Source organism: Telmatherina bonti (genome assembly GCF_933228915.1).
Source record: "Telmatherina bonti genome assembly, chromosome: 15".
NCBI lineage: Eukaryota > Metazoa > Chordata > Actinopteri > Atheriniformes > Telmatherinidae > Telmatherina > Telmatherina bonti.
Window position 1 is genome coordinate 4,110,872 of NC_136613.1, and position 72,089 is coordinate 4,182,960.

A 72,089-nucleotide genomic window follows, 5' to 3' on the forward strand; every position below is an offset into this window, starting at 1 on the left:
TGTTGTTTTCTCATTAACATACCTGTTTTCTTTTATTATCAATATCAACAGATTGATCTGGAGCCTCCAAATCAATGTGTTGGTTTCCTTATTTAGGCTATGATGAATTTATCCCAGTCGGCATTCAGACATGACGGCGGCAGGACAGCCTCAGCTGTATGATAATGAGGCTATAAAGATATAAAATGAACGTATAAATACTGTAAATACAGCCACATGAAGGCCAAGCGGAGGAGGAAATGCTGTGCTCATATTGCCGTCAGTGTGAGCGCTCCTGTCAGCTCCACAATCTTTGTTCCAGGTTTACTATGGAGGGCTGCAACGTGAATAACGAGGCTGAAAAGTAAATTTCACTCCGATTGATGAGTCAAACAACAGTTTACGATTGCACACGTTTATGAAAAAGCATTTAAAGTACACAAAGGCTGGTTATTGGTTTACATATATTATAGTACATAGTTTAGGTACTTGGCTAAATAAAAGTGAATTACATTTTTTTTTCATTTTATTTTTTTAAACAAAGAATATGGCAGCTGTCAGGCTCATCAGCGCGCCTGTTAATTAAACATTTGGCTCCAGGGTGTAAAAGAATAGTGGCAACAGTCATCCCACGTCCGCTTCACGCCGCAGGACGGCGCCGCCGACGGGTGAGCGATTTCAGGATTTCACTCGAGAGGAACGTTCAAATACTGAGAGACGTCCTGCAGAGCGGCAGGACTCCAGCGAAGCTGCCATGTTCCAGCCGATCCTGGTCGGCCTCGTGAAAATGTCCACGTTGCTTCTGTAGTGTGGTGACCAGACGGGAAGACAGACGCCAGACCTGAGCGCCGTGCAGAGCAGGGACCCCGATCCTGCAGGACCGAAACGATTCTGGATTCGTCTGATCTGAATCAGAGAAACATCTAAAACCTGCAGGTTTCCCACCGCCAGCATGGAGGCCCACCGTGTTTCTGATGCAGCAGCTTCTTTCCCTGTTGGTTGCTATGGCGACACACTGATGGCAAGTGCAACAGAGAGGACGTCAAACGTGGCAAGAAATCATCATGATGTCAAACTTTCAGGTTTTTAATCAGGATTTTTTTTTATCTTAACTGGACAAAAACAAATTTAATGAATAACTTCTGTAAGTTCTCACTTCGAGGTTAAATGGCGGCTTGGCCTCAACTGAAGCACGCAGGACGGCGATGCTAGCACGCAGCTAACCAAGCATTAGCATCCAACTCTTCTTTCTGCTACATTAGCTCGTCTTACAACAAACTTTCCTTTTCTGCGAGACGTACTTCACGATTTAAAATGTTACATTTGATTGTCTTTTAATACGAAGCTTTTACTGCAGAGATGGAGGCAGTTAGCCTAGCTTAGATATCGCGTACAGCGACGAACGGTTTCTGTCTTTGGGATGTCATATTTTCAGTCAGCCATGAAATAGCGATACACATCGTCTCTTACAGAAAGACAGGTTTAAATAAGATGGAAGGAAAATTTAAATATTGTTAAAAAACTTCTGCAGGAACTTGAACCGCGTCCAAACACAGCTAGCTGGGGTGTAACAGTACTCGGTCCAATATTCAGATTTATCCCTGGGAAATGTTCACTGTGAAGGCATGCCAAACATTCCCACATGGAAGAGAAACTGCTTTACACCTGCTTCCTCCATTACCAACAACTGAGTGCAGCGTAGCCTCTAGCTAGCAGAAGTTATGGCTGGCGGACATTATTGCTAGCAGATGTTGTGGCAGGTAGACCTTATGGCTAACAGACCTTAGGGCTAGCAGATGGTATGGCCAACAGACCTTAGGGCTAGCAGATGGTATGGCCAACAGACCTTAGGGCTAGCAGATGGTATGGCCAACAGACCTTAGGGCTAGCAGATGGTATGGCCAACAGACCTTAGGGCTAGCAGATGGTATGGCCAACAGACCTTAGGGCTAGCAGATGGTATGGCCAACAGACCTTAGGGCTAGCAGATGGTATGGCCAACAGACCTTAGGGCTAGCAGATGGTATGGCCAACAGACCTTAGGGCTAGCAGATGGTATGGCCAACAGACTTTATGGCTCATGGATGCTATGGCTAGCAGATATTATGGCTAATGGATGCTATGGCTAGCGACAGACTTAAAATCACCCGTTTGGAAGAACTCCAGCTAATCATTGAAGTACTGAAATGGACAAAGAGGAGACCAAATCAGTCTGCTGGTCTTGTGTTGAGGTGTGTTTCCATTCCCTGTGTAGCCCCGCCCCACATAACCCTGCCCCAACTAGCCCCGCCCCTCGCCTGTGGATACCTGGATAAACTGCTCAACCCTGAAGAAACCTTAAAGACTTTTTTTCCCTTTTAAATGTGACGTTTAAATTATTTATATTTTAGAAAGCTCTAAAAAAGATTTTCTCATATTTATCATTTTAAAAATAAAAAAAATGTGTAAAATGGTTGAAAAATTCTTTCTTTGACAACAACTTTATCTGAAAATGTCTCATTCACACTGTTTTAATAATTCACCTGCGAATTATTCGTAGTTTCGCGTTTATCGGCATCGGCCCCGGCGTGTAAAAGCCTTTAGTCCTGCAACTCATCATGTCACTTATGTAATTAAAGTTTTAACAGAAAACATGGAGTAAATTAATTTGTACAAGTTAAAGTGAATTATTTTTGGTTTTCTGCAGAAACATGTGCGTGGGCATTGAAACAGCGGAGGTATATCTCGATGCCACATTTCTGTTTACTGGAAGCGGTCACAAAACTTCCTGTTCAGAGAAAAGTTCCTTTTTTGAGCTGAACCGTGGCCCAAAACCCGGGAAGCGAACCAGGACTCTGGCCCACCGTTACACTCCGAACAGCTGTTTTCTTTGTTGTATCTTTTCAGTTATGAGGAATTAAAGCGAGACTTACATCCGCCTGACATGAGCTGGACGGCAACACGTCTTACAGTCGGAGAACGTACGTAGTGCGTAAACACCTAATTAGCATATTGTGGAAGAAACTGTGGAAATACAGAGGCTGGTCTCCTCCGAACGCGTCATCGTGGCTGCCGACGGCGATGGACGTCGTCACCAATCCAACTGTTGACACCATGATGACCTAGTGGCGGCTGGAGGAACTGCAGCTGAAGGCCAACAGCAGATTTCTGCATCATTTATTTTACCAAACGAAGGTTTTCAGACGACCGGACGTGATCCTGGGTCCGTCAGGCTCACGTTTCCTTCCTTCCTGATCACTTTACTTCGTGTGTGAGAGCTTCCCGGGTGAGAGGGTGTCGTGGGGCGAGGGGGGGGTGAATCAACATTCCTGCAGGTCTGGACGCAGCTTTGGTCATTCAGGGTCCGGTTTCCACGTACAGCTTCACCGTGGGGGGTAATCTCCTTTCAGGTTCATGTTTACTGCACTCAGGTGACGGCGTGCACCGTGCACGTGTCGAGGTTTCAAGAGTTGAAGCAGAACAGCACGTTACAAAAGATAAATATACATTTTTAGAAAATGTTTGTCTGAAGGCACAGCGGAGGTTCTCAGAGCCGTAGAAAGGTTTGGGAAGAATTCCCTTATAAAAACATCTTTGGTTGTTTGGAAACAGCTGAACCTCCGTCCAGCCGGCTCCAGCTGCATCCTGGTGAACCAGGTGTGAATTCATACTTCATCGATGTCAACGTGAAAAGAGGCTGAGCGCAGCGCGGATACATGTAGAGATATAATGTGTTCCAATAAGACATGAGGAAGCGGCGTGGACAAGCACTGATACAGGCCAACTATACTGGGTCAGTGTTGTCCGGCGGCGAGGCGGTCCAGCGAGAAGGCTTCACGCTACTCCATCAGGTACATGGACATGTCCACAGCAGGACCGTCTGTCTGTAGGAGAGACATGAAACGCTGAAAACATACGAAAAAACATGTAAACAGGGTGAATGTTTCTGCTACTCGTACGTTTAGATGTCATTACCTCCGCCAAGGAGGTCATGTTCTACCGCCGTTTATATGTTTATCTGTCTGTTTATCTGTCTGTATGTTTTTCTGTTTATGTTCAAGATGACCTAAAAAGTTATGGATGGATTTTCATGAAATTTTCAGGACTTGTTAGAAACGTAAAAGGAAGAACTGGTCTAATCTTGGTGGTGATCCGGATCACTGTTTGGATCCAGGAACTTTTCAAAGGCCTTGGTGGAGGTTTATGCTCTGAGTGTTTTTCTAGTTTAATCCTGAAAATCCTGCATAATTAGGGGCGTGTCCATTTGATTGACAGGTACATGATATCCGGCTGCAAGAAGGCCGTTAGCCGGTTAACCTTAGCTTTAGCCTGCCGACCTCCGTTAGCTTCAGTTAGCGCTGGGTTAGCTCTTAGCTACTCTGTTTGATAGATGTCCATCGTCCATCATCCCCCCCGGTGCTGTTTGAAATGTCTGTCATCAGTCCGGGTGAAACAGTCAGACTGTACAGACACACCGTAGGCGACAGATTGTGTTTATAAATATTTTATAAGTGTTTAAATATTTTATGTTTACTGAAACAGTGACGTAGTTCCTGCGTGTGTGTTTACCTGTGCGTGTGCGTTCCTGCCCAGGTAGTGCTGAATGTTGTGTGTGTGCTCGGTGGACGCCACACCGGACACGGCCGTCGAAGGACTGATGCTGGCGTCCTGCATGATGGCCGACGCTCGGCCCACTGGCTCGCTGAGGCTCCACTGGAAGTATGGGGGCGCTTGCGGGGGGCTCTGCTGCAGGACGCCGTTGGCCCCGGTGCAGGGTCCGGGAGGTCCGGCAGGTCCAGCGGGTCCGGCGGGTCCGGCGGTTCCGGATCGCTGCGGGACGCCGCGCTGCTGGAACATGCAGCTGCTCTGGATGGCGGCCGCGCCCCCCGCCAGCCCACCCTGCTCTGCGTGGTTCAGCCTGGTGCCGTTCGTCTGCCAGAAGTCACCCGGAAAGGTTCGGTTCTGGTTCTGGAAGGCGGGAACCGCCTGGTGTCCGCTCTGCAGGAGGGTGGTCGGCGGCCACTGCTGCGTCGGCCCGTTGCGCATCAGATTGTCCTGAAACTCGGCGGGAATCGTGGGAGAAAAGGTGTCGGATGGAACCAGTGGTGGTAAGACGTCCTTTACAGGCAGCGGCGCCATAGCGTGAGGGGGCGGAGCCTGACTCTGCAGCAGCTGGCTGGGCTGCTGGACGTAGCCGTTCTGCGCGGCGCCGAAGACTTCATTCAGCACGGTGAGCTCTGGAAGCTCGATGGACGGGCTGAAAATGTCGTGCAGCTGCAGCTGCTGCAGCGGCGGCAGGCCGCCATTGGCCTGACCTCGTTGCGGCGGTTTTTGGCTCCTGCTCAGCATCGGAGCCGGCGCCACGCCTTGCTGCTGAGCGTAAGGCTGATCCTGCGGCTGCAGGCCAGCGGGAAGGTTGTTGACGGCGAGGCAGCTGGGCGCCACGTCCAGACAATTGTCTCCTCTCTCCTTGAAGACGGAGTCGATGTAGTCGAATATGTCGCCGGAGGTGAGACTGTCCAGCTCGCCGCTGCTCTGCTGATCCTCTCCGTTGTTGAACCTCTTAACGGTGTTCTCCCACTCCATCAGCACCAAGTCGTCCACCTCCAGATGCTGCAGGACGGCATCGAAGTCTCCGTTCTGCGTCAGCTTCTCCAGGCTGTTGATCACGGCGTTCACCGACTGCTTGGAATCCTCCTTCGCCATCACCGGCTTGCCCGCCGTGGCGGCCGCTTCTTCCTCCTGCGAAGAGTCTCCGGCAAAACTGATCAGGGCGCGGCTGTCCATGAAGACCTGGTCCACGGCGATGGGGGACTCCACGTTCTGCATGTAGACGGCCTGATCCTGCATCAGGAAGCAGTCCAGCAGGGAGGCGGGGGCCATGTCCTTCTTGGGGTCTTTGTCGCTGAACATTTGGTTGAACTGGAACTGACTGATGTCCACGGTGGGACCCGAGTCGTAGAGGATGCCCTCTCCAGATGTGCAGTTGAAGGGCAGCTGCAAACCCCGCTGCCGTTGGTACTCCTCCCCCTCGGCGTTCCTGAAACAACAAGACGGGTTAGAATTTCGACGCAAATGAGCGGCCTCGTCCCTGGGTCGGACACTCACGTTAAGGCTCGCTGGTATGAGATGATGAACTCCGGTCGTCCTCCTTTGTAGATGAGCTTGGCGTTGGCCTTCACCCAGATCCAGCTCCCGGATTTACTGAGGAGCCGGATCACAGTCAGACCACTTTCCCCCGTTTTAATCACTGAGAACAGAAAAGCAAACACTCGGGGTTATTCTCTGTGACCGAGGACAGGTGTCGTATGGAGCCAGAACGGGGACAAAAGTCTCCTGTGGATTAACTCTAGTCACTGTTCAACGACAACAAAAATTCTCATCTGAAACGGTTTTTTCATTTCAGTGTTTTAAGTATAAGCAGCTTGGTCGTGACTCGTTTGGGGTTCTGCAGAGGAGAGGCGGACTTACTGCGGATGTGGTTGTCGGCGGCGTACATCATGTCAGCAGCGTGGATGAACTGGTACCCGGAGCCCTTCATGCACAGCTCCGTCTCAGAGTAACCCAGGATGATCTTCCCTCTGAAGAAACACCAAACAGGAATAATGAAACAGATGCTGATGAGATGTCAGCCGCTCGGCGGGAAAGATGAGAAGCACCTGCTATCGACGCCCATCGGTGTGAAGTCCAGCTTGTGCTTCGTCTGAAACAGAAGCATCTTGGCTCTGATCTCCATGATGGATGGAGGCTGGACGGGCACTGCCAGGGCGAAGAGCGCCAGCTGAGGTCGGTTCCCGTTGTCCCGGGAAACGCTTTGCCCGTGAAGGTACTTGAGCCGGCCCTGGAACTTCAGAGCCTGTTTGGGAAAACCAGAATCATGAAGCGACGTTTCATTCAGCCTGTAATGGAAGATACAGAAAAAGTGAACCAACCAGGAAGCCGGAGGAGTTATCCAGGAGGCAGCGGAAGCGGCATACAAAGCTCCTCTCCAGGAAGGAGGAGTTTTCTGGCGGGAGCTGGTCGGGGTTGCAAATCATGGTCTCATCGCACGTCGTCGACACTGAGCAGACGAAACAGCAGCAGTTACTTCGATTTCCCAAACATTCCCATCACAAGATCCTGAAATATCATGATTTCCAAACGGAAACTTTTTCTACCATAATTCTGCAACAACAGAGAGCGAATTTAATTCCTCATGTCTGATCTGCTTTCTTTATCTATGTGTTCAAAAGCATTTCATCACAGTTTCTAGAAAGAACCCATCAGAGTGAACTGGTAGAGGACCAGGTAGGCGAACTGGTAGAGAACCAAGAAGAGGACCAGGTAGAGGATCAGGTAGGCAAACTGGTCGGGTACCAGGTAGGGGACCAGGTAGATGACTGGTTAGAAGTCCAGGTATAAAACCAGGTAGGGGACCAGGTAGAGGATCAGGTAGGCAAACTGGTAGGGTACCAGGTAGAGGATCAGGTAGATGACTAGTTAGAAGACCAGGTATAAAACCAGGTAGGGGACCAGGTAGAGGATCAGGTAGGGGACCAGGTAGAGGATCAAGTAGGCAAACTGGTCGGGTACCAGGTACGCGAACTGGTAGATGACTGGTTAGAAGTCCAGGTATAAAACCAGGTAGGGGACCAGGTAGAGGATCAGGTAGGCAAACTGGTCGGGTACCAGGTAGGGGACCAGGTAGATGACTGGTTAGAAGTCCAGGTATAAAACCAGGTAGGGGACCAGGTAGAGGATCAGGTAGGCAAACTGGTAGGGTACCAGGTAGAGGATCAGGTAGATGACTAGTTAGAAGACCAGGTATAAAACCAGGTAGGGGACCAGGTAGAGGATCAGGTAGGGGACCAGGTAGAGGATCAAGTAGGCAAACTGGTCGGGTACCAGGTACGCGAACTGGTAGATGACTGGTTAGAAGTCCAGGTATAAAACCAGGTAGGGGACCAGGTAGAGGATCAGGTAGGCAAACTGGTCGGGTACCAGGTACGCGAACTGGTAGATTACTGGTTAGAAGTCCAGGTATAAAACCAGGTAGGGGACTGGGTAGAGGATCAGGTAGGCGAACTGGTAGGGTACCAGGTAGAGGATCAGGTAGGCAAACTGGTAGGGTACCAGGTAGAGGATCAGGTAGGCAAACTGGTAGGGTACCAGGTAGAGGATCAGGTAGGCAAACTGGTAGGGTACCAGGTAGAGGATCAGGTAGGCAAACTGGTAGGGTACCAGGTAGAGGATCAGGTAGATGATTAGTTAGAAGTCCAGGTATAAAACCAGGTAGGGGACTGGGTAGAGGATCAGGTAGGCAAACTGGTAGGGTACCAGGTAGAGGATCAGGTAGGCAAACTGGTAGGGTACCAGGTAGAGGATCAGGTAGATGATTAGTTAGAGGATCAGGTAGATGACTAGTTAGAAGACCAGGTATAAAACCAGGTAGGGGACCAGGTAGAGGATCAGGTAGGGGACCAGGTAGAGGATCAGGTAGGCAAACTGGTCGGGTACCAGGTACGCGAACTGGTAGATGACTGGTTAGAAGTCCAGGTATAAAACCAGGTAGGGGACCAGGTAGAGGATCAGGTAGGCAAACTGGTCGGGTACCAGGTACGTGAACTGGTAGATGACTGGTTAGAAGTCCAGGTATAAAACCAGGTAGGGGACTGGGTAGAGGATCAGGTAGGCAAACTGGTAGGGTACCAGGTAGGCGAACTGGTAGATGACTGGTTAGAAGACCAGGTATAAAACCAGGTAGGGGACCAGGTAGAGGATCAGGTAGGGGACCAGGTAGAGGATCAGGTAGGCAAACTGGTCGGGTACCAGGTACGCGAACTGGTAGATGACTGGTTAGAAGTCCAGGTATAAAACCAGGTAGGGGACCAGGTAGAGGATCAGGTAGGCAAACTGGTCGGGTACCAGGTACGTGAACTGGTAGATGACTGGTTAGAAGTCCAGGTATAAAACCAGGTAGGGGACTGGGTAGAGGATCAGGTAGGCAAACTGGTAGGGTACCAGGTAGGCGAACTGGTAGATGACTGGTTAGAAGACCAGGTATAAAACCAGGTAGGGGACCAGGTAGAGGATCAGGTAGGGGACCAGGTAGAGGATCAAGTAGGCAAACTGGTCGGGTACCAGGTACGCGAACTGGTAGATGACTGGTTAGAAGTCCAGGTATAAAACCAGGTAGGGGACCAGGTAGAGGATCAGGTAGGCAAACTGGTCGGGTACCAGGTACGCGAACTGGTAGATGACTGGTTAGAAGTCCAGGTATAAAACCAGGTAGGGGACCAGGTAGAGGATCAGGTAGGCGAACTGGTAGGGTACCAGGTAGAGGATCAGGTAGGCAAACTGGTAGGGTACCAGGTACGTGAACTGGTAGATGACTGGTTAGAAGTCCAGGTATAAAACCAGGTAGGGGACTGGGTAGAGGATCAGGTAGGCAAACTGGTAGGGTACCAGGTAGGCGAACTGGTAGATGACTGGTTAGAAGACCAGGTATAAAACCAGGTAGGGGACCAGGTAGAGGATCAGGTAGGGGACCAGGTAGAGGATCAGGTAGGCAAACTGGTCGGGTACCAGGTACGCGAACTGGTAGATGACTGGTTAGAAGTCCAGGTATAAAACCAGGTAGGGGACCAGGTAGAGGATCAGGTAGGCAAACTGGTCGGGTACCAGGTACGTGAACTGGTAGATGACTGGTTAGAAGTCCAGGTATAAAACCAGGTAGGGGACTGGGTAGAGGATCAGGTAGGCAAACTGGTAGGGTACCAGGTAGGCGAACTGGTAGATGACTGGTTAGAAGACCAGGTATAAAACCAGGTAGGGGACCAGGTAGAGGATCAGGTAGGGGACCAGGTAGAGGATCAAGTAGGCAAACTGGTCGGGTACCAGGTACGCGAACTGGTAGATGACTGGTTAGAAGTCCAGGTATAAAACCAGGTAGGGGACCAGGTAGAGGATCAGGTAGGCAAACTGGTCGGGTACCAGGTACGCGAACTGGTAGATGACTGGTTAGAAGTCCAGGTATAAAACCAGGTAGGGGACCAGGTAGAGGATCAGGTAGGCGAACTGGTAGGGTACCAGGTAGAGGATCAGGTAGGCAAACTGGTAGGGTACCAGGTAGAGGATCAGGTAGGCAAACTGGTAGGGTACCAGGTAGAGGATCAGGTAGGCAAACTGGTCGGGTACCAGGTAGAGGATCAGATAGGCGAACTGGTAGGGTACCAGGGAGGGGACCAGGTAGATGACTAGTTAGAAGACCAGGTATAAAACCAGGTAGGGGACCAGGTAGAGGACCAGGTAGGCAAACTGGTAGGGTACCAGGTAGGGGACCAGGTAGATGACTATTTAGAAGTCCAGGTATAAAACCAGGTAGGGGACTAGGTAGAGAACCAGGTAGGGGACCAGGTAGAGAACCAGGTAAGGGACCAGGTAGAGAACCAGGTAGGCAAACTGGTAGGGTACCAGGTAGGGGATCAGATAGGCGAACTGGTAGGGTACCAGGTAGGGGACCAGGTAGATGACTAGTTAGAAGTCCAGGTATAAAACCAGGTAGGGGACCAGGTAGAGAACCAGGTAGGGGACCAGGTAGAGGACCTACAACCTTGTTATCAGGGTTAATATGTATTTATTAATGTTGCACCACTCACGTTCTCCGTCTGCGGCTACAGGTGGAGGGTTCAGGGCGAAGTGCAGCTGCTCTCTGAACAAGGCCCGATCGTCGGTGTGGATCAGATCGAAGACGCTCTGGTGGACAACGTCCGACTGGACAAAGAAAACGATCTTCAGGGACACGACAAGAAACAGTCAGTTTAACCACAAATGTCTTCCAGCGCCTCACCTGATGGAAGCCCAGGTAGTCTTTGACTGTCGGCGAGGCGTAGAAGACCAGACCCTCTGATGTGACCACCATCACGAAGCCGCTCAGGGCCTGGACAGAAAACAGCAAGTCAGAGGTGTTTCAGGAAAAACCAGGAGTGTTTCCAGGGTTTTTATCCGAAGAAATTCACCAGATTAAAAAAAGAAAAGCTCTTCTTTGGAATTCTGGAAAAGAAAAAGTTTTTAGCTTCGATTTAAAACAACTTAGGTTTGGGTCAAAATTCAGGTGTTCTGGTTTTTTGTTAAATTCACATAAACTTTATTTATACGGCTCTAATTAACAGTCTGAAGGTACTTTTACAGTTACAGTAGAGCTGTACACATTCACTGCTCTATTCGATTTGATTTTAGTAATGACGCACAACAATGTGTTGCATCCTCAATTTTCACTCTCCTCATCAATCAATACGAGCACTCGGATCATTACCAGCGATCAGAAGTGTGTTTTGGCCCTTGACTCTTTCTGTAGTCGGTCAAGTCGAACGTGGAAGTTGTTTTGGAACGTAGAACGTGTTTCTCATGTTTTACTGAAAGTCCAGAAAACATGTTCCAAGTATTTTAATCAGTTTGTAACTCAGGGTAAACTTTTGTTTGTGGAAAAAGTTGCTTTAATTCCTTTAAGCTAACTGCTAGCTTATAGTATTTCTATTGAGATTAGCATGAAGCTAACTTATTGATTTGATGTGCAGGATTTCACTGAAACAATGAATGCATTTCCAGTCAGTGTTTCCTGTATGTCTGCTTAGTTTTACGGTTTTCCTGAAGTTTCACAGCCTCGGATCTCGGGAGATTTGTCTACCCCCCAAGGTGTTGCAGCAGAAACACAAACACGAGAAGCGGCAGATTACATTACATAATCCATAATGCACTGTGTTTTGTTGCTGTATTGAATAAAAACGAATAAAATCAACACCTGAGTTCACCGTCGTCCAATAATAATCTGATTAAAACAGAACCATGATCGACATTAGTATGATGAACTGGACGCTTCCCAAAGCTCGCTCAAAAACCATATTGATCGATAACCAAATAACAGAAAATCAGCTGTAAAGTGCTGGAGGAACATCAAAGTTCCACGTGCCAGCCGTACACTTTAGGGAGACTGACCAACTGTAAACAACATAGGAAGCAGGAAGCTAGCGGCTAGCTAGCTGTTTCTGTATGTGAGATACGTCTTTTGTGTTTATACTGGACACAAAAGACGGACATGGAGACAGACGGACACGTGTAGACCAAGCAGCATCCTCCGTTGGTTCAAAGTGAAGCTTACGGATAAATATCATAAGCTGCAGTCCCCCCTTCGTCCACGAGGGGCTCCACAACACAGCGAATCCCCATAGACTCCCATGTTAAAAAGACCAACTTTACAGCAGAAAAAAATATGTTTACAGCAGGAATAAAGATGTTTACAGCAGAAATAAACATGTTTACAGCCTGGTACAAAAGTCCATTTTAGGTTTAATAGGTCAGGTTTACCTCCATGACAACTGTGGGGGGAGTGAATTTTTTTCTAACTCGCCCGTTTAAAAGTAATTTAATCTCAAAATTCGGCATATTTAAGGGCGTGTCCTTTTGATTGACAGGTACCTGATCTCCCGCTTCAAGTCAGAAGAACGTAGAACAACCGCGGCTTTTAGCCGGTTAACAACGTGACTTAGCTTTAGCTGGTTAGCTCCTGTTAGCTACTGTTAGCTCAGTCCTCATAAAGGCACCCCCAACACATAGTTAAAGTGTTTGGAAATTTCTCAAAAATTAATAGAAAAATATTAAATAAATGACAATATATATGTAAATTGCATTTAATTAACTTTTTTTTTCAATATTTGCTCTTTTCATATGAAAATATTTGCAAAATAAAATGTTAGTTTAGCTAAAAATAAAATTATATTGAAATAATTGCTCATTTATCGTGAAAGAAGAAAACTGAATCAATCGTGATATTGATCTGAGGTCATATTGCTCAGTGCTACCACAGAGAGACATAAAAATCCTTAAATGTAGAGAATAGATGCATAGAAAATCATAAAATAATAAAATCAAATCGTGAGGGATCTAAGATGGCGAACCTCTCATGATCACATTCTTCCCAACACGTATGACGAAACGTACGAAGAAAAAGAGCAAACCAGGTGGTTTGGCAAAGAGAAAAAGTCTGCTTTCTGTAGTTTATCTCTTATAACTTCAGTCACAAACATGCTGGACGCCGAGGGAAGCACTGAGTCTGTGCTTTAATGTGAAGCTTTTCAGACCAGGAAGCTGAATCTGACAAGACGGATGCTGCTTCAGGAAAACGACACAATCGCCCCCAGGAGCTTCGTACCGCCAGAGACAACCAGCGTCATACCTGCAGCAGCAGATCTCCTTCGGAGAAACCGGCCTTTTCCACGCTGTTCCCGTTCTGTCCGGTCATCCCCAGAGACAGCCGGCTGCTGCTGCCGTTCTTCATGGTCGCTGCAACAAAGTGACAAACACCAGAACTGTCAACATTTACAAGAAATGTTTCCACATTACAGGTTTCTGCCAAAAAACAGAATAAAAGTTTTCCAGAAAAACACCATTTCAGAAAGAGACGAGTCGATTTAGTTCACCCCAAAAATCCATCAGGATATTTCTTCATTTTCACATCATTTCTGCTCTTCTGTTTCAGGGAAGAAGAGTTATGAAATGACTAAACCAGTACTGGAACACAGACTGGTGAGAGACATGCCCATAGACATAGATATATCAGTTTTATGTCTATGTTCAGGCTAACAAAGCCGATAGCTAACTGCACCAGTGTAGCATCGCTAACTTTAGCTGAGCTGCTGGTTGATGTAGGCATTGTGTAGAGATGATTTTAATTGTAAAAGCAGCATCACAGGAGTTTAGAAGAGGGTTTACTCCGTACCCTGGTTTTCCAGCGTTTCTATCCGTCCAGGAGGTTTACAATCCAGACCCAACATGTAGTGTTTATTCAGAGACTCTAGATGGTAAATCCACCATTATTTATCACATCTTCATCACCATCACTACCATGTTGCTAAGAGACCTCTATTTTCACCTGGACATGATGATGAAGACACTTCCTGTCAGACTTTCCACCAATCAGAGAGCTTAAACTGACGGTAACGTCCAATCAGGAGCAGCCAAAGATCAACAAGTGATGAGAAAAGCAGGAAAATAATGATCCTCTATGGCTGGAATAAAGCCAAGAAGATGTTTGGGATGCAGCTGAGGTGGAGGTGCTGCAGTGAGGAGAGCAGGTAGATAGTAGCAGGAAGACGTGTGGAAACATGGAAACAGTGTGTGTGTGTGTGTGTGTGTGTGTGTGTGTGTATGTGTGTGTGTTTCAGACGTGAGAGAGTGATGTGCAGATGAGAAAAGGCTTGGTCACTGCTGATCTATGTGTGTTATTTCTACAAACATCTGGTTGCTCTTTATGCTGCTTTATCTGTTCATACAGTCATTTTACATCATTTTAGCCTCGGAATCTGAAAACATCACGTCTGCATGCTGACTGGGGCGAGAAGGCTTCTCTTCTGCAGGCTGGTTTATATAAAGTCCCTCTGAAGCCAAACAGCTTGTTGTTTCTCTGCTTCCTGCAGCAGCTCCTCCACCTGCATCCCTCCAGTCTTTCATCTTCAACAACAGCAACTCAAACAGCCCATATTTACATGGAGGTAAGCAGTGGAGCATCTCTGAAGCAGCTTATCTCCTGCAGAAGAACTCACTCTGTGGTCTTCTTTCCCATGCTCTGGTGAGCTGTCGCCCCCTGCTGGTAGCGTAACATCACTGCAGCCAAGGATTCAACCTGAATTAGCTCAGAGTCCACACAGAATGATGAACTTCACTGGTTTTTACTGTTTGCACAGCTGGAGAACAAGTTTCCCTCTGATCAATAATCATATTTATACATATATATAACATGTTCTGGGGGGAATCTTTGTCTTTGGACCAACAATAACAGCTGCAACAGGTTGAGGGACTTAAAGAAACTGTGGTAACAAAACACGGCATTCATGAGCTGCCGGAGAACAAAGCCAGTTTAGACAAGCGTTTCCAGGTAGAGGATCAGAAACTTGGCAGCTGTCCGGGGAGCCGAGCGCTGCAAACCGACACCCTTCCAGAGCATGTTTGTTTTGGATCGGCTCTGCATCTCCTGCAGAGGCAGCTTATGAAACCCTCCGCAGGTCCTGCTATCCTGCAGCAGCTCGGCAAGTCGCGTCATGTTCAGACAGCAGAGAGCTCTTCTAGCGCAGAGGAGTCCAACATACGGCCCGGGGCTAAAGCCAGGCCGCCGCGGGGCCAAAGCCGGGCCAAAGCCAGGCCAAAGCCAGGCCGCCGCCGGGCCAAAGCCGGGCCAAAGCCAGGCCGCCGCGGGGCCAAAGCCAGGCCGCCGTGGGGCTAAAGCCAGGCCGCCGCGGGGCCAAAGCCAGGCCGCCGCGGGGCCAAAGCCGGGCCAAAGCCAGGCCGCCGCGGGGCCAAAGCCGGGCCAAAGCCAGGCCGCCGCGGGGCCAAAGCCGGGCCAAAGCCAGGCCGCCGCGGGGCCAAAGCCGGGCCGCCGCGGGGCCAAAGCCGGGCCGCCGCGGGGCCAAAGCCGGGCCAAAGCCAGGCCAAAGCCAGGCCGCCGCGGGGCCAAAGCCGGGCCAAAGCCAGGCCAAAGCCAGGCCGCCGCGGGGCCAAAGCCGGGCCAAAGCCAGGCCGCCGTGGGGCCTTTTCTCACGTCACACGCATGGGTTTGCATGATGAGGTGAGTTCTAATGAACACTACGAAGGTTTAAAAGAACTTCTAGGCGTGTAAAGTTCCTCCGATCTTAACGTGAAATATTAACAGAAATACAATTCAATATTTATTTATTGTTTTTATAGAATATATTTCTTAAAAAAGTAAAGCTATTTAAGTTCCATGAAATATTTCAGAATTAAATCAATAAAACCAAATAATTTTACATTAAAATGGCAAGAAATTTAGGATATTTGTAAAATTTATATAACTATTGATTTATATTAAAAAATGAACATATTTTCAAAGTTTAACAAATTTAAATATAATTTAAAATCATATTTGTAAATACATATTTAAGTTTTATGTGTATAATGTAGAATAAAACATTAACAATGTAAACTAAATAAATATGGAGATAAAATATGTCATCATACTGGAATATGATAAATGTGTTCAAGTTATTATTTCATTTTACTGGTCTGGTCCCCTTAGAACCAGACTGGACCGGATCAGACTGGATCAGACTGGACTGCACACTACAACATATATTCTCTGCATGTCTGCAGTTAAAGCGACAGAACACACTCATGTGCACATCGTGCACGCTCTCTTCCACACTGTTTACATCCCGTGCAGGAGGCCCGGGTCGTGCAGGAGGCCCGGGTCTTAAAGAGAAACGTCGCTGGTTCTTTGCCAAAACAAAAAACTGGTTTTCCTCTTTCTGGAAAACTGATCCGACTGTCTGCAAATTTGCAAACACACACACACACACACACACACACACACACACACACACACACACACACACACACACACACACACACACACGGCTGCCTGTAGGGAAGTTCTGTAAGCAACAGAAACGCGTCGCTTATCTGGACGTCCGCTGCAGGAAAATCCCAGGATACGGCCTCTCCCAGCGTGTCCGTCCAGTCCTGTCACGCAACATCTTCCAGGAGGAAGGGGCCCCTGGACGCTCCTCCTCCTCTTCATCCTCCTCCTCTTCATCTTCATCCTCCTCCTCCTCCTCAGAGTTTACATAAATCAAACCTCCAGCGCTCAGAAGGCTGCAGGTCTGAAGCCCAGCAGAGCAGGTTGTCACCTCGCCGTCCAAACACACACACAATTTCGGCTGCTCGTGCACATGCCTCGTGCACGTTGGCCTCTGTGTGTTTGTTGTCATTCAGCAGAACCCTGAACTCTGCTGCAGCAGGAGGATGAGGATGAGGATGAAGACGAAGACGAGGGCGTGACCTCGGAGAGTTCTGACAGATTATCTCAACGTGCACGCTGCTTTACAGGGCAGACGGGCGTGCACGTAGCCACACTATTTATCATCTGATGGTTGAGGAGGAGGAAGTGAACCCAGCTGCTCTCAGAGAGACCGGCTCGATCTGAGCCAGCTCAGAGCCGGATCTGAGCCAGATCAGAGCCGAATCACAGCCGGATCTAGGCCAGATCTGGGCCGGATCTGACCCAGATCAGAGCCGGATCTGAGCCAGATCAGAGCCGGATCTGAGCCAGATCAGAGCCAGATCTAAGCCGAATCACAGCCGGATCTGGGCCGGATCTGACCCAGATCAGAGCCGGATCAAAGCCGGATCAGAGCTGGATCTGGGCCGGATCTGAGCCAGATCAGAGCCGGATCTGAGCCAGATCAGAGCCGAATCACAGCCGGATCTAGGCCGGATCTGAGCCGGATCAGAGCTGGATCTGAGCCAGCTCAGAGCCGGATCTGAGCCAGCTCAGAGCCGGATCTGAGCCAGCTCAGAGCCGGATCTGAGCCAGCTCAGAGCCGGATCTGAGCCAGATCAGAGCCGAATCACAGCCGGATCTAGGCCGGATCTGGGCCGGATCTGACCCAGATCAGAGACGGATCTGACCCAGATCAGAGCCGGATCTGAGCCAGATCAGAGCCGGATCTGAGCCAGATCAGAGCCGAATCACAGCCGGATCTAGGCCGGATCTGGGCCGGATCTGACCCAGATCAGAGCCGGATCTGAGCCAGATCAGAGCCGGATCTGAGCCAGATCAGAGCCGGATCTGAGCCAGATCAGAGCCAGATCTAAGCCGAATCACAGCCGGATCTGGGCCGGATCTGACCCAGATCAGAGCCGGATCAAAGCCGGATCAGAGCTGGATCTGGGCCGGATCTGAGCCAGATCAGAGCCGGATCTGAGCCAGATCAGAGCCGGATCTGAGCCAGATCAGAGCCGAATCACAGCCGGATCTAGGCCGGATCTGAGCCAGATCAGAGCCGGATCAGAGCTGGATCTGGGCCAGATCAGAGCCAGATCTAAGCCGGATCACAGCCAGAACAAAACGTGTTTTGTTTTATTTACAGTGAAGAGAATGAATTTAACTCAGACAGACTATAATCTCTAAAAGTGACATTTAGTCAGTTTGAGCTCCTTCCAAGCCGACAGGTGGGTCTCTGTTTGCAGCCGCCGTGTTAAAATAAGCCTGAGAGGCGGTGGGGGGTTTGTTCATTAAATAACTGCGGCGGTTTCACGTTTCATTCACTTGTTCAGCCATGTTGTCTGTAGAAAAAAACAAAGAAGCTGGAGCTGGAGCTGCAGTTGGCCGCGAGTTCTCCTGAACATCTGTCTCTATTTAAAGCCGCCGATACCAAAGTTTATCCTGGAAAAACCAAAACAAAGCCCAAGCAGAAGAGACAAAACATTCGTCAGGTCTTCCTCCATCACAGAAAGTGTGTCAGGCTGAAACCCGACACCGCGAGAGGCCCTGCTTCGGCATCAAGCTGCAGCTTCCTGTTTCACCAAACGGCTCCAGACCTTTCCTCCTCGCCGTGAGAAGCAGCGCAGGAAAAACCAAACGGAGTCTGAAAGCGGGGAGAGAGAAGGAAATGCCGTCTGGACGTCTGCCAGACTCCGCGCCGTATGAAGCATGCCAGCAACGCATGGGGGAATATTATCTAGATCCAAAACATTTAGTTCCAGTAGATCCTGAACACAGATCTGCCTTCTCACGCAGATGCAGGAAGGGGCGGAGCTTACAGCAGCAGGCCGGTCGCTCTGACCCACTGCAGAGCCGTCCCAGCTCTCCGGGTCTGGACCGGGTCTGGACTGGGTCTGGACTGGGTCTGGGCCAGGTTTGGACCGGGTCTGGACCGGGAGCTGGGCCGGGTCTGGGCCAGGTTTGGACCGGGTCTGGACCGGGAGCTGGGCCGGGTCTGGACCGGGAGCTGGGCCGGGTCTGGACCGGGAAAAGCTCCAAGTCCGAGCAGCCAGAGATAAAGATACCGTCTCCATGGTGACTGGGATTAAAACACTTTGACTTTTATGTAGTTTTACAATAAAAAGACCAAAAATGGCTCCTTAAGGGTTAAAGTGTGAGATGTTGGTCCTGGACCCGGACAGATCTGAATCCCAGCCTTTAAACAAACATCATAAAGCATCTCTCTGCGGCTCTGATCCAGCGCCAGGCTCCGAGTGGGACCACAGCTGATTCTGGTTCAGCACATAAACAAACACAGCTCTTCTGGTCGGGTGTAAACGTCTGGGTGAGCCGCACCGCGCCGGGCGAGCCGAGCGCCCCCCAGCGGCGAGGGTAGCCGTGGTTTGGAGCCAGGAATCAGCCAGAGGATGGACATGTGTCTCTCGTCGTCCTGACGGCGTGCGGACCTTAGTTACTCACATGCAGACGTCAGAAATGCTCCGTTACACCAGAAGGAAGCGTGTGCTTTGGCGTTGCCATGGCAACCGTGATTGCTAACAGGCCTGGATGTTTTCTCTGGACTTGGAAAACGACTCCGCTTTTTTTCCCCCCTCCTTTCTTTCTCCTCAAATTTCTACCAGCATCACACAAATATGTCAGCAGCAGCAGCGAGCCGCAAGCTTTCCAAAACACGCAACGCCGCCTCGGAGAGTCACGCTATGAGGCCATCAGTCCGCTTCCAGCACAGTTCCTCTATCTGCAATCACACCCCCTCCCACCGCTTATGTTTCTGCTTCTCTCTGAAGCCTTTCCTCCGACCTGACGATTTACAGGATCCCTATCTGGGACTGTGGACATGTCCCCACATGAAGCTCATCGCTGGCTTGTGTTTTGGCTGGGGCGCCCCCAGACGCTCCGATTGAAGCCACAAACGCATATCTACGGTTTCAGGCTGGAAAATGGATCAGAAACACGGCTGTGTCTCTGCACACTTTTCCAACATAAAGTCAAACAAGCCTCATGTTTTCTGATCATCTGATCTCTCCAGCCAGCCATGTTTTCCACTTGTCCTGTCCCGCTGCCATTTCATCCGTCATTTCTGCAGCGGATTGATTCGAACCCTCTGAGGCCGACAGACGTGATAGTGCCTCCACATTGCAAGTCCAATTGAAAGCCCCCCTTTTGTAGCGCCGCGGCCTCCACAGCTAGTCGTAGCTATTTGCAGCCAATCGCGGCTAGTCGCAGCTAATGGCAGATAATCGCAGCTAATCGCAGTTAGTGGCAGCTAATCGCAGCTAGTTGCTGCTAGTTGCAGCTAATCGCATCTGGTGGCAGATAATCGCAGCTAGTTGCTGCTAACTGCAGCTAGTTGCTGCTAACTGCGGCTAGCCGCAGTTAATAGTAGCTAATGGCAGCTAATGGCAAGTAGTTGCAGCTAGTTGCAGCTAATGGCAGATAATCGCAGCTAATCGCAGTTAGTGGCAGCTAATCGCAGCTAGTTGCTGCTAGTTGCAGCTAATCGCATCTAGTGGCAGATAATCGCAGCTAGTTGCTGCTAACTACGGCTAGACGCAGTTAATAGTAGGTGATGGCAGCTAATCGCAGCTAGTTGCTGCTAGTTGCAGCTAATCGCATCTGGTGGCAGATAATCGCAGCTAGTTGCTGCTAACTGCAGCTAGTTGCTGCTAACTGCGGCTAGCCGCAGTTAATAGTAGCTAATGGCAGCTAATGGCAAGTAGTTGCAGCTAGTTGCAGCTAATGGCAGATAATCGCAGCTAATCGCAGTTAGTGGCAGCTAATCGCAGTTAGTGGCAGCTAATCGCAGCTAGTTGCTGCTAGTTGCAGCTAATCGCATCTGGTGGCAGATAATCGCAGCTAGTTGCTGCTAACTGCAGCTAGTTGCTGCTAACTGCAGCTAGCCGCAGTTAATAGTAGCTAATGGCAGCTAATGGCAAGTAGTTGCAGCTAGTTGCAGCTAATGGCAGATAATCGCAGCTAATCGCAGTTAGTGGCAGCTAATCGCAGCTAGTTGCTGCTAGTTGCAGCTAATCGCATCTAGTGGCAGATAATCGCAGCTAGTTGCTGCTAACTACGGCTAGACGCAGTTAATAGTAGGTGATGGCAGCTAATGGCAGCTAATGGCAGCTAGTTGCCGCTAGTTGCAGCTAGTAGCAGATAATCACATCTAATTGCAGCTAGTTGCAGCTAATCACAGCTATTTAATGGTTTTTCTAATCATGCAGCGTCTGCATGAGTTTGGTTCTGTCGTAAACACTGTGGGCTCAGTTTAGGTCCGGAGAAGCTCGAGGTTAAGAATGCAGCCACGCAGAGATACTCCCTTGTGATTGGTGCATAAACTAATGCCACTGGCTGCCATTGTAGCTCTAAAACAGAAAATACTTGCCAGAAGTGAAGCGAACCATCAGAAGAACCCAGTTCCTATGGAGTTTACCAGCCTGACTGCCGCCTGCCGGTCCGGAGAAGAAACTGCAACACAACGCTTTTACCCCACGTGCGAGGATAAACACACGCTACACACACAAGCCAAGTGAAGACAAACTTTTGTTTATTTTTGCAAAGTTCACTAAAATTGTTCAATGAAATATTTTTACTTGAAAAAACACAGAGACACTTCAAGCTGGAAGCTACGGCTCATATCTAATCCAGTCCACTAATCGCTAAAATAATTGGTGACTAGTTGATTAGTAAAATAATTGTTGGAGGTCAAGTACGAAGGAAAATTTCTCTGCTAAAACGTTTTTTTTCTGCAGTTTTTTGTCTGTAAATCACCCGTTGCTGAATCTGCATGCAAATAAACTCGCCTTGAATAAAAAGCCAAAAGTTTTGCTACCTTCTAGATCAGTGGTTCTCAACTGGTGGGTCCGGACCCGAAAGTGGGTCGCAGACCTGCTTTCAGTGGATCATGGATGTGTTGGCACTTTTCATGTTCTGCCTGAAAACATGGAAGGAACTGGAAGGTTTGAGTTACCGGATACTTTTATTAGTAAAACATTTTTTTTTTTTTTTTTTTTTTTAAACTCTACATTTTTATGTTTTTTGGAAAGTACTTCAACATTTATTTAAACACTAAATAAGTTTAACAAGTTAAACATTTTTATTGACTTGGGTTCACAGCTCGTCATTAAGGGGTGACGGTGGGTCACAAAGCCTCAGGTTTGCCGGCTGCCCAGTAACGACGCCACCTGCGCCGGAACACACCATCAGTAAGTAGCAACAACTTTAGCACTCTTTGCTAACGCAGGAACTTCTATGATTGGTCAGAGAGCTGCTGCATCGCACTGTTAACATTGGGAGTTACGAGACACATGAAATCTCTTTGGTAAACTATGGTGTCCCACAGGGGTCTGTTTTAGAGTCACTTTAGTGTAGTTTTACATAGTTTTGCTCACCTTTATGCCGATGACATACAGGTGTATTTACCTGATCCTGGCATGCTAAGTTCACTGCAAGTCTGCTCTTAAAACTGGACTTCATCTTATGATTTAACTGAGAGCTGGGTAGCATCGAGGTTTATTTACTTAAGTAAGAGTACTCAGAGAAGTTTTACTGCACCATACTTTTACTTGTAGGTAAGTAAATTTCTAAAGAAGAAATGCTACTTTTGTTCTGCTACACTTTTATAATAAACTCAGTACCTATTTTCTGTCACTTATTCACTTAGACTTATTTTTATCCTGTCACCAAGTTATATGAAATCTGATTGGTTTACATGCACATGTACTGTAGCAAAGGTTCCTTTCAGCCACTATCCGACATGCTGAACTTCATCTTCAGCATCCAGTTAAACCGTTATAAGAAATAAAAGAAATTGAATAATAAGTAATGATTTCAGCTATACAGAAGTAAAAACTGTGCAGTATGAGAAGGCTGAGATGCCACCAGAGTGAAAGTATTCTCATACAACTTGCTGCCTTTTGTGCAGGTTTCACTTTCTAGTTAAAATCAGGTTTATGTCTCTTTTCATTTCACTTCAAACAGCCTGAAAAGTCCCTGAACTTCAGTTACATGACTGATGGTTGTAGTTTTACTTTGAAGTACACAACTCAGTCCCAACTGCTTTTTTTGTGATATTTCTGGACAACAAACTGAATCAGAGATTCAAAGTCTGAAATCTGAATTTTTCTGGGTGTTAAGTCATTCAGATGGAGATAATCTGATTTACATCTGGAGCATGGAAGCATGCTCGATTACATAATTAGCTGTTGCATCCAGAGCTGCTCTCTGTCTGACATCTAAGCTCCTGTCAAACATCATTCTCCTCCAGTCTGCGCTCTTAATATAGAACATGGTCATGCACCCAGACAGTGTGTGGCCTTCTTTTGTTCTCTGGTAGTCATGAAGGAGGGTCAGCTGTTGCGTGGTGACCCAGATTTTAATCACTGAAAGCTGCATTCATGCACACATCAGTCGTGGTGGGGCTAAATGCGTCGTTTATTGATTCAGTTTGACAAATCTGTAAAGGTCAAAGGTGCAGCGAAAGTTAGCTCCCTGGTTCCGATGTAACGCAAATAAAAGACAGAATATGCTTTAATGTGAGCTGCAGCTCAACTGGTAGGAGCTGTGATAGGCTCAAAGGTTCTTTTACCACCATGTTCGAAACTGTAACATCAAGCACGAATCAAATCTACTCGTAAGTCAGAAAATCAAGTCAAACAAAAAACAAGTCAGGAAAGCAAGTCAGAAAATCAAGTCTGAAAAACAAGTCAGGAAAGTTTGTTAAATGAGTAAAACCTTGACACATTTCTCGCAGCTTCGATATGCTGCGTTTCCTGTGAAGCCGACTGAGTTAATCCATACTCGTACATCTGTACTTCTTGTTACACTTAGCGCCGTAGATCGCTCCAAACATCCCTCCAGCTGTTTTCACATGGACATGTGAGCAGATCTGCTTCAGAAGGTTCAGCTGGAGATGTGTTTCCAACCAGAGAGACGCCCAACATCAGCAGAAACATGGCGGTATGCATGCAGAAATGTTTCTGGATAGTCTTATGAGGCTGATATGTCATGGAGAGAAGGAAGCAAACGTTTGATCCAGAAAACTAATGTCTGTTTTTCAGGCCTGCCGGACCGAATACGAGCTGAAGGTCAAATCTGAAATGTACGTTTGCTGAGTTTGTTCTCAGCATGACAAAAGCAGACAGCGAAGACAAAAACACGGCAGCTTTGCTATTCCTCACAATGAGAACTACGCCTGAGTCAAACCGTCCTGCCGACTACCTGCAGCTCCACCATGCAGCGTCTCCAACGTAAACACCGACCCACGGTCCCTCGCCATCCAAAGTCCTGCATCTGTTAGAGCGCTGAGGCAGGAACGTGCTGAGATCAGGCTTCCAGCTGCTGTTGAAGAACCAACAACACGCTGGGATCAGGCTTCCAGCTGCTGGTGAAGAACCAACAACACGCTGGGATCAGGCTTCCAGCTGCTGGTGAAGAACCAACAACACTCTGGAATCAGGCTTCCAGCTGCTGGTGAAGAACCAACAACACGCTGGGATCAGGCTTCCAGCTGCTGGTGAAGAACCAACAACACTCTGGAATCAGGCTTCCAGCTGCTGGTGAAGAACCAACAACACGCTGGGATCGGGCTTCCAGCTGCTGGTGAAGAACCAACAACACGCTGGGATCGGGCTTCCAGCTGCTGGTGAAGAACCAACAACACTCTGGAATCAGGCTTCCAGCTGCTGGTGAAGAACCAACAACACGCTGGGATCGGGCTTCCAGCTGCTGGTGAAGAACCAACAACACTCTGGAATCAGGCTTCCAGCTGCTGGTGAAGAACCAACAACACGCTGGGATCAGGCTTCCAGCTGCTGGTGAAGAACCAACAACACTCTGGAATCAGGCTTCCAGCTGCTGGTGAAGAACCAACAACACGCTGGGATCGGGCTTCCAGCTGCTGGTGAAGAAACAACAACACGCTGGGATCGGGCTTCCAGCTGCTGGTGAAGAACCAACAACACGCTGGGATCGGGCTTCCAGCTGCTGGTGAAGAACCAACAACACTCTGGAATCAGGCTTCCAGCTGCTGGTGAAGAACCAACAACACGCTGGGATCGGGCTTCCAGCTGCTGGTGAAGAACCAACAACACGCTGGGATCAGGCTTCCAGCTGCTGGTGAAGAACCAACAACACGCTGGGATCAGGCTTCCAGCTGCTGGTGAAGAACCAACAACACGCTGGGATCAGGCTTCCAGCTGCTGGTGAAGAACCAACAACACGCTGGGATCGGGCTTCCAGCTGCTGGTGAAGAACCAACAACACTCTGGAATCAGGCTTCCAGCTGCTGGTGAAGAACCAACAACACGCTGGGATCAGGCTTCCAGCTGCTGGTGAAGAACCAACAACACGCTGGGATCAGGCTTCCAGCTGCTGGTGAAGAACCAACAACACTCTGGAATCAGGCTTCCAGCTGCTGGTGAAGAACCAACAACACGCTGGGATCAGGCTTCCAGCTGCTGGTGAAGAACCAACAACACGCTGGGATCGGGCTTCCAGCTGCTGGTGAAGAACCAACAACACGCTGGGATCGGGCTTCCAGCTGCTGGTGAAGAACCAACAACACGCTGGGATCGGGCTTCCAGCTGCTGGTGAAGAACCAACAACACGCTGGGATCAGGCTTCCAGCTGCTGGTGAAGAACCAACAACACGCTGGGATCCGGCTTCCAGCTGCTGGTGAAGAACCAACAACACGCTGGGATCCGGCTTCCAGCTGCTGGTGAAGAACCAACAACACGCTGGGATCAGGCTTCCAGCTGCTGGTGAAGAACCAACAACACGCTGGGATCAGGCTTCCAGCTGCTGGTGAAGAACCAACAACACGCTGGGATCGGGCTTCCAGCTGCTGGTGAAGAACCAACAACACGCTGGGATCGGGCTTCCAGCTGCTGGTGAAGAACCAACAACACGCTGGGATCGGGCTTCCAGCTGCTGGTGAAGAACCAACAACACGCTGGGATCGGGCTTCCAGCTGCTGGTGAAGAACCAACAACACGCTGGGATCGGGCTTCCAGCTGCTGGTGAAGAACCAACAACACGCTGGGATCGGGCTTCCAGCTGCTGGTGAAGAACCAACAACACGCTGGGATCGGGCTTCCAGCTGCTGGTGAAGAACCAACAACACGCTGGGATCGGGCTTCCAGCTGCTGGTGAAGAACCAACAACACGCTGGGATCGGGCTTCCAGCTGCTGGTGAAGAACCAACAACACGCTGGGATCGGGCTTCCAGCTGCTGGTGAAGAACCAACAACACGCTGGGATCGGGCTTCCAGCTGCTGGTGAAGAACCAACAACACGCTGGGATCGGGCTTCCAGCTGCTGGTGAAGAACCAACAACACGCTGGGATCGGGCTTCCAGCTGCTGGTGAAGAACCAACAACACGCTGGGATCGGGCTTCCAGCTGCTGGTGAAGAACCAACAACACGCTGGGATCGGGCTTCCAGCTGCTGGTGAAGAACCAACAACACGCTGGGATCAGGCTTCCAGCTGCTGGTGAAGAACCAACAACACGCTGGGATCGGGCTTCCAGCTGCTGGTGAAGAACCAACAACACGCTGGGATCGGGCTTCCAGCTGCTGGTGAAGAACCAACAACACGCTGGGATCGGGCTTCCAGCTGCTGGTGAAGAACCAACAACACGCTGGGATCAGGCTTCCAGCTGCTGGTGAAGAACCAACAACACGCTGGGATCGGGCTTCCAGCTGCTGGTGAAGAACCAACAACACGCTGGGATCGGGCTTCCAGCTGCTGGTGAAGAACCAACAACACGCTGGGATCAGGCTTCCAGCTGCTGGTGAAGAACCAACAACACGCTGGGATCAGGCTTCCAGCTGCTGGTGAAGAACCAACAACACGCTGGGATCGGGCTTCCAGCTGCTGGTGAAGAACCAACAACACGCTGGGATCAGGCTTCCAGCTGCTGGTGAAGAACCAACAACACTCTGGAATCAGGCTTCCAGCTGCTGGTGAAGAACCAACAACACGCTGGGATCGGGCTTCCAGCTGCTGGTGAAGAACCAACAACACGCTGGGATCGGGCTTCCAGCTGCTGGTGAAGAACCAACAACACGCTGGGATCAGGCTTCCAGCTGCTGGTGAAGAACCAACAACACGCTGGGATCGGGCTTCCAGCTGCTGGTGAAGAACCAACAACACTCTGGAATCAGGCTTCCAGCTGCTGGTGAAGAACCAACAACACGCTGGGATCAGGCTTCCAGCTGCTGGTGAAGAACCAACAACACTCTGGAATCAGGCTTCCAGCTGCTGGTGAAGAACCAACAACACGCTGGGATCGGGCTTCCAGCTGCTGGTGAAGAACCAACAACACGCTGGGATCGGGCTTCCAGCTGCTGGTGAAGAACCAACAACACGCTGGGATCGGGCTTCCAGCTGCTGGTGAAGAACCAACAACACGCTGGGATCGGGCTTCCAGCTGCTGGTGAAGAACCAACAACACGCTGGGATCGGGCTTCCAGCTGCTGGTGAAGAACCAACAACACGCTGGGATCGGGCTTCCAGCTGCTGGTGAAGAACCAACAACACGCTGGGATCGGGCTTCCAGCTGCTGGTGAAGAACCAACAACACGCTGGGATCGGGCTTCCAGCTGCTGGTGAAGAACCAACAACACGCTGGGATCGGGCTTCCAGCTGCTGGTGAAGAACCAACAACACGCTGGGATCGGGCTTCCAGCTGCTGGTGAAGAACCAACAACACGCTGGGATCGGGCTTCCAGCTGCTGGTGAAGAACCAACAACACGCTGGGATCGGGCTTCCAGCTGCTGGTGAAGAACCAACAACACGCTGGGATCAGGCTTCCAGCTGCTGGTGAAGAACCAACAACACGCTGGGATCGGGCTTCCAGCTGCTGGTGAAGAACCAACAACACGCTGGGATCGGGCTTCCAGCTGCTGGTGAAGAACCAACAACACGCTGGGATCGGGCTTCCAGCTGCTGGTGAAGAACCAACAACACGCTGGGATCAGGCTTCCAGCTGCTGGTGAAGAACCAACAACACGCTGGGATCGGGCTTCCAGCTGCTGGTGAAGAACCAACAACACGCTGGGATCGGGCTTCCAGCTGCTGGTGAAGAACCAACAACACGCTGGGATCAGGCTTCCAGCTGCTGGTGAAGAACCAACAACACGCTGGGATCAGGCTTCCAGCTGCTGGTGAAGAACCAACAACACGCTGGGATCGGGCTTCCAGCTGCTGGTGAAGAACCAACAACACGCTGGGATCAGGCTTCCAGCTGCTGGTGAAGAACCAACAACACTCTGGAATCAGGCTTCCAGCTGCTGGTGAAGAACCAACAACACGCTGGGATCGGGCTTCCAGCTGCTGGTGAAGAACCAACAACACGCTGGGATCGGGCTTCCAGCTGCTGGTGAAGAACCAACAACACGCTGGGATCAGGCTTCCAGCTGCTGGTGAAGAACCAACAACACGCTGGGATCGGGCTTCCAGCTGCTGGTGAAGAACCAACAACACGCTGGGATCGGGCTTCCAGCTGCTGGTGAAGAACCAACAACACGCTGGGATCGGGCTTCCGGCTGCTGGTGAAGAACCAACAACACGCTGGGATCAGGCTTCCGGCTGCTGGTGAAGAACCAACAACACGCTGGGATCAGGCTTCCGGCTGCTGGTGAAGAACCAACAACACGCTGGGATCGGGCTTCCAGCTGCTGGTGAAGAACCAACAACACGCTGGGATCGGGCTTCCAGCTGCTGGTGAAGAACCAACAACACGCTGGGATCAGGCTTCCAGCTGCTGGTGAAGAACCAACAACACGCTGGGATCGGGCTTCCAGCTGCTGGTGAAGAACCAACAACACGCTGGGATCGGGCTTCCAGCTGCTGGTGAAGAACCAACAACACGCTGGGATCGGGCTTCCAGCTGCTGGTGAAGAACCAACAACACGCTGGGATCGGGCTTCCAGCCAACCTGCAGTTCCCCCTTCATCCACCAGGGGCTCCACAGCAAATCCCCATAGACTCCCATGTTAAAAAGATCAGCTTCACAGCAGGAATAAACATGTTTACAGCAGGAATAAACATGTTTACAGCAGAAATAAACATGTTTACAGCAGGAATAAACATGTTTACAGCAGGAATAAACATGTTTACAGCAGGAATAAACATGTTTACAGCAGAAAGAAACATGTTTACAGCAGGAATAAACATGTTTACAGCAGGAATAAACATGTTTACAGCAGAAATAAACATGTTTACAGCAGAAATAAACATATTTACAGCAGGAATAAACATGTTCACAGCAGAAATAAACATGTTTACAGCAGGAATAAACATGTTTACAGCAGGAATAAAAATGTTTACAGCAGGAATAAACATGTTTACAGCAGTAATTAACATGTTTACAGCGGGAATAAACATGTTTACAGCAGAAATATGTTTACAGCAGGAATAAACAACGGTTTAACTGGGAACAGACCGGTAACATGACTGGTTTAACTGGGAACAGACCAGTAACCTGACTGGTTTAACTGGGAACAGACCAGTAACATGCTCCTTAATCTGCAGCTCAGAATTCAGAGAATCCGAAGGGATCTCTGTACGCCGGTGATCTTCTGCATTAAAAGCAGATGTGATTCTTTGACTGTCAGATAACAGCAACATGATGACAGTCCGAACTTTTCTTGACCTTTCAGGTCCTTTTAACCGTTTCTGCCTCCGTTCCCGTCGTTTTAACATCGCAGGAATTTCCTGAAAATTTGTTTTAACAAACTGAAATTTAAGTTTTCCTTCAAGCTCAACAGGATAAAGTTCCCGTCCGTTCAGGTCATTTACAGCGTGTCTTCATCCTCTTATTTCTCCAGGAATGATGAATACCAGAGTGGTGCTGATGGAGCTGCTGCAGGACCAGGATGCAGGGTCCGACCGGGACTCGGGGGTCTGACCGGGACTCGCGGGTCCGACCGGGACTCGCAGGTCCGACCGGGACTCGCAGGTCCAACCGGGACTCGCAGGTCCAACCGGGACTCGGGGGTCCGACCGGGACTCGCAGGTCCGACCGGGACTCGCAGGTCCGACCGGGACTCGGGGTCCAACCGGGACTCGGGGTCCAACCGGGACTCGGGGGTCCGACTGGGACTCGCGGGTCTGACCGGGACTCGGGGGTCTGACCGGGACTCGCAGGTCCGACCGGGACTCGCAGGTCCGACCAGGACTCGCGGTCCTGAACCTCCCTGCCTGCTTACTACACATGCGTTTTCCAGTCAGAACAAACAGGGGACAGTAACAGTAAAGCTCCAGTAGAAGCCACTGGAACGGGGGAGGAGGGGGAGGAATGTCTCACCTCTGAAGTAGCTCTTGACCCTCAGGTATCCAACGCTGAGGCGGAGCACCGACAGCTTGTCCAGACGGGACCGGATCTCCTCGGGGAAGGGCAGGAGGTCCATCAGCCGGTCCAGCTCGCCGTTCAGGCGATCCCGATGCCGCTTCGAGGGGTTGGATTTGACTACTTCATTGGTGTCAGGGATCTTCTTCCTGAGGGAGGGGGAGGAGTTATTCAGGCTCGCCAACAGGAAGTCCCGACACGCCAAGGACGAGTCAACACGCGCCATGCCGCCGTCAGACCAGTTAAAGCCCAGTTTGACCAGTCAGCAGGGCTGTGACGATGTGTTTTAGTCCCGATTCAGATTCTGATTTTTTTGGCGCCGATTCCATTTAAATTGCGATTCTCACAATTCTTCGCTGATTTTTGTAGATTAAAAACAGAAAATGTATCAAACTTTTTGTTTTGCTCGTCATTTTTCTAGATTTCAGTTGGAAAAACAACCCAGCAGCCAGACCGCCATTCTGCTGCTGTAACGCCCAAGAAGACACGTTAAAGATCAATAAAAACTATAAAAATGACTAAACTTTTGTAATGGATTATTTTTAGTTATTGGAAAAAAATATTTACACATATATATATATATATATATATATATATATATATATATATATATATATATATATATATATGTGTGTGTGTGTGTGTGTGTGTGTGTGTGTGTGTGTGTGTGTGTGTGTGTGTGTGTGTGTGTGTGTGTGTGTTCTCTGGAATGTCATTCGTCCTGAAGGAAAGCTGACAACTCAGACCGGAGCCACACTGACGTGCTGCCGCTCCAACAGTGCTGAAACAAACAAAACTACATATATACAAAAATAATGTTGGTTTAAAATATTAAATTAAAATCTTAAAAAAATAATTAAATTAAATAATTAAATAATGAAATTAAATAACTGATAGAATAAAATGAAATATGTGGTTCATCTGGTCCAGAAGAGTCTCACTTCATCTGGAAATTAAGTTTATTAAAGTTAAAATAATTACAAATTAGGAAGGAAATCAGTAATAACCTTCACATTATTAATACTATTTCATCTGCAGCAACCTTGGAGACGTCTGTAGAAGCTGCTTCCTGATTGGACCGTTTCTGTCCTGTCCTGCTTTCTGATTGGACTGTTTCTGTCCTGTCCTGCTTTCTGATTGGACTGTTTCTGTCCTGTCCTGCTTTCTGATTGGACTGTTTCTGTCCTGTCCTGCTTTCTGATTGGACCGTTTCTGTCATGTCCTGCTTTCTGATTGGACCGTTTCTGTCCTGTCCTCCCAGTTAACCAACATAACAGCTTCATCTGAACCTTCAACCTGTATTTTAGACCCCATCTCAACCAGATTATTCTAGGAAATATGTTTCTTAATCAATTCATCTGTACTGGACCAGATCAATTCATATCTATTAACAGGACATGTCCCTCAATATTTTAGACAGCTGTTGTCAGTCCAGCTGTGTAAATAATCTGGATGCATTAATCTGGCTTCCAGTACCACAGAGAGGAACCTTGGAGTTCTTCTGGACCAGGATTTGAAGGACATCTCTGATGTGCTGAGAGTCCCAGAAGCAGGCAGGAATACTGACGAAGAGGATGGACCTTCTGTCCAGCTGGTTTTCTTCTACTGTCACTGAGTCAAAGTCCCTGCATTCAGGTGGTCTCTTTCCACTGACACTGGGAACACTGGGACCACTGGGAACACTGGGACCACTGGGAACACTGGGACCAGTTGGAACACTGGGACCACTGGGACCACTGGGAACACTGGGAACACTGGGAACACTGGGACCAGTGGGACCACTGGGACCACTGGGAACACTGGGAACACTGGGAACACTGGGACCACTGGGAACACTGGGACCAGTGGGACCACTGGGACCAGTGGGACCACTGGGAACACTGGGACCAGTGGGACCAGTGGGACCACTGGGAACACTGGGACCACTGGGACCAGTGGGAACACTGGGACCACTGGGAACACTGGGACCAGTTGGAACACTGGGACCACTGGGACCACTGGGACCACTGGGACCAGTGGGAACACTGGGACCACTGGGACCACTGGGACCACTGGGAACACTGGGAACACTGGGACCACTGGGAACACTGGGACCACTTGGAACACTGGGACCACTGGGAACACTGGGACCACTGGGAACACTGGGAACACTGGGACCACTGGGACCAGTTGGAACACTGGGACCACTGGGAACACTGGGAACAGTGGGAACACTGGGACCACTGGGAACACTGGGACCAGTGGGAACACTGGGAACACTGGGACCACTGGGACCAGTTGGAACACTGGGACCACTGGGAACACTGGGACCACTGGGAACACTGGGACCAGTTGGAACACTGGGACCACTGGGACCACTGGGACCACTGGGACCAGTGGGAACACTGGGACCACTGGGACCACTGGGACCACTGGGAACACTGGGAACACTGGGACCACTGGGAACACTGGGACCACTTGGAACACTGGGACCACTGGGACCACTGGGAACACTGGGACCACTGGGACCAGTTGGAACACTGGGACCACTGGGAACAGTGGGAACAGTGGGAACACTGGGACCACTGGGAACACTGGGACCAGTGGGAACACTGGGACCACTTGGAACACTGGGACCACTGGGAACACTGGGACCACTGGGACCAGTTGGAACACTGGGACCACTTGGAACACTGGGACCACTGGGACCACTGGGAACACTGGGACCACTGGGACCAGTTGGAACACTGGGACCACTGGGAACACTGGGAACAGTGGGAACACTGGGACCACTGGGACCACTGGGACCACTGGGACCACTGGGACCAGTGGGAACACTGGGACCACTGGGACCAGTGGGAACACTGGGACCAGTTGGAACACTGGGACCACTGGGAACACTGGGACCAGTTGGAACACTGGGACCAGTGGGAACACTGGGACCAGTGGGAACACTGGGACCAGTTGAAACACTAAGACCACTGGGACCACTGTTCCCAGTGGAACCAGTTGGATTAGTCGGTCACTTTAAAAGGGGGGGGGGGGGGGGGGGGGGGGGGGGGGGGGGTATTAGGTGGAGTCCTACCAAAGCCCTGTTAGGCCAAAAATAAGTCTGATATGCATTTATATTATTATGTTTTTTTATGTTTGTTTATTTTTTATTTTTATTTGTATTTTCTATTTTATTTATCTATTTTTTTCACAATTTGTCTATTTATTATTTATTATTTCCAAGTTTGTCTCGCTTCGCAAACATTTAATTGCAGACCTGTAGATGTTGCATATTTGTGTTTCTTGAGGGGGGGGGGGGGGGGGGGGGGGGGTCATACAATAACTCATTTCATGCAGCATTTTTATTGGTCACAAAAGAAATGATGTCGCAGATGATTTCCAAACACCATAACAGAGTGAAACACTGCGGGGGGGTGACGACTGGATGAATCAGCTGCGAACCATGTCTGGAAGTGTCCGGATGCCACACTGTTGTGCAAATAAAGCTGGGTGGAAAATGTGCAGACTGATGACAGAAAAACTGATGAATAATAAATAAAGAAACAAATAAAATATTAAAGATGTTAATAAATACATTTAATGTCAGTTTGTGCAAAAAGCAAAATGAGAATGAGAAAATAAAACATATTTCTATGTAAAAGAGGAAAATACATCAAATATATATAAAAACTGAATCAAACTAAATTAAATTTCAGGTAATTCTGAAAAATAAAATAAATTCTAGTGAAAGTTTCGGACAAAGCTGAGAAAAATCTCCCTGAAAGGTGGCGGGACTGGGATTTTATCGTCACGGCAACAGAAAGCAGAAGGACACATTTCCTCCCTTCACGTTGTTTTTAAAGCAGAAGTGACACCCGAGCCGTACGAAGACACCGAGCTGAACCTGCTCAGACCTGTTTCAGCGAACGCATACCTCCCAGGCCGGGTTGAGTCAACATGACAGGAGAGGAGCTCTGGATTCTCTCAGCCGACCCGAAGCCACAAGCAGCTGACTTCGTCTCAAAGCAAAGATCCGAGAGAAAAACACGACTTAACGGTTCTTTCTGAGCCCTTTTCAACAGGGGAGCTGTTCTTCCCCCAAACGTCTCTTTTTACAGAAACTTCCCGTAATGACAGGCTATTATGTTTCCTCCCTGGCCGCTGAAGTCGCCCGCTGCCCTCTTACCCGGCTCTGATCTCACTGTGAAGAAATGCAGAGACAAAAGCCAGCATTCACAGCGCTTTTTTCCTCCTTGGTCAGCAGGATCACGGGGCTGAGCAGCAGACATCAGGGTGCTCTTCGCTCTCTATCAGCTTTCCTGATCTCTGCTGGATGACGGCCTCCGTGGCCGACCTCAGCTCCGACACATCTCTGCCCGATTCGGAGGGATGAGTCTCTGGATGGAGACGAAGCCGGCGATAAACACACTGAACAACAGTTTATACAAGCCGCCTCCGGCTTCCAAGAACCTCCCAGACTGGAGAGAAAAAACAGGACCAAAGCCCGTTCACTTTAAACTTCTAAGGTTCTGGTTCTCCTTGGGTTTAAGCCCAGCTGGTGGTCTGGACCCAGCAACAAGTCAGAACCAGTGAGAGAGTTTAAGTGACTTCAGTAAACAGAAACAGATATTCTGTTTAACGGCAGACACTTTTATACAAAACACTGAGAGGTGTAGGATGGCCGATACCGGAGGGTTCCACCAGGGGGCGCAACAGAGAGCGCAGAACACATAGAGACACCAAAGTAGTACGAAGGAAACAAGACTAAACCCGCATCAGGAAGCCGTTGGACAGGGGACCGTTTTCACTGCTGCACCACTAAACCTGCAGCAGGAAGCCGTTGGACAGGGGACCGTTTTCACTGCTGCACCACTAAACCTGCAGCAGGAAGCTGTTGGACAGGGGACCGTTTTCACTGCTGCACCACTAAACCTGCAGCAGGAAGCTGTTGGACGGGGGGACCGTTTTCACTGCTGCACCACTAAACCTGCAGCAGGAAGCTGTTGGACAGGGGACCGTTTTCACTGCTGCACCACTAAACCTGCAGCAGGAAGCCGTTGGACAGGGGACCGTTTTCACTGCTGCACCACTAAACCTGCAGCAGGAAGCTGTTGGACAGGGGGACCGTTTTCACTGCTGCACCACTAAACCTGCAGCAGGAAGCTGTTGAACAGGGGGACCGTTTTCACTGCTGCACCACTAAACCCGCATCAGGAAGCCGTTGGACAGGGGACCGTTTTCACTGCTGCACCACTAAACCTGCAGCAGGAAGCTGTTGGACGGGGGGACCGTTTTCACTGCTGCACCACTAAACCTGCAGCAGGAAGCTGTTGGACAGGGGGACCGTTTTCACTGCTGCACCACTAAACCTGCAGCAGGAAGCTGTTGGACGGGGGGACCGTTTTCACTGCTGCACCACTAAACCTGCAGCAGGAAGCTGTTGAACAGGGGGACCGTTTTCACTGCTGCACCACTAAACCCGCATCAGGAAGCTGTTGGACAGGGGACCGTTTTCACTGCTGCACCACTAAACCTGCAGCAGGAAGCTGTTGGACGGGGGGACCGTTTTCACTGCTGCACCACTAAACCTGCAGCAGGAAGCTGTTGGACAGGGGGACCGTTTTCACTGCTGCACCACTAAACCCGCATCAGGAAGCCGTTGGACAGGGGACCGTTTTCACTGCTGCACCACTAAACCTGCAGCAGGAAGCTGTTGGACGGGGGGACCGTTTTCACTGCTGCACCACTAAACCTGCAGCAGGAAGCTGTTGGACAGGGGACCGTTTTCACTGCTGCACCACTAAACCTGCAGCAGGAAGCTGTTGGACAGGGGACCGTTTTCACTGCTACACCACTAAACCTGCAGCAGGAAGCTGTTGGACGGGGGGACCGTTTTCACTGCTGCACCACTAAACCTGCAGCAGGAAGCTGTTGGACAGGGGACCGTTTTCACTGCTGCACCACTAAACCTGCAGCAGGAAGCTGTTGGACAGGGGGACCGTTTTCACTGCTGCACCACTAAACCTGCAGCAGGAAGCTGTTGGACAGGGGACCGTTTTCACTGCTGCACCACTAAACCTGCAGCAGGAAGCTGTTGGACAGGGGGACCGTTTTCACTGCTGCACCACTAAACCTGCAGCAGGAAGCTGTTGGACAGGGGGACCGTTTTCACTGCTGCACCACTAAACCTGCAGCAGGAAGCTGTTGGACAGGGGACCGTTTTCACTGCTGCACCACTAAACCTGCAGCAGGAAGCTGTTGGACAGGGGACCGTTTTCACTGCTGCACCACTAAACCTGCAGCAGGAAGCTGTTGGACGGGGGGACCGTTTTCACTGCTGCACCACTAAACCTGCAGCAGGAAGCTGTTGGACGGGGGGACCGTTTTCACTGCTGCACCATTAAACCTGCAGCAGGAAGCTGTTGGACGGGGGGACCGTTTTCACTGCTGCACCATTAAACCTGCAGCAGGAAGCTGTTGGACGGGGGGACCGTTTTCACTGCTGCACCATTAAACCTGCAGCAGGAAGCTGTTGGACGGGGGGACCGTTTTCACTGCTGCACCATTAAACCTGCAGCAGGAAGCTGTTGGACGGGGGGACCGTTTTCACTGCTGCACCATTAAACCTGCAGCAGGAAAGTTTTTAAATCAAAGTCTGGATCAAATTAAATCTTTTGATTAGGATCAGCATGAATGAAAACACAGATTCCAAAATACAGGAACAAATAACCATGAACAGATACTTTCCGTTACTGTTAACGGTATCATATAAATATTGTACTGGTATTGTGTGTGGTAAAGTATATCAATTGTGTTTGGTACAGTATAATATGATTGTATTAGTATCATATTAGTTTTAAATATGTATTGTATGTAGTATCATATCGGTTTCGTATCGGTATGATGTAATGTCAGGATGGTATAGTAACAGTATTCTGTTGGTATATTGGTTTTGTATTTGTAACATATCATGTTTGGTATAGTACTGGTATAATATCGCATATTGTTATTGTATAAGTAACGTGTTGGTATTGTGTCGTATTGGCAATACTTGCCTAGTTTCACTTTGTACTTGATCAATACTAAAAGTTGCTGGATCACTCTGACCGATATATCAATACTTTTCTAATTCAGTCTCTAACACCTCAATTTATGTTATTAACATATTAATGTTGATAATGTATTACTATTATAAATGTTTACTATGTTTTAATTATATCATTATAATACTTATTTATACAATAAACGTTATTTTCAATATCTATTTTACAATTTTTGTTATTATTATGTTTAATATCCAGTCATAGAATTTTTTTCAGTTCATTTCCACAGAGTTCATTTTATTTCTACATATAATTATGAATAACGTCGGGTTTTCGGGGTTGTTTTGATTTTCTGCCTCCATCCTTCATGCTTCATGCTAAAGCTGCTGTCGCTTTCTGAAATAATCTCACGCTGCAATGTCTCTAACCTATAGTCAACTTTCTCTGCTGCATGTACACACACGCACACACACACATTATCGCTGTGTTGTGTGTGAGGGTTCAATCAGCTTGGTAAACTATAATTAACCCAGATTGTCAAACGGAGAAGTTTTCCCAGCAGCCAGCAGGAATGCGGCTGATAACAGCCAACAAAAGATAAGAAAGAACAAAAACAGGTTGAGGGGGAGTTTATGCAGCGTTGATTCATGCTGCTCAACAAAGACGGCTTTTAGCGTCCGTTCCACCAAAGTGACTAAGACCAGGCCGTCTCCTGGAGGAAGGAGGACGGCGGCGCGCTCTGCAGGCGTCCCTGCTAATAAAAAGGGGAATGTGGACGCCGTGGAATGCCCCTGTGTAGTGACCACAGCGTTTTACGGTCCGCCTCAATGCTGCCTTTGTGCAGCGAAGCCCAGCCGGCCATCCAGGAAACCTCAGCCCCACAGACGTCTGCACACAGGCTGCCTCTTTATTTTGGGATTTACAGGGAGCAGCCGGGTCCATCGGAGAGGAGGAGGACACCTTCGCCTCATCTCGCTGCAGTTCACATGGCTGTGGTACAGATTCACAAAGCAAAAGAAGAACCAAGCCAAGTCCGCCACACTCAACCCACCGCTTTGTACAGAGGCTTCCCATCACAGATAGAAAGACTGAACTCAGTCACCAAGTTCACATTTTAGGATTTCTCGTGGACAGAGGAAAGCAGTTAGGTATGCAAATATACTTCCTCTTTATAAAAACATGAAAGGCTTAGCTCCGCCTTCTCCTGGTTCTTTCTGATACGACTGGTAAAAATGAAAAAATAAAAAGACGAGCCGAATAACGTTCCTTCAAGCATCAGGATGTGATCAAGCATATGTCTGATTTAGTCTGGTTTAAAACTGAATACGGTAGTTAGCATGTTAGTTAGCATGTTAGCCTGTTGGTGTTAGCATGCTCGTGTTAGCCTGTTTGTGCTAGCATGCTCGTGTTAGCCTGTTGGTGTTAGCATGCTCGTGTTAGCCTGTTGCTGTTAGCATGCTCGCGTTAGCCTGTTGCTGTTAGCATGCTCGCGTTAGCCTGTTGCTGTTAGCATGCTCGCGTTAGCCTGTTGCTGTTAGCATGCTCGCGTTAGCCTGTTGCTGTTAGCATGCTCGCGTTAGCCTGTTGCTGTTAGCATGCTAATGTGAGCAAGTTGATGTTAGCATGCTAATGTGAGCCTGTTGGTGTTAGCATGCTAATATTAGCCTGTAGGTGTTAGCATGCTCATGTGAGCAAGTTGGTGTTAGCATGCTAATGTGAGCCTGTTGGTGTTAGCATGCTGGTGTTAGCCTGTTGGTGTTAGCATGCTAATGTGAGCCTGTTGGTCTTAGCATGCTCATGTGAGCAAGTTGGTGTTAGCATGGTAATGTGAGCCTGTTGGTGTTAGCATGCTTGTGTTAGCCTGTTAGTGTTAGCATGCTTGTGTTAGCATGTTGGTGTTAGCCTGTTCTTAGTCCTTGTTCTTATATCCACATCAAATCCCGTCTCTATGTCCATGTCAGATCCTGTCCCTATGTCATTTTATGTCCATCTCCACAGCAACGTAACATCCTGTCCCTATGTCTTGTGTGTACCATGTGCAGGTCAGATTCCAAACTTGAACCGAACAGCTGAACCCAATGAGATGTCCACTCCTGAACGACTGCCTGATGGACCCCAAATAATCTGGAAATTAGGCAGTTTGCTTCTCTGAGTTCTGATGTCTTTCCTCCTCTGCACTGTGTTGACGCACACCAACTCCATTGTCTCCATTCTGACTTTCAGCTTTTCTTCAAATAATAATAAAGTATAATATTCAATGTTGCCCATCAGAGGATAAATTTACAGACGTCTTACACCTAATAAGAAGAACAAAGTGCTTCACTTTTATATCATCCCAATAAACCCAAACTAAAAACTGAAAGAAAACAGACTCTCATTTACGGGGTTTTTATCTTCATACATCTGACATCTCTGCTTGCAAGAAACTTGCTTATCTTTAATAAAGTTTTAAAGGCTACGAAGACAAAACAATGGGGGGAAGGGCAACAGGCACGCTGCCAGCCTGAACTTGAGCACCCCCTAAAAAAAGCCACAAACCACACGACACGTTCATTTACAAGGTATTAATAGATGTTTCTGCCACATATTGATGGAAAAGTAGTCAATCAGCAGTGAAAATAGTTACTTTTTCAAAATAAATTTACTTTAGAAATTATTTAGAATAAAACTAACATTTTAAAAGTCACATAAAAATGAAAAGTGAGTGGAAGGAAACTGTTGTGAAAACAACTGGAGCCAAAAAAGCAAAACAAACATATAAACAAATAAAAACAACAGGTGGGTTTGATTTCTGTCAAAATGATCATTTACTCGTTTCATTTGTGAATATTTAGAAGCGATTTTTGTGTAAAAGTTTTTAATGGCGCCTAATTTTAGTCTTCAAAACGTTAAAAAGTGACAATAAACAAGAGGAGAAAGTCGGAGCAGCAAACTGCCAGCGCGAGCCCGGATCAGATGACAATAACACGGTCTGAGGCCGCGCGCCCCCGCCTCCAGATCCCGCCCACCATGGCCAGGCCCCGCCTTTATGACCCGCCTCCACGGCCAACCACCGTCCACAGGCCCCGCCTTCCTTCTCCATGTCCCGCCCCTCATGGCCAGTCCCCGCCTTCTGCACCGCCTCCAGGCCCCGCCCTCCCCGGAGCATCGCGTGAGAGCAGCAGCCGACTATCCAACTTGATTGTGATTAATGCGCGAGGGCAAGATGTCCGTGCCAGATCCAGCAGCTCGACGCATTCTTAAGGTGGTCCGAAGAGCAGCGGAGAGCTCGACTCGGAGAAGCCACCTCCGAGCCGCGCGCGGCATCACCGCACATCCAAAACGTCCCCGGTGAACTTCTGGAGGCGAACAGTCAGAAAGTTAACATGTCGACTGGAAAAGTCCGCGGCAGCTTCTGCTCCACCTTAATTCATAACCTGATTATGAGCTGATCGACTTTCCATACTTTCAGGCCGAATGTTAGCCCTCACTTCTGTGTAACTCTACGCCGCAAGTTAGTTCCAGGTCACTCCGAACGACTTTTACCCAAAAAAACTTGACATTAACCCTGAAAAGCTTCCAGGTCATGAGGAGAAGAGCCGCGTGAGGAGGGGAAACTTACTGCTTGAGGACGGGCTTCTTCCTCTTCTTGTTGGCGTAGATTCCAGGGTTGCCCAACATGGTGTCGCTCGGTTCGGCTCAACGTTTGTGTCCGGCCTGTCTGCGCTCAGCTCCGGCTGCTCTGCTGGTTCCTCACGGTGACGCTCCGCGCTCCTCCGCCGGGGCACGCGGCCTCACATCCCCATGCGGCGCCTTAAACCAGAAAAGCTCAGAAAGCGGCCGGCTGCGCGGAGTTTCGGTGGCGCTTTGACAGCTCCCGGGGGCGGTCACTGCTCCTGACCTTGGTCGGTGCGGTGCGGGAGAGGAAATGGAAGTAAAGAAAAGTTTGGCTCCGAATCCAGACCACGTCCAGCCTCCTCTCTCTGGATAAACAACGCCGCCTTATTATTACTATACGGAGTCACTGGAGTTTTTCTCTCTCTCTCTCTCTCTCTCTCTCTCTCTCTCTCTCTCTCTCACACACACACACTCACACACACACACACACGCGGGGCGTTTTCAGGAAATGTGTACAGTCTGCAGGAGCTGCTTTTTAAGGTGGACTGACGTGTTTTTTCTAAGAAAAAAAAAAAGTTTTGTAACATCAAAAATGGGTTGAGATTTTTTTTAGCTGTGATTTTTTTTTTACAAAAGCGCAAATTTACACAAACATTGAAAAAAAATTCCATTTAAAACTGAATAAAAACCTGAATGAATGCTGCGAAATGAGTGTTTTAGTGGGACAAAGTTAGAAAAGTTACAAAAGGCAGAACAATAGTGGGAAAACAGGAACAGCAATAAAAATCAGCTATCATCCTAAAACACGTGACTTCTGATTACAATAACACACAGAAACATGTTAACATGCTATTTTTATCCAGATTAATGACGCAGGGTGGAAATGGCTGAATAATCCTTCACTTCAAGGATTATTCAATTATCCTTTATAAATATTATAATGGATTAAAATGCTTCGGATATAAAGAGACCAAAGAAAAAATCATCGAAAGAATCTCAATTCTGTTTTTAGAGGGAATAAAAAAATAAGGAGAGAGAACCTCCATCAGAACCAGAACCAGGAAGGAAAACCTCCATCTGGACCAGAACCAGGGAGGAAAACCTCCATCAGAACCAGAACCAGGAAGGAAAACCTCCATCTGGACCAGAACCAGGAAGGAAAACCTCCATCAGGACCAGAACCAGGGAGGAAAACCTCCATCAGGACCAGAACCAGGAAGGAAAACCTCCCTCTGGACCAGAACCAGGAAGGAAAACCTCCCTCTGGACCAGAACCAGGAAGGAAAACCTCCATCTGGACCAGAACCAGGAAGGAAAACCTCCATCAGAACCAGAACCAGAACCAGGAAAGAAAACCTCCATCTGGACCAGAACCAGGAAGGAAAACCTCCCTCTGGACCAGAACCAGGAAGGAAAACCTCCATCAGAACCAGAACCAGAACCAGGAAAGAAAACCTCCATCTGGACCAGAACCAGGAAAGAAAACCTTCATCTGGACCAGAACCAGGAAAGAAAACCTCCATCAGGACCAGAACCAGGAAAGAAAACCTCCATCAGGACCAGAACCAGGAAGGAACACCTCCATCTGGACCAGAACCAGGAAGGAAAACCTCCCTCTGGACCAGAACCAGGAAGGAAAACCTCCATCAGAACCAGAACCAGAACCAGGAAAGAAAACCTCCATCTGGACCAGAACCAGGAAAGAAAACCTTCATCTGGACCAGAACCAGGAAGGAAAACCTCCATCAGAACCAGAACCAGGAAGGAAAACCTCCATCAGAACCAGGAAGGAAAACCTCCATCTGGACCAGAACCAGGAAGGAAAACCTCCATCAGAACCAGAACCAGGAAGGAAAACCTCCATCAGAACCAGGAAGGAAAACCTCCATCTGGACCAGAACCAGGAAGGAAAACCTCCATCTGGACCAGAACCAGGAAGGAAAACCTCCATCTGGACCAGAACCAGGAAGGAAAACCTCCATCAGGACCAGAACCAGGGAGGAAAACCTCCATCAGAACCAGAACCAGGAAGGAAAACCTCCATCTGGACCAGAACCAGGGAGGAAAACCTCCATCAGAACCAGAACCAGGAAGGAAAACCTCCATCAGGACCAGAACCAGGAAGGAAAACCTCCCTCTGGACCAGAACCAGGAAGGAAAACCTCCATCAGGACCAGAACCAGGAAGGAAAACCTCCATCAGGACCAGAACCAGGAAGGAAAACCTCCATCAGAACCAGAACCAGGAAAGAAAACCTCCATCTGGACCAGAACCAGGAAGGAAAACCTCCATCTGGACCAGAACCAGGAAGGAACACCTCCATCTGGACCAGAACCAGGAAGGAAAACCTCCCTCTGGACCAGAACCAGGAAGGAAAACCTCCATCAGAACCAGAACCAGAACCAGGAAAGAAAACCTCCATCTGGACCAGAACCAGGAAGGAAAACCTCCATCAGAACCAGAACCAGAACCAGGAAAGAAAACCTCCATCTGGACCAGAACCAGGAAGGAAAACCTTCATCTGGACCAGAACCAGGAAGGAAAACCTCCATCAGGACCAGAACCAGGAAGGAAAACCTCCATCTGGACCAGAACCAGGAAGGAAAACCTCCATCAGGACCAGAACCAGGGAGGAAAACCTCTGCTTCCTGGACCGGGATCCGGTTCTGCTTCCTGGAGCCAAACCCCTGAACTCAGCCACCACCTGTGTGTTGCTCTGGTTTAGTTCAGGACACCAGTAACATTCCCAAACTGGGAAGCTGGCCGGAGCAGGATGGTGTTGCATTAAGAATTCCTCCCACATTTCTGGGAAGTGAGGACCTAAATGTTGTCATGATAAGCTTCATCCTGACCACACAGCTGCCAGGTTTATGACATTTAAATGTTGTTTATTCATTTAAAACGTTTAGAAAGACTGAAACACAGCAGGCGAGGGTGTCAGAGTTGGGTATAAAAGCAGCAAACCCCAAAGGTTTAGTCTTTCCATCTGGTCCCTCAGGAAGCGAAAGGAATATGTCTTTAAAACAGATAAAAGTCTTTCAGGCTCTACGGAGCCGGAGGAGAAGATTCAGGCAGTCTGAGGGACCTTTAAGTTACCACGCTGTCCCGCAGGTTCGATCCCCATGAGCGACACTTCTGCTTCTGTATACTTGCTGAAGTCGTGTTTTTTGTCTTCCTGCTTCTGTTTGTTCCGTTTAAAGGACCCTGATGTAAACATGGAAACAGTGTGTGTGTGTGTGTGTGTGTGTTTCAGACGTGAGAGAATGATGTGCAGATGAGGAAAGACTTGGTCACTGCTGATCTAGGTGTGTTATTTCTACAAACGTCTGGTTGCTCTTTATCTGTCCATACATTCATTTTACATATGTTTGAAGGGTTAATTTCACTCCTCACATCTGGTCGTTTCATGACTTTTACATCCTCTTCATGAAATGTAAACAGTCAAATCATCCCCATCTTAGCAGCTAGTGAGATGATGCTGCATTATCAACTAGAACAACATATTAATGAGAAAACAACATATAGAAGTACACTACATGTTGCATTTACTTGCATCTGGACATCAGAGCTTCACCATGGTGAAGGTCAGTTTACACTGTTTGAATCAGATTGTTTATAAATGGAGAAGCTGGATTTTTGGGGGAGATGCAGCTTTTATACCCAGTCCAGGCGCCCTCACCTCCCACTGGTTAATCTGCTGGTTGGAGAATCTTCCAGAACCGAGTTGCTGCTAATATATCTATGGAAACGTTCATTTTCCGTCAGTTTATCCTGATGTGGCAACAGAGGCGGAAGACATCATGTCTGCACGCTGACTGGGATTAAAACGCTTCAAGTTTTATATTTAAAGGAGCAAAAATCCACGACCGACTTGGAGTTTTAAGGGTTAAAGCCACCGATAATAAAAGTCCAAACCTGCAAAAAGGGTAGAGTTTGGTGTGAAAAGGTGTGAGTGGTGCAGTTGTGTGGAGAGCAGCAGTAAGCAGGTGTTTGCATCACCTCACCACGCGTCAGTGACAGCCACCAACATGTTGCCATGGCGTCCATTCATCAGCTGGCCTCTGGAAACAGCAGCGTGTCTCTGGCAGGCTTTACTTCCTCATAGCAGCTGTCTGCCATCTTCACATTCCTGCTTTAAAGCTCTGAGAGGAGGAAAGGCAGGAGGACACGTCCCGACTGCACGCTGCAGCCTCCTCCGTCATGACTTTCCTCTCTCAGCTTCATGTTTTTATCCTGACGGTCCAAACTGCTTCATGTCTGCATGGAAACCTGCAGGTCACCAGGAAGACACAGACATTCTGCATGATGCTGCAGGTCGTGTTGGGACCACTGAGACATGGAGGGACGCTCTTCACTGGTTTCACTGGTATCTTCTGTGTTGTATGTGGGTGATGGAGGGAGGTTTTCCAGCCTTTCTGTCCCGTCCAGGAGGTTTACAGTCCAGACACAACATCTTCATCTCCATCACTGCTGTGTCACTAAGACACCTCTGTTTCCATCTGGACGTGATGATGAGATCACTTCCTGTCAGACTCTCCACCAATCAGAGCTTAAACTGATGCTGACGTCAGGAGAGGCCAAAGATCAACTCCTTCTCAGCTTCTTCCACATTATCACCTCTACCTGTTCAGCTGCTTATTCATACAACCAGCCAGTCACATGGAGGACTTAGTCATGTAAACATGGTGAAGATGACTTGCTGACGGTAAAACTGAGCATCAGAATGAGGAAGAAAGGAGATTTAACTGACTTTGAACGTTGCATGGTTGTTGGTTTACACCATCTCCAGGATTTACCGGGAATGGTCTGTAGAAGAGAAATGATCCAGTCAGCAGCTGCAAAAGAAGCTAAAAATTTTCCTTTAACAGGATCAAGTCCAAAGAAATTATTTGAAATTTAAGACCAAAGAATGTAAACAAATCAAAGTAAAATAAGACCAGTTTGTGACAGGCTCAGATGCCACAACTGGGTATAAAAGGGGCCTCCACTAAAAGCTTAATTTTCTTTAAACTCTTAGTTTTAAAAAAAAGAAAATCATTCATTGGGCCAAAAAACTGAATATCTCAGAGTATCTGAACACCCAACCAGTCCAGCCTAGAACCAGATGGTCTCTGGCAGCAGAAGACCACAGCGGGTTCCCTCCTGTCAGTAAGAACAAGAAACTGAGGCTACAATTCACACAGACTCACCAGAACTGGACAATAGAAGATGGAGAAACGTTGCTGGTCTGATGAGTCTCCAGTTCAGCTCCACATTCACATGGTAGGATCAGAATCTGCTGGAAACATCATGACAACATGGATCCATCCTGCCGTCAGGATCACCAGGCTGCTGCTGGTGGAATTTTATTCAACAATGTGAGTTCATCTGTGCGGCATCTTTCATGTACCGGACAAAACACTAGAAGCATAGCAGATGCTGTAAAGAAGCAGAAAGACGATAAAAAAATCTCAATAAAATCGTAAATTAAAGCCGTAAGCGGCATCCATTGGGTCCAAGCCTCCTGCCGAAATCCCCCACCTCCAACTTGTCACTTGACTTTCTGCTGAATTTAGAGTCACTCTCATGAATCCCAAAAGGGTTTGGTTCAAATGCGATGCGCTTTAAGGGAAAAAAATGGTGTAAAATGTGGGCGTATTTGCAAAGTTGGTGGACATACTTTTGCCATGGCAACAGGTGTTTGATTGACTCCTCAGCTCGTCTTGGGGGTTTAACACATGTGTGCCAATGTCCCATGTCAAAGAAGACATTTGGGACCCTCATGGGGCGGTTCCTACCATCACCATCTTGGCAGGGGCATGCAGGTCGTCTAGCCTGGAAAATACAAATATGGGCAAAGAGGTGGAGCTGAGAGGGGGGCTGTGAGCGTCATGGTGGATGATTGACATCTAGCGAATTCCGAGCTTTCTGTAGCTAAGAGCTAACCCAGCTAACAGGAGCTAACCAGCTAACGGAGGTAAGCAGGCTAAAGCTAAGTCACGTTGTTAACTGGCTAAAAACCGCGGTTGTTCTACGTTCTTCTTACTTGAAACGGGAGATCGGGTACCTGTCAATCAAAAGGACACGCCCCTAAATATGCTGATTTTAAAGATAAAATTACGTAAAAAAAAAAAAAAATTCACTCCCCCCACAGTTGTCATGAAGGTGAACCTGACCTATTAAACCAAAAATGGACTTTTGAACCAGGCTGAGAACATGTTTATTTCTGCTGCAAACATGTTTATTTCTGTTGTAAACATGTTTATTTCTGCTGCAAACATGTTTATTTCTGCTGTAAACATGTTTATTTCTGCGGTAAACATGTTTATACTTGCTGTAAACATGTTTATTCCTGCTGTAAACATGTTTATTTCTGCGGTAAACATGTTTATTCCGACTGTAAACATGTTTATTTCTGCGGTAAACATGTTTATACCTGCTGTAAGCATGTTTATTTCTGCTGTAAAAATGTTTATTACTGCTGTAAGCATGTTTATTCCTGCTGTAAACATGTTTATTCCTGCTGTAAACATGTTTATTTCTGCGGTAAACATGTTTATACCTGCTGTAAACATGTTTATTTCTACTGTAAGCATGTTTATTTCGGCTGTAAACATGTTTATTTCTGCTGTAAGCATGTTTATTCCTGATGTAAACATGTTTATTCCTGCGGTAAACATGTTTATTTCTGCTGTAAGCATGTTTATTTCTGCTGTAAAAATGTTTCTTACTGCTGTAAGCATGTTTATTCCTGCGGTAAACATGTTTATTTCTGCTGTAAAATTGTTTATTCCTGCTGTAAGCATGTTTATTCCTGCTGTAAACATGTTTATTCCTGCTGTAAACATGTTTATTTCTGCGGTAAACATGTTTATACCTGCTGCAAGCATGTTTATTCCTGCTGTGAACATGTTTATTTCTGCTGTAAACATGTTTATTCCTGCTGTAAACATGTTTATTCCTGCTGTAAACATGTGTATTTCTGCGGTAAACATGTTTATACCTGCTGTAAACATGTTTATTTCTACTGTAAGCATGTTTATTTCGGCTGTAAACATGTTTATTTCTGCTGTAAGCATGTTTATTCCTGATGTAAACATGTTTATTCCTGCAGTAAACATGTTTATTTCTACTGTGAGCATGTTTATTTCTGCTGTAAACATGTTTATTTCTGCTGTAAGCATGTTTATTTCTGCTGTAAAAATGTTTCTTACTGCTGTAAGCATGTTTATTCCTACTGTAAACATGTTTATTCCTGCGGTAAACATGTTTATTTCTGCTGTAAAATTGTTTATTCCTGCTGTAAGCATGTTTATTCCTGCTGTAAACATGTTTATTTCTGCGGTAAACATGTTTATACCTGCTGCAAGCATGTTTATTCCTGCTGTAAACATGTTTATTTCTACTGTAAACATGTTTATTCCTGCTGTAAACATGTTTATTTCTGCTGTAAACATGTTTATTCCTGCTGTAAACATGTTAATTCCTGCTGTAAGTATGTTTATTCCTGCTGCAAACATGTTTATTTCTGCGGTAAACATGTTTATTTTGGCTGTAAACATGTTTATTTCTGCTGTAAACATGTTTATTCCTGCTGTAAGCACGTTTATTTCTGCTGTAAAAATGTTTATTACTGCTGTAAGCATGTTTATTCCTGCTGTAAACATGTTTATTCCTGCGGTAAACATGTTTATTTCTGCTGTAAAATTGTTTATTCCTGCTGTAAGCATGTTTATTCCTGCTGTAAACATGTTTATTCCTGCTGTAAACATGTTTATTTCTGCGGTAAACATGTTTATACCTGCTGCAAGCATGTTTATTCTGCTGTGAACATGTTTATTTCTGCTGTAAACATGTTTATTCCTGCTGTAAACATGTTTATTCCTGCTGTAAACATGTGTATTTCTGCGGTAAACATGTTTATACCTGCTGTAAACATGTTTATTTCTACTGTAAGCATGTTTATTTCGGCTGTAAACATGTTTATTTCTGCTGTAAGCATGTTTATTCCTGATGTAAACATGTTTATTCCTGCAGTAAACATGTTTATTTCTACTGTGAGCATGTTTATTTCTGCTGTAAACATGTTTATTTCCGCTGTAAGCATGTTTATTTCTGCTGTAAAAATGTTTATTTCTGCTGTAAGCATGTTTATTCCTGCTGTAAACATGTTTATTCCTGCGGTAAACATGTTTATTTCTGCTGTAAAATTGTTTATTCCTGCTGTAAGCATGTTTATTCCTGCTGTAAACATGTTTATTCCTGCTGTAAACATGTTTATTTCTGCGGTAAACATGTTTATACCTGCTGCAAGCATGTTTATTCCTGCTGTGAACATGTTTATTTCTGCTGTAAACATGTTTATTCCTGCTGTAAACATGTTTATTCCTGCTGTAAACATGTGTATTTCTGCGGTAAACATGTTTATACCTGCTGTAAACATGTTTATTTCTACTGTAAGCATGTTTATTTCGGCTGTAAACATGTTTATTTCTGCTGTAAGCATGTTTATTCCTGATGTAAACATGTTTATTCCTGCAGTAAACATGTTTATTTCTACTGTGAGCATGTTTATTTCTGCTGTAAACATGTTTATTTCTGCTGCAAGCATGTTTATTCCTGCTGTGAACATGTTTATTTCTGCTGTAAACATGTTTATTCCTGCTGTAAACATGTTTATTCCTGCTGTAAACATGTGTATTTCTGCGGTAAACATGTTTATACCTGCTGTAAACATGTTTATTTCTACTGTAAGCATGTTTATTTCGGCTGTAAACATGTTTATTTCTGCTGTAAGCATGTTTATTCCTGATGTAAACATGTTTATTCCTGCAGTAAACATGTTTATTTCTACTGTGAGCATGTTTATTTCTGCTGTAAACATGTTTATTTCTGCTGTAAGCATGTTTATTTCTGCTGTAAAAATGTTTCTTACTGCTGTAAGCATGTTTATTCCTACTGTAAACATGTTTATTCCTGCGGCAAACATGTTTATTTCTGCTGTAAAATTGTTTATTCCTGCTGTAAGCATGTTTATTCCTGCTGTAAACATGTTTATTTCTGCGGTAAACATGTTTATACCTGCTGCAAGCATGTTTATTCCTGCTGTAAACATGTTTATTTCTACTGTAAACATGTTTATTCCTGCTGTAAACATGTTTATTTCTGCTGTAAACATGTTTATTCCTGCTGTAAACATGTTAATTCCTGCTGTAAGTATGTTTATTCCTGCTGCAAACATGTTTATTTCTGCGGTAAACATGTTTATTTTGGCTGTAAACATGTTTATTTCTGCTGTAAACATGTTTATTCCTGCTGTAAGCACGTTTATTTCTGCTGTAAAAATGTTTATTACTGCTGTAAGCATGTTTATTCCTGCTGTAAACATGTTTATTTCTGCGGTAAACATGTTTATACCTGCTGCAAGCATGTTTATTCCTGCTGTAAACATTTTTATTTCTGCTGTAAACATGTTTATTCCTGCTGTAAACATGTTTATTTCTGCTGTAGACATGTTTATTCCTGCTGTAAACATGTTTATTCCTGCTGTAAACATGTTTATTTCTGCTGTAAACATGTTTATTCCTGATGTAAACATGTTTATTTCTGCTGTAAACATGTTTATTTTGGCTGTAAACATGTTTATTCCTGCTGTAAACATGTTTATACCTGCTGTAAGCATGTTTATTCCTGCTGTAAGCATGTTTATTTCTGCTGTAAAAATGTTTATTACTGCTGTAAGCATGTTTATTACTGCTGTAAGCATGTTTATTCCTGCTGTAAGCATGTTTATTCCTGCTGTAAACATGTTTATTCCTGCGGTAAACATGTTTATTTCTGCGGTAAACATGTTTATACCTGCTGCAAGCATGTTTATTCCTGCTGTAAACATGTTTATTTCTACTGTAAACATGTTTATTCCTGCTGTAAACATGTTTATTCCTGCTGTAAACATGTTTATTCCTGCTGTAAACATATATATTCCTGCGGCAAACATGTTTATTTCTGCTGTAAAAATGTTTATTACCGCTGTAAACATGTTTATTCCTGCTGTAAGCACGTTTATTTCTGCTGTAAAAATGTTTATTACTGCTGTAAGCATGTTTATTCCTGCTGTAAAGATGTTTATTCCTGCGGTAAACATGTTTATTTCTGCGGTAAACATGTTCATACCTGCTGCAAGCATGTTTATTCCTGCTGTAAACATTTTTATTTCTGCTGTAAACATGTTTATTCCTGCTGTAAACATGTTTATTTCTGCTGTAAACATGTTTATTCCTGATGTAAACATGTTTATTTCTGCTGTAAACATGTTTATTCCTGCTGTAAACATGTTTATTTCTGCGGGAAACATGTTTATACCTGCTGCAAGCATGTTTATTCCTGCTGTAAACATGTTTATTTCTACTGTAAACATGTTTATTACTGCTGTAAACATGTTAATTCCTGCTGTAAGTATGTTTATTCCAGCTGCAAACATGTTTATTTCTGCTGTAAACATGTTTATTTTGGCTGTAAACATGTTTATTTCTGCTGTAAACATGTTTATTCCTGCTGTAAGCACGTTTATTTCTGCTGTAAAAATGTTTATTACTGCTGTAAGCATGTTTATTCCTGCTGTAAACATGTTTATTTCTGCGGTAAACATGTTTATACCTGCTGTAAACATGTTTATTTCTACTGTAAGCATGTTTATTTCGGCTGTAAACATGTTTATTTCTGCTGTAAGCATGTTTATTCCTGATGTAAACATGTTTATTCCTGCGGTAAACATGTTTATTTCTACTGTGAGCATGTTTATTTCTGCTGTAAACATGTTTATTTCTGCTGTAAGCATGTTTATTTCTGCTGTAAAAATGTTTCTTACTGCTGTAAGTATGTTTATTCCTACTGTAAACATGTTTATTCCTGTGGTAAACATGTTTATTTCTGCTGTAAAATTGTTTATTCCTGCTGTAAGCATGTTTATTCCTGCTGTAAACATGTTTATTCCTGCTGTAAACATGTTTATTTCTGCGGTAAACATGTTTATACCTGCTGCAAGCATGTTTATTCCTGCTGTAAACATTTTTATTTCTGCTGTAAACATGTTTATTCCTGCTGTAAACATGTTTATTTCTGCTGTAGACATGTTTATTCCTGCTGTAAACATGTTTATTCCTGCTGTAAACATGCTTATTTCTGCTGTAAACATGTTTATTCCTGATGTAAACATGTTTATTTCTGCTGTAAACATGTTTATTTTGGCTGTAAACATGTTTATTCCTGCTGTAAACATGTTTATACCTGCTGTAAGCATGTTTATTCCTGCTGTAAGCATGTTTATTTCTGCTGTAAAAATGTTTATTACTGCTGTAAGCATGTTTATTACTGCTGTAAGCATGTTTATTCCTGCTGTAAGCATGTTTATTCCTGCTGTAAACATGTTTATTCCTGCGGTAAACATGTTCATACCTGCTGCAAGCATGTTTATTCCTGCTGTAAACATTTTTATTTCTGCTGTAAACATGTTTATTCCTGCTGTAAACATGTTTATTTCTGCTGTAAACATGTTTATTCCTGATGTAAACATGTTTATTTCTGCTGTAAACATGTTTATTCCTGCTGTAAACATGTTTATTTCTGCGGGAAACATGTTTATACCTGCTGCAAGCATGTTTATTCCTGCTGTAAACATGTTTATTCCTGCTGCAAACATGTTTATTTCTGCTGTAAACATGTTAATTCCTGCTGTAAGTATGTTTATTCCTGCTGCAAACATGTTTATTTCTGCTGTAAACATGTTTATTTTGGCTGTAAACATGTTTATTTCTGCTGTAAACATGTTTATTCCTGCTGTAAGCACGTTTATTTCTGCTGTAAAAATGTTTATTACTGCTGTAAGCATGTTTATTCCTGCTGTAAACATGTTTATTTCTGCGGTAAACATGTTTATACCTGCTGTAAACATGTTTATTTCTACTGTAAGCATGTTTATTTCGGCTGTAAACATGTTTATTTCTGCTGTAAGCATGTTTATTCCTGATGTAAACATGTTTATTCCTGCGGTAAACATGTTTATTTCTACTGTGAGCATGTTTATTTCTGCTGTAAACATGTTTATTTCTGCTGTAAGCATGTTTATTTCTGCCGTAAAAATGTTTCTTACTGCTGTAAGCATGTTTATTCCTACTGTAAACATGTTTATTCCTGTGGTAAACATGTTTATTTCTGCTGTAAAATTGTTTATTCCTGCTGTAAGCATGTTTATTCCTGCTGTAAACATGTTTATTCCTGCTGTAAACATGTTTATTTCTGCGGTAAACATGTTTATACCTGCTGCAAGCATGTTTATTCCTGCTGTAAAAATTTTTATTTCTGCTGTAAACATGTTTATTCCTGCTGTAAACATGTTTATTTCTGCTGTAGACATGTTTATTCCTGCTGTAAACATGTTTATTCCTGCTGTAAACATGTTTATTTCTGCTGTAAACATGTTTATTCCTGATGTAAACATGTTTATTTCTGCTGTAAACATGTTTATTTTGGCTGTAAACATGTTTATTCCTGCTGTAAACATGTTTATACCTGCTGTAAGCATGTTTATTCCTGCTGTAAGCATGTTTATTTCTGCTGTAAAAATGTTTATTACTGCTGTAAGCATGTTTATTACTGCTGTAAGCATGTTTATTCCTGCTGTAAGCATGTTTATTCCTGCTGTAAACATGTTTATTCCTGCTGTAAACATGTTTATACCTGCTGTAAGCATGTTTATTCCTGCTGTAAGCATGTTTATTTCTGCTGTAAAAATGTTTATTACTGCTGTAAGCATGTTTATTACTGCTGTAAACATGTTTATTTCTGCGGTAAACATGTTTATACCTGCTGCAAGCATGTTTATTTCTGCTGTAAACATGTTTATACCTGCTGTAAGCATGTTTATTCCTGCTGTAAGCATGTTTATTTCTGCTGTAAAAATGTTTATTACTGCTGTAAGCATGTTTATTACTGCTGTAAACATGTTTATTTCTGCGGTAAACATGTTTATACCTGCTGCAAGCATGTTTATTTCTGCTGTAAACATGTTTATTCCTGCTGTAAGCATGTTTATTCCTGCTGTAAACATGTTTATTCCTGCTGTAAACATGTTTATTTCTGCGGTAAACATGTTTATACCTGCTGCAAGCATGTTTATTCCTGCTGTAAACATGTTTATTTCTACTGTAAACATGTTTATTCCTGCTGTAAACATGTTTATTCCTGCTGTAAACATGTTTATTCCTGCTGTAAACATGTATATTCCTGCGGCAAACATGTTTATTTCTGCTGTAAAAATGTTTATTACCGCTGTAAACATGTTAATTCCTGCTGTAAGTATGTTTATTCCTGCTGCAAACATGTTTATTTCTGCTGTAAACATGTTTATTTTGGCTGTAAACATGTTTATTTCTGCTGTAAACATGTTTATTCCTGCTGTAAGCACGTTTATTTCTGCTGTAAAAATGTTTATTACTGCTGTAAGCATGTTTATTCCTGCTGTAAACATGTTTATTCCTGCGGTAAACATGTTTATTTCTGCGGTAAACATGTTTATACCTGATGCAAACATGTTTATTCCTGCTGTAAACATTTTTATTTCTGCTGTAAACATGTTTATTCCTGCTGTAAACATGTTTATTTCTGCTGTAAACATGTTTATTCCTGATGTAAACATGTTTATTTCTGCTGTAAACATGTTTATTCCTGCTGTAAACATGTTTATTTCTGCGGGAAACATGTTTATACCTGCTGCAAGCATGTTTATTCCTGCTGTAAACATGTTTATTTCTACTGTAAACATGTTTATTCCTGCTGTAAACATGTTTATTTCTGCTGTAAACATGTTTATTCCTGCTGTAAACATGTTAATTCCTGCTGTAAGTATGTTTATTCCTGCTGCAAACATGTTTATTTCTGCTGTAAACATGTTTATTTTGGCTGTAAACATGTTTATTTCTGCTGTAAACATGTTTATTCCTGCTGTAAGCACGTTTATTTCTGCTGTAAAAATGTTTATTACTGCTGTAAGCATGTTTATTCCTGCTGTAAACATGTTTATTTCTGCGGGAAACATGTTTATACCTGCTGCAAGCATGTTTATTCCTGATGTAAACATGTTTATTTCTACTGTAAACATGTTTATTCCTGCTGTAAACATGTTTATTTCTGCTGTAAACATGTTTATTCCTGCTGTAAACATGTTAATTCCTGCTGTAAGTATGTTTATTCCTGCTGCAAACATGTTTATTTCTGCTGTAAACATGTTTATTCCTGCTGTAAACATTTTTATTTCTGCTGTAAACATGTTTATTCCTGCTGTAAACATGTTTATTCCTGCTGTAAACATGTTTATTTCTGCTGTAAACATGTTTATTCCTGATGTAAACATGTTTATTCCTGCTGTAAACATGTTTATTTTGGCTGTAAACATGTTTATTTCTGCGGTACACATGTTTATTTTGGCTGTAAACATGTTTATTTCTGCTGTAAACATGTTTATTCCTGCTGTAAGCACGTTTATTTTTGCTGTAAAAATGTTTATTACTGCTGTAAGCATGTTTATTCCTGCTGTAAACATGTTTATTCCTGCGGTAAACATGTTCATTTCTGCGCTAAACATGTTTATACCTGCTGCAAGCATGTTTATTCCTGCTGTAAACATTTTTATTTCTGCTGTAAACATGTTTATTCCTGCTGTAAACATGTTTATTTCTGCTGTAAACATGTTTATTCCTGCTGTAAACATGTTTATTCCTGCTGTAAACATGTTTATTTCTGCTGTAAACATGTTTATTCCTGATGTAAACATGTTTATTTCTGCTGTAAACATGTTTATTTCTGCTGTAAACATGTTTATTCCTGCTGTAAACATGTTTATTTCTGCTGTAAACATGTTTATTCCTGCTGTAAACATGTTTATTCCTGCTGTAAACATGTTTATTTCTGCTGTAAACATGTTTATTCCTGATGTAAACATGTTTATTTCTGCTGTAAACATGTTTATTTTGGCTGTTAACATGTTTATTCCTGCTGTAAACATGTTTATACCTGCTGTAAACATGTTTATTTCTGCTGTAAACATGTTTATTCCTGCTGTAAACATGTTAATTCCTGCTGTAAGTATGTTTATTCCTGCTGCAAACATGTTTATTTCTGCGGTAAACATGTTTATTTTGGCTGTAAACATGTTTATTTCTGCTGTAAACATGTTTATTCCTGCTGTAAGCACGTTTATTTCTGCTGTAAAAATGTTTATTACTGCTGTAAGCATGTTTATTCCTGCTGTAAACATGTTTATACCTGCTGCAAGCATGTTCATTCCTGCTGTAAACACGTTTATTTCTGCTGTAAACATGTTTATTCCTGCTGTAAACATTTTTATTTCTGCTGTAAACATGTTTATTCCTGCTGTAAACATGTTTATTCCTGCTGTAAACATGTTTATTTCTGCTGTAAACATGTTTATTCCTGATGTAAACATGTTTATTTCTGCTGTAAACATGTTTATTTTGGCTGTAAACATGTTTATTTCTGCTGTAAACATGTTTATTCCTGCTGTAAGCACGTTTATTTTTGCTGTAAAAATGTTTATTACTGCTGTAAGCATGTTTATTCCTGCTGTAAACATGTTTATACCTGCTGTAAGCATGTTTAGTCCTGCTGTAAGCATGTTTATTTCAGCTGTAAACATGTTTATTCCTGCTGTAAACATGTTTATTCCTGCGGTAAACATGTTTATTTCTGCGGTAAACATGTTTATACCTGCTGCAAGCATGTTTATTCCTGCTGTAAACATGTTTATTTCTGCTGTAAACATGTTTATTCCTGCTGTAAGCATGTTTATTCCTGCTGTAAACATGTTTATTTCTGCGGTAAACATGTTTATACCTGCTGCAAGCATGTTTATTCCTGCTGTAAACATGTTTATTCCTGCTGTAAACATGTTTATTCCTGCTGTAAACATGTATATTCCTGCTGTAAACATGTTTATTTCTGCTGTAAACATGTTTATTCCTGCTGTAAACATGTTTATTTCTGCGGTAAACATGTTTATTTTGGCTGTAAACATGTTTATTTCTGCTGTAAACATGTTTATTCCTGCTGTAAGCACGTTTATTTCTGCTGTAAAAATGTTTATTACTGCTGTAAGTATGTTTATTCCTGCTGTAAACATGTTAATTCCTGCGGTAAACATGTTTATTTCTGCGGTAAACATGTTTATACCTGCTGCAAGCATGTTTATTCCTGCTGTAAACATGTTTATTCCTGCTGTAAACATGTTTATTCGTGCTGTAAATATGTTTATTTATGCTGTAAACATGTTTATTCCTGATGTAAACATGTTTATTTCTGCTGTAAACATGTTTATTTCTGCTGTAAACATGTTTATACCTGCTGTAAGCATGTTTACTCCTGCTGTAAGCATGTTTATTCCTGATGTAAACATGTTTATTTCTGCTGTAAAAATGTTTATTTCTGCTGTAAACATGTTTATTTTGGCTGTAAACATGTTTATTCCTGCTGTAAACATGTTTATTCCTGCTGTAAGCATGTTTATTTCGGCTGTAAGCATGATTATTCCTGCTGTAAGCATGTTTTTTCTGCTGTAAACATGTTTATTCCTGCTGTAAACATGTTTATTCCTGCTGTAAGCATGTTTATTCCTGCTGTAAACATGTTTATTCCTGCTGTAAACATGTTTATTTCTGCTGTAAACATGTTTATTCCTGCTGTAAACATGTTAATTCCTGCTGTAAACATGTTTATTTATGTTGTAAACATGTTTATTTCGGCTGTAAACATGTTTATTTCTGCTGTAAACATGTTTATTCCCGCTGTAATCATGTTTATTCCTGATGTAAACATGTTTATTTCTGCTGTAAACATGTTTTTTTTTGGCGGTAAACATGTTTATCCCTGCTGTAAACATGTTTATTTCTGCTGTAAACATGTTTATTCCTGCTGTAAACATGTTAATTCCTGCTGTAAACATGTTTATTTATGCTGTAAACATGTTTATTCCTGCTGTAAGCATGTTTATTTCTGCTGTAAGCATGATTATTCCTGCTGTAAGCATGTTTTTTCTGCTGTAAACATGTTTATTCCTGCTGTAAACATGTTTATTCCTGCTGTAAACATGTTTATTCCTGCTGTAAACATGTTTATTCCTGCTGTAAACATGTTTATTCCTGCTGTAAGCATGTTTATTCCTGCTGTAAACATGTTTATTCCTGCGGTAAACATGTTTATTTCTGCGGTAAACATGTTTATACCTGCTGCAAGCATGTTTATTTCTGCTGTAAACATGTTTATTCCTGCTGTAAACATGTTTATTTCTACTGTAAACATGTTTATTCCTGCTGTAAACATGTTTATTCCTGCTGTAAACATGTATATTCCTGCGGCAAACATGTTTATTTCTGCTGTAAAAATTTTTATTACCGCTGTAAACATGTTAATTCCTGCTGTAAGTATGTTTATTCCTGCTGCAAACATGTTTATTTCTGCTGTAAACATGTTTATTTTGGCTGTAAACATGTTTATTTCTGCTGTAAACATGTTTATTCCTGCTGTAAGCACGTTTATTTCTGCTGTAAACATGTTTATTCCTGCTGTAAACATGTTAATTCCTGCTGTAAACATGTTTATTTATGTTGTAAACATGTTTATTTCGGCTGTAAACATGTTTATTTCTGCTGTAAACATGTTTATTCCCGCTGTAATCATGTTTATTCCTGATGTAAACATGTTTATTTCTGCTGTAAACATGTTTTTTTTGGCGGTACACATGTTTATCCCTGCTGTAAACATGTTTATTACTGCTGTAAACATGTTTATTTCTGCGGTAAACATGTTTATTCTTGCTGTAAATATGTTTATTCTTTCTGTAAGCATGTTTATTCCTGCTGTAAACATGTTTATTCCTGCTGTAAACATGTTAATTACTGCGGTAAACATGTTTATGTATGCTGTAAACATGTTTATTTTGGCTGTAAACATGTTTATTCCTGCTGTAAACCTGTTTATTTCTGCTGTAAACATGTTTATTCCTGCTGTAAGCATGGTTATTCCTGCTGTAAACATGTTTATTTCTGCTGTAAACATGTTAATTCCTGCTGTAAAAATGTTTATTTCGGCTGTAAACATGTTTATTCCTGCTGTAAGCATGGTTATTTCTGCTGTAAACATGTTTATTTCTGCTGTAAACATGTTTATTCCTGCTGTAAACATGTTTATTCCTGATGTAAACATGTTTATTTCTGCTGTGAAGTTGGTCTTTTTAACATGGGAGTCTATGGGGATTTGCTCTGTTTTGCAGCCCCTAGTGGATGAAGGGGGAACTGCAGGTTATGATACTTCTGCATCGGCTTCACTTCACGTCAGAGGTTGCTGATTTGTGACAACTGTGAAGAAAATCCACCAAAACAAACTTTATTCTCTTTTCTTTATTAGGATTCTACTAATTTAGAGGAGGAGCTATTTGATATAAAATCATGAACAGTAAATCATTCAGTCATCAGTCGCCAACTCGTCTCATCTTGATGGTCATGACTCAAACAGCTGAGCTGGAGGATGTTAAACTGGAAGATTTTTGTTTTACTATTTAATGTCTCTGCGATGGACTGGTGAGCTGTCCAGGGTGTACCTTGCCTGTCGCCCAAAGCCAGCTGGGATAGGCTCCAGCTTCCCCGCGACCCTGAATTGGATTAAGCGGTTCAGAAAATGAATGAATGAATGTTTAATGTCTTTGTTGTTCAGGTTAAAAACAACACTGAACTTAAGTTTTACTGCGATTTAGTTGAAGGAAATGTGACGTTGAAGCATCTACAAGGTCTTCAGGCTTCATAAAAACGAGACTTTTCACCGATAAGGTAGAATTGTGGTATTCAGAACACATCTGCTGTGATAGGTTTATATCTACTGGGACAAAAACGGAAAAAAAAGCTGGATGTCCATAAAATAAAATTTAAAAATGACTTAAATGCAGTGTCTTTCTGGAGCATGTTGGTGTCGTGTAGAAATAAACATAAAAACAGCTTCATACGTCGCCTTCAACCAGAGCGCATGTGCTCTGCACACAGCAGACAGTTAAACCACAGATGTATCAGAAATACATCTGATAAGAGGAAAAGCTTTTATTAGCATGGTCAACAGGAAGTAGCTTCACAAGCTAACAGCTCTAATAACACACATGCTTCATACCAACATGATGGCTTTCAGTTTTTTCCATTTAATTCTGTCTTTTTAAAGTTGATTTTATTTCTTTTAAAACTTGTTTTAATGTATAATCACTGTTAGTAAAGATGTGTCGTGTGTGATGGTTCTGAGTTGTATTTTACATGAAATCTGCGATTAAATAAAAAAATAGAGATAAAAGATAAAATAAATTGCCTCGTCTGTTGTTGCATAAAAGTCACAAGTGGACACATTTTCAGGCTCTTAACTCACTGGCTGACGGCTTTTGACATCTTTTCAAATCTCAACGTTCACTGAAAAAGATGGCTTCTCTACACGGAAATCCAGTTTGTCCCCTAGCACGTACCCTAATAATGCCGTGATGCGCGCACCCCAACGATGCCGCGATATGAGCCCACCAACGATGCCGCGATGCGAGCATCCCAACAATGCTGCGATGTGCACTAACGATGCCGTGATGCGAGCATCCCAACAATGCTGCGATGTGCACTAACGATGCCGTGATGCGAGCACCCCAACGATGCCGCGATGCGCACTTCCCAACGATGCCACAATGCGCGTGCCCCAACGATGCCGCGAAGCGAGCACACCAATGATGCCGCGATGCACGCACCTGGCCGAGTCGGCCCTCAATATCTGCAGTCCCAGACCTGAATATTCTGTGCACCCTAAAAAATGAGCCAACAGATCTGGGCCTTTCTGCTACAACAAGGAGTCCCAAGACGTCCCTGACGTTAGCATGGTTGCTTGCTAGCACATCCACCAGAGGGCGGCATGGAGTTCACCTCGAGTTGACGGAGATCGCGATGATGTTCGTTCTCAGAAGGAGACAGAAGAAGAAGCAGCGCCGCTGATGAATGTCGTCTGTGACGCTGTTAAATATATCACAGCTTCTTCTTCTTTGCACCTTTTACGGGTTTCTTACAGATTTTGCAAGAAAAACAAGTGACCATGTTGAAAACGAGCCCAAATTCATCTTATTATTTACTGTTGACTTTGTATTTGTACAGTAGTATTTGTTGATTTATTCTATGTACGTAATATTTGTCGATAGTTTTATTTATTTAAGCCTTTTTGTAACTTGTTTACAGTCTCTTGACTACCATAAAACTGAAATAAATTCAGCCTTTAAGGGGTTAATGAGTCTGAAATCTTAGCTTTAAAACAGCTGAAGACATTTTACAGACTTTCAGTTAAACTCACAGCTGATCTTCTTTTATGTTTGTTTATGTTGATTTCTTTCTGGGAATCACTTGGATTTTATTGTTCATTTCTTTTCAGTGTCTAAATCTTTTTAATTATGTGTGAAACTTTTGCATAAATACTGAGTTGCTTCCATGTTTCAGAGGTACAGCAACGTAAAAACGGCTTTGTGAAACAACTCACGGTGTGAACAGACACTGGGTTTATGTTTTCAGTGTTAAATGTGGCCCCCGACATGGAAACAGCGAGTCCTGCCACCGGAGGGGCTGAGGACTACGTCAACATGATGAAACTCTGGATTAAGACTGAGTGCACCCCGTCTGAGCGATGGCGGTGGTGGGTGTGAAAACAGCTGTCAGATATCCTGTTGGCCATCAGCGTCCTTTTCAAACAGGCGGGGGCTTGACGGGAAGCAGGACTGCTGCCCTCTGGGAGGAGGAAGAGTTGCGTGTGAAGAACAGGAGAGCGAGATGGAACCGCAGCTCCATTAACATGAATGTTGGGTTATTTAAAGTAGCCGTTGATTGTTTCTGCTCATTTGCGCCTGTGTGGTCGGACAGCTGCGGTGTGATCTTATTAGCCCGGCATGGAAGTTACTACTGTGAGTTTGACAGGAAGCCAGCAGCACAGATCACATCACCACAAAGAAGTAGAGCAAAGGTGGAGATGTGAGACCTTAGACAGGAAGTAGAGACTCATACCTGCAGACTCAGACAGTGTGAAACGGAGATGTAGTAAAACCTCTTTAGGCTCCTTTAACATGTAAATGAAGCATTCTGGTGTGATCTGCGAGAGAAATAAAAACACTAGAAAATGTCTGAAGAAATTCGGATGTGTGCCAACGCAGCGACCGGCCGCGCTCCAGTGTGGCAGCCATTTTACAAAGATGGAGCACCTGTGGTGGCCGCTAAGGTCCTGATGAGGAAGGGTCGGCCGATTCACGATTCGATCGAAGCATCTTGATGTAACACATGCAAATTCAATAATGATTCATAAATGTTCAAAACCAATTATTTTACTGAATAGTTAAATGACAAACATGCAGCTTTAAAGAGTGTCAGGACGCTAAAAACCGCACTGCTGTCAGGACACTTCAGGGCGGACGGACCAGAAGTTTGTCCCCCTTAAGTGTCCGGGCGGCAAACAGTAAACAACAGAGACACCAGGAAACTAGCAGCTAACCCAGCAGCTAGCCCGGCAACTAGCCTAGCAGCTAACCAAGCAACTAGCCCGGCAACTAGCCTAGCAGCTAACCCAGCAGCTAGCCCAGCAACTAGCCTAGCAGCTAACCAAGCAACTAGCCCGGCAACTAGCCTAGCAGCTAACCCAGCAGCTAGCCCAGCAACTAGCCTAGCAGCTAGCCTAGAAGCTAGCCTAGCAGCTACTGTTACTAAGTGTTAGATTTCCATATCGGGTATGAAGCGAGTGTTTGGATACATTCTGGTTTTTATGAACAGACCACAGACCGTATATGAAGGATGGACGGAGCCTCCGGTGGTTAAAAGTGAAGCCTATGCAGAAATGCCTAAAACTGCAGTTCCCCCTTCATCCATTAGGGGCTGCAAAACCGAGTAAATCCCCATAGACTCCCATGTTAAAAAGACCAACTTTACAGCAGAAATAAAGATGTTTACAGCAGAAATAAACGTGTTTACAGCAGAAATAAACATGTTTACAGCAGAAATAAACATGTTTACAGCCTGGTTCAAAAATTCATTTTTGGTTTAATAGGTCAGGTTTACCTTCATGACAACTGTGGGGGGAGTAAATTTTTTCCTTACTAGCCCATTTAAAAGTAATTTAATCTCGAAATTCGGCATGTTTAGGGGCGTGTCCTTTTGATTGACAGGTACCCGATCTCCCACTTCAAGTCAGAAGAACGTAGAACAACCGTGGTTTTTAGCCAGTTAACAACGTGACTTAGCTTTAGCCCGCTTACCTCTGTTAGCTGGTTAGCTCCTGTTATCTCCAGGTTAGCTCGGTTAGCTCTTAGCTACAGGCAGCTCGGAGTTCGCTCGATGTAAAATCTGAATGAAGACTGAATCGAATTGCGAGATACCCGAGAAGACACATGCCAACTGATGAGTGTGAGGGAGGAGCTGTGAACAGACTGACCTATAGAATATGTAAAACACCTTTCTAAGCTTCTGTCACAGATTACCTGACCCACATGTCGGCAATGTTCATGGTGGCTAAACAGATAAGCACAGCCCGGCTAGCTGTTAGCAGCTCGGCTTATTGTTAGAGTGTACTTTGTAGCTATCTGCTGCTAGCTGCTACTGGGTTAACTAAAGGGAGTTTACCCCATAGCTAGCTGCAGCTAGCTGCTGCTGGGTTAACTAAAGGGGGTTTACTCTGTTACTAGCTGCAGATGGCTGCTGCTGGGTTAACTAAAGGGGGTTTACTCTGTTACTAGCTGCAGATGGCTGCTGCTGGGTTAACCGAAGGGATTTTACTCTGTAGCTATCTGCTGCTAGCTGCTGCTGGGTTAACCGAAAGGAGTTTACTCTGTAGTTAGCTGCAGAAAGTTACTGTTGGGTTAACCGAAGGGAGTTTACCCCGTAGCTATCTGCAGATTTTCCTGCTCTCAGTCTCCTGAACTGGTTTGGAGGTGGAAAATTTCACAGTTCTTTCTGTCAGAAGTTTCAGAAAGACCAAAGCGGCAGGGTTTTACAGTTTTTATGCAGATATAATGAATAAATAAATAAATGTGCAAATACAATAAAATAGAATTTAGCTCACTAAGAAACAAGTTTTAGCTGCAGAGAGGTCATTTTGATCTGCAGACCCCCTGCTCGAAGCGCAACAACAGCAGGATCTGTGGTGTCAGGTGGGTCACCATGCTGGACAGGTCTTCATGTCTGACAAACTGCATGTCTTCAACAGCATCAAAAACAACAACAGGCTGAAGCATGACATGTACACATGATGCCCCATTCACATCTACCCCCCATTTTTTCTTTTCCAGAGAAGGTAATGTGCACGTGTCAAATAAGGCATGAAAACACAGTTTGTTTTTATGCAAAGAGAGAAAATATTTCGGATTTAGCAGTGATGCAGGTGTGAAGCTACAGAAATGTTGGCTACCGTCTGGTTGCCATGCATCGTTGCTGTTTTAATGACAAACACTGCGCCTCCTCCCTGCTGCAGACTCACAGAGAGAAGTAAAACTTGCTGTAAAACCAGTGGAAATTTGGCAGACTTGGTTTGACCAAACCCCCGAGCCGGCCTCACAGGGCTGCAGCCTCCAGATCTCACCGTGGACTTGTGTTATTTTACTGCTGGTTAATTAGCCTGGATCCTGTCCGTGCTGCAGTGTGTGCTTGTGCACACGGTGTGTGTGTGGTTGTGTAACTCTGAACGTTGTCTGAAAGCTGCAGTCGTCCTCAGAGCAGGGAAAGCATGAAAAGTCAGATGAACAGACGAGTGGTGGGTTCGTTTCCAACATCAGTTTCCTCTGCTGCAGAGCTGCCTCCGACTCAGGTCCCTGGTCCCGCTCAGGTCCCAGGTCCCGCTCAGGTCCCAGGTCCCGTTCAGGTCCCTGGTCGCGCTCAGGTCCCAGGTCCCGCTCAGGTCCCTGGTCCCGTTCAGGTCCCGCTCAGGTCCCAGGTCCCGTTCAGGTCCCGCTCAGGTCCCTGGTCCCGCTCAGGTCCCTGGTCCCGCTCAGGTCCCAGGTCCCGTTCAGGTCCCGCTCAGGTCCCAGGTCCCGTTCAGGTCCCGCTCAGGTCCCAGGTCCCGCTCAGGTCCCAGGTCCCGTTCAGGTCCCGCTCAGGTCCCAGGTCCCGTTCAGGTCCCGCTCAGGTCCCAGGTCCCGCTCAGGTCCCAGGTCCCGTTCAGGTCCCGCTCAGGTCCCTGGTCCCATTCAGGTCCCGCTCAGGTCCCTGGTCCCGCTCAGGTCCCTGGTCCCATTCAGGTCCCGCTCAGGTCCCTGGTCCCGCTCAGGTCCCTGGTCCCATTCAGGTCCCGCTCAGGTCCCTGGTCCCGCTCAGGTCCCAGGTCCCGTTCAGGTCCCGCTCAGGTCCCAGGTCCCGCTCAGGTCCCAGGTCCCGTTCAGGTCCCGCTCAGGTCCCTGGTCCCGCTCAGGTCCCAGGTCCCGTTCAGGTCCCGCTCAGGTCCCTGGTCCCATTCAGGTCCCGCTCAGGTCCCTGGTCCCGCTCAGGTCCCTGGTCCCATTCAGGTCCCGCTCAGGTCCCTGGTCCCGCTCAGGTCCCTGGTCCCATTCAGGTCCCGCTCAGGTCCCTGGTCCCGCTCAGGTCCCTGGTCGCGCTCAGGTCCCAGGTCCCGCTCAGGTCCCAGGTCCCGTTGAGGTCCCGCTCAGGTCCCAGGTCCCGTTCAGGTCCCGCTCAGGTCCCTGGTCCCGCTCAGGTCCCAGGTCCCGTTCAGGTCCCGCTCAGGTCCCTGGTCCCGCTCAGGTCCCTGGTCCCATTCAGGTCCCTGGTCCCGCTCAGGTCCCTGGTCGCGCTCAGGTCCCTGGTCCCGCTCAGGTCCCTGGTCCCGTTCAGGTCCCGCTCAGGTCCCAGGTCCCGTTCAGGTCCCGCTCAGGTCCCTGGTCCCGCTCAGGTCCCGCTCAGGTCCCTGGTCCCGCTCAGGTCCCTGGTCCCATTCAGGTCCCGCTCAGGTCCCTGGTCCCGCTCAGGTCCCTGGTCGCGCTCAGGTCCCAGGTCCCGTTCAGGTCCCGCTCAGGTCCCGTTGAGGTCCCGCTCAGGTCCCAGGTCCCGTTCAGGTCCCATTCAGGTCCCAGGTCCCGTTCAGGTCCCGCTCAGGTCCCTGGTCCCGTTCAGGTCCCGCTCAGGTCCCTGGTCCCGCTCAGGTCCCTGGTCCCGCTCAGGTCCCAGGTCCCGTTCAGGTCCCGCTCAGGTCCCTGGTCCCGTTCAGGTCCCGCTCAGGTCCCTGGTCCCGCTCAGGTCCCTGGTCCCGCTCAGGTCCCAGGTCCCGTTCAGGTCCCGCTCAGGTCCCTGGTCCCGCTCAGGTCCCTGGTCCCGCTCAGGTCCCAGGTCCCGTTCAGGTCCCAGGTCCTGCTCAGGTCCCTGGTCCCGCTCAGGTCCCAGGTCCCGTTCAGGTCCCGCTCAGGTCCCTGGTCCCGCTCAGGTCACTGGTCCCGCTCAGGTCCCTGGTCCCGCTCAGATCCCTGGTCCCGTTCAGGTCCCTGGTCCCGTTCAGGTCCCGCTCAGGTCCCTGGTCCCGCTCAGGTCCCTGGTCCCGTTCAGGTCCCGCTCAGGTCCCTGGTCCCACTCAGGTCCCTGGTCCCACTCAGGTCCCTGGTCCCGCTCAGGTCCCTGGTCCCGCTCAGGTCCCTGGTCCCGTTCAGGTCCCGCTCAGGTCCCTGGTCCCACTCAGGTCCCGCTCAGGTCCCTGGTCCCGTTCAGGTCCCGCTCAGGTCCCTGGTCCCACTCAGGTCCCTGGTCCCACTCAGGTCCCTGGTCCCGCTCAGGTCCCTGGTCCCATTCAGGTCCCGCTCAGGTCCCTGGTCCCGCTCAGGTCCCTGGTCCCATTCAGGTCCCTGGTCCCGCTCAGGTCCCTGGTCGCGTTCAGGTCCCTGGTCCCATTCAGGTCCCACTCAGGTCCCTGGTCCCACTCAGGTCCCTGGTCCCATTCAGGTCCCTGGTCCCGTTCAGGTCCCTGGTCCCATTCAGGTCCCTGGTCCCGCTCAGGTCCCGCTCAGGTCCCTGGTCCCGCTCAGGTCCCTGGTCCCGCTCAGGTCCCTGGTCCCGCTCAGGTCCCTGGTCCCATTCAGGTCCCTGGTCCCGCTCAGGTCCCTGGTCCCGCTCAGGTCCCTGGTCCCATTCAGGTCCCTGGTCCCGCTCAGGTCCCTGGTCCCGCTCAGGTCCTGGTCCCATTCAGGTCCCTGGTCCCGCTCAGGTCCCTGGTCCCGCTCAGGTCCCTGGTCCCGCTCAGGTCCCTGGTCCCATTCAGGTCCCTGGTCCCGCTCAGGTCCCTGGTCCCGCTCAGGTCCCGCTCAGGTCCCTGGTCCCGCTCAGGTCCCTGGTCCCGTTCAGGTCCCCGGTCCTGCTCTCTGGCCTGCTGGTTAATGGCCGGTACTGGTTTGGTCTGTGCGGCTCCAGTAAGCTCATCAACGCCGTTCTTTTCATGACAGTTACCGGGTCCACCGAGGAGGTCGACACAACTGGGAAGCCTGGTGGTGACGTGTGTGTGTGTGTGTGTGTGTGTGTGTGTGTGTGTGTGTTTTGGAGTGTAGTTAAATAAGGTCTTATTTTACAAGTTTCAGACAAACATCTGTTTCCAGAGCTGCACTTTGCTCAACTGAACTAATTATTTTACGTTAAAGCATGAATTTCTGAAGCTGAAACGCCGCTTTTCCAGCTTGCAGAGGGGAAAGAAAAAGCCTGACAGCCGTGGTTTCTGGTGGGATTAAAACCAAACTGCTGAGAGTCACAGACGACCTACGGATGTCATCCATGCCGGTTTTCCATCTCTCCTCGTCCTCCCAGACCTTCCTGCTGCATTTCACACCGCTGGCCACGACGTCCAAGCAAACCAGTTCCTCTACTGGTTGGTTCCCATCAGCCACCATGGTTTACATTAATACCAGCTGTGGCATTAATGCCCCCCCCCCCCCCCCCCCCCCCCCCTCTCCCAGGTCTGCCGGTGGGTTGAAAACAGAAACATGAAGCTGCGCTGTGTTTACACTACTGGTTTCCATAGCAACAGAGGCTGCTGACAGGAGGGAGGCGTCAAGCCAAGAAGGAGAAGGAGAAGGAGGAGGAGGAGGAGAAGGAGGAGAAGGAGGAGAAGGAGGAGGAGGAGGAGGAGGAGGAGGAGGAGGAGAAGGAGGAGGAGGAGGAGAAGGAGGAGGAGGAGAAGGAGGAGGAGGAGGAGAAGGAGGAGGAGGAGGAGGAGGAGGAGGAGGAGAAGGAGGAGGAGAAGGAGGAGGAGGAGGAGAAGGAAAAGGAGGAGCAGGAGGAGGAGAAGGAGAAGGAGGAAGAGGAGGAGGATAAGGAGGAGAAGGAGGAAAAGGAGGAGAAGGAAAAGGAGGAGCAGGAGGAGGAGAAGGATAAGGAGGAGGAGAAGGAGGAGAAGGATAAGGAGGAGGAGGAGGAGGAGGAGGAAGAGGACGAGGAGGAGAAAGAGGAGGAGAAGGAGAAGGAGGAGGACGAGGAGGAAGGAAGAGGAGGAGGAGAAGGAGGAGGAGGAGGAGGATAAGGAGGAGAAGGAGGAAAAGGAGGAGGAGAAGGAGGAAAAGGAGGAGAAGGAGGAGGAGGAGGAAGGAAGAGGAGGAGGAGAAGGAGGAGGAGGAGGACGAGGAGGAAGGAAGAGGAGAAGGAAAAGGAGGAGCAGGAGGAGGAGGAGGAGGAGGACGAGGACGAGGAGGAGGAGAAGGAGGAAAAGGAGGAGGAGGAGGACGAGGACGAGGAGGAGGAGAAGGAAGAGGAGGAGGAAAAGGAGGAGCAGGAGGAGGAGAAGGAAGAGGAGGAGGAAAAGGAGGAGCAGGAGGAGGAGGAGGAGGAGGACGAGGAGGAGGAGAAGGAAGAGGAGGAGGAGAAGGAGGAGGAGCTGTCGGCAGAGTGAGGAACTGGTTTTAGTTTCCTTTAGTCTGACCAGCTGAAACAACCCAGTTTCTGCTCATAAAGAACCACCAGAACGTGCTCCAGGGATTTAAAAATCACGAAATTATTAATAATAATAATAATAATAATAATAATAAAAAACAACAAAAGGTAAAAAGAAGCAACAGCTCGTTTTTCAGTCCAGCAGCGTTTTATGCCACATTCAGTCTGAAACGCTTTAAGACAAAACATCATCATCAGTCAGCAGAACATCTCTGGTCCTCAGCAGAACTCTGCACAATGTCTGCCTGTCACTCACCATCCACGCTTCTTTCTTTTACAGCGGAATGTAATCTGATTACTGCTGGAGATTCTGACAGGAGCACACGGACATCTTCTCCGTGGAGGAAAAACGACCTGCTGGGCAGGTATTGTGTGAAACTGTTTCATGAGAAAGTCCAGGAAAAAAGGAGGAACAATAAACAAGGCAGTTCAGAGCAGAACAATGATCCTCTGTGAGGACTTTTCATGTTTAACATGGACTTCAGCAGAAAAACCCAAAACAAGCTGAATCTGAAGAAAAGGCAGGAGAGGTGGAGCTTCAGTTCGACACATGATGTAAAAAGCAAAGAAAAACTCTGCTGAAAAGCATTTCAGACATTTGTAAACTGACTGCAGATGCAGAGAGAGACCGGGCTCCATGTGGAGGCTGGAGGACAGAAACATGCTGCATCTGACTGTCTGGCTGCAACACAGGCTCAGGAACTGCTGGTGAGTAGCGCCATCTGCTGGCAGACAGGCGCTACTCACAGGCGCGTATTACTATACGGAGTCACTGGAGTTTCTCTCTCTCTCTCTCTCTCTCTCTCTCTCTCTCTCTCACACTCACTCACACACACACACACACACACACACACACACACACACACACACACACACACTGTGAGGAAGCTGCAGCTTTTCCGACACTTTAGAGTTCGATTTCTCAGATCCTTTTTCTTTAATCTTCCCATTGTACCAAAGGCCCAGGATGTTGGCTTTAAGATCATCAGAGGAATTTATCCATCATCAGATTTCCTCTATAGACGTTTTGGCTTTTACTGTAATAATTGTATATTCTGTTTCAATCACACTGAAAACACAGATCACTTTTTTTTTTTATTTTTTTTTTTACTGCATCTTCATCAATGTATTTTGGGAGGATTTATTCCATTGGCTTTCTACATTTCTGCCTGTTCCTGACCTTCAGAAAAAGAATGTTTTATATGGTTTTACTATCAGAAACAATGGTCACAATATATTGGTCAACTCCATTGTAATACTTGGAAAGTTTTTTATACAAAAAAACAAAAAAAAAAAAAAAAAAAAAAAACAGATTTGTGAAGTGCATTCCAGAATTTTTACTTTTCACAAAGAATTGTACCAATATTTTTCTTCTCTAAGTTACATGAAAGGGAAGAACGCTGTGAAAATCTATTCACTGATAGAACACTTGCATATGAATAAAAACCCCTTGCACTTTCTTTTTTAATCTTTGGTATATATTGAGTTATTTGTTGTCTGCTGTTACTTATTCCTTATTCTTTGTTTGTTTTTATTTTCTGTTCATTTCTCACTACCCTTTGTACATCTCTCAGATCCCTGATGTGTCTGAATTTGAATTTGTATGTATGATATTTGGAATTTAAATAATAAAACGAAACAAAAAAACATTATAATTTCATTCTTAGACATCATATGTACGTGGTATAATTCTTCTGATAATTAAATCAATTGCTCATTTTTCACATTACAAAGTATTTAGCAACCATAAACCCTTTATATTTAACTCTGAACATCGCGAAGCCTGAAAAAACTATTAATATTAAACCCTAAATGACTTATTAAAAGCCATTTAAGAGTATGTTCCTCCAGATTTAATTCAGGCGGAACGTGGACAGCCCAGCCGGCTGACGAGTGCAACGCGCCGGCGCGCTGAAGGCCCAGAGTGTGACGTGTAATTGAGTCGCCGGGTGTTATCCGGTCAGTGTTCGGAGGACAAACCAACATGGTTCTGGTTCTGAGGGCGGTTCGGCTCCTCGTCCCGGTGGGATCCGTAGCGGGGACCTTCATTCAGAAGGTGAGAGAGGGAACAGGTCTGGTCCTGCTCGGTACCGTCCAAACGAACCGCTTTAATCCACAAGGACAAAGCTAACGGAGCTAGCCGCTTAGCAGCTCGCGCTAAACATGTTTATTTACAAACATTTTATTTACAAACATTTTTATTTCTAAGAAGCAAACAGAGCTGTCAGAATTTTTAGTTATTAGCTGTCAGAGTTTGGACCTTTCTGCTGGTTCCGAGCTTAGAAGTCACGTGATCTATAAATTAAAACATTCATTCATTTTTTTTAAAAAAATTATTTTAAAGTTGTGACGTCATGAAGATGGGACATTTTCAGCAACATTTCAGGACAGCAAAACAAACAAACTTAATAAAACATTAAGTTTTTTTTCCCAGAACCAGAACCAGGTGATCAGACTGGGTTCAGGTCACATGACCCGTTTTTACCTGATAGATCTGACTTTCAGGTGAGGAGTCGGTCTGTCGGGTTTAGATTTAGACACGTAAAACTTTCCTCATTAATGTCTCTGATCAGGTACAGGCAGGTAAACAAAGGCTGTAAACATGCAGACGCTGCAGGTAAACAAAGGCTGTAAACATGCAGACGCTGCAGGTAAACAAAGGCTGTAAACATGCAGACGCTGCAGGTAAACAAAGGCTGTAAACATGCTGATGTCGCAGGTAAACAAAGGCTGTAAACATGCAGACGCTGCAGGTAAACAAAGGCTGTAAACATGCAGACGCTGCAGGTAAACAAAGGCTGTAAACATGCTGATGTCGCAGGTAAACAAAGGCTGTAAACATGCAGACGCTGCAGGTAAACAAAGGCTGTAAACATGCTGATGTCGCAGGTAAACAAAGGCTGTAAACATGCAGACGCTGCAGGTAAACAAAGGCTGTAAACATGCAGACGCTGCAGGTAAACAAAGGCTGTAAACATGATTCCAGGGCGACACTGCGTCACGCTTCGCATCGCAAACAAATAACACCTTTTAGAAAATGTGCTCCGATCTGACTGGATCAGGTCCTAGTGGTCTGGGTGGATCAGGTTTCTATCAGAACCTCCCGTCCAGAACCGCGTTGTGTTTCGGTTTCCCCTCCATTCCCTTTGTTCAGTAGTCCACTTCCTGTATCTGGTCCACTTGGAATGGACTGAGACCAGCCTTGGTAGGCTCTGTTCTGACTTGTTTCGGGTCTTGACTTCCCTCCCAGACGAAGCAAATTTCCACTCGCGCTAAATTATAATCACGATTATTTTGACTGAAATTGAGAACTCGATTATTTAACACAAATATCCAGTATTTATAAACAACGCTGCGCGTCGTGGTGTTCTAGACTCCGTGTCGTACATTATAACCTTTCTAATGGACGGTTCCGAGTTGTTTAATCCGCTTTT

The 72,089-nt window shown here is 46.1% G+C and overlaps 2 protein-coding genes across 2 annotated transcripts in view; one reads left to right on the plus strand and one right to left on the minus strand.

The window, feature by feature from the left end:
• Nucleotides 1-2,274: 2,274 nt before the first annotated feature.
• On the minus strand, nt 2,275-41,110 carry LOC306766618 (aryl hydrocarbon receptor-like). The gene is made up of 11 exons (XM_079254420.1): nt 40,695-41,110; nt 30,039-30,229; nt 13,169-13,275; nt 10,787-10,876; nt 10,596-10,710; nt 6,891-7,018; nt 6,618-6,814; nt 6,430-6,539; nt 6,067-6,208; nt 4,528-5,998; nt 2,275-3,842 (listed from the first exon to the last, which is right to left on the minus strand). Exons 1-11 carry the CDS (start codon nt 40,751-40,753, stop codon nt 3,798-3,800), a joined length of 2,655 nt encoding a protein of 884 aa, XP_079110546.1. The 5' UTR covers nt 40,754-41,110; the 3' UTR covers nt 2,275-3,797.
• Nucleotides 41,111-70,587: 29,477 nt separating this feature from the next.
• Nucleotides 70,588-72,089, plus strand: part of ndufa10 (NADH:ubiquinone oxidoreductase subunit A10) — an 8,539-nt gene continuing 7,037 nt past the window's right edge. Inside the window, exon 1 of the mRNA XM_079253862.1 lies at nt 70,588-70,711. Within this exon, the coding sequence (XP_079109988.1) occupies nt 70,640-70,711 (72 nt within the window). The 5' untranslated portion in view covers nt 70,588-70,639. The remainder of the gene's footprint in view (nt 70,712-72,089) is intronic.

Excerpts from the sequence above, each read along its gene's own strand:
- LOC306766618 (XM_079254420.1), bottom strand. The coding sequence starts at position 40,753 with ATGTTGGGCAACCCTGGAATCTACGCCAACAAGAAGAGGAAGAAGCCC. Across the intron at positions 7,019-10,595 it reads TGTAGCCGCAGACGGAGAAC|TGTCGACGACGTGCGATGAG; the intron begins GTGAGTGGTGCA and ends TCGTCTGCTCAG. Across the intron at positions 3,843-4,527 it reads GCAGGAACGCACACGCACAG|ACAGACGGTCCTGCTGTGGA; the intron begins GTAAACACACAC and ends TCTCTCCTACAG.